At 35.1% G+C, this 56,696-nt stretch overlaps 6 protein-coding genes and 1 pseudogene across 12 annotated transcripts; 5 read left to right on the plus strand and 2 right to left on the minus strand.

The window, feature by feature from the left end:
* Positions 1–2,967: 2,967 nt before the first annotated feature.
* Positions 2,968–6,353, plus strand: LOC142549725 (NASP-related protein sim3). Of its 2 annotated transcripts, none has more exons than XM_075658823.1 (6): positions 2,968–3,343; positions 3,730–3,977; positions 4,905–5,096; positions 5,199–5,289; positions 5,434–5,707; positions 5,780–6,353. In XM_075658823.1, exons 1-6 carry the CDS (start codon positions 3,057–3,059, stop codon positions 6,110–6,112), a joined length of 1,425 nt encoding a protein of 474 aa, XP_075514938.1. In that variant the 5' UTR covers positions 2,968–3,056; the 3' UTR covers positions 6,113–6,353. The 2 variants fall into 2 exon arrangements, with proteins under 2 accessions (XP_075514938.1, XP_075514937.1); XM_075658822.1 differs by having other exon boundaries at positions 2,970–3,343; positions 4,902–5,096.
* A 2,826-nt stretch (positions 6,354–9,179) lies between these two features.
* LOC142549726 (BTB/POZ domain-containing protein At5g66560-like) lies at positions 9,180–12,037 on the plus strand (annotated as a pseudogene).
* A 343-nt stretch (positions 12,038–12,380) lies between these two features.
* On the minus strand, positions 12,381–16,133 carry LOC142549727 (pentatricopeptide repeat-containing protein At1g20230-like). Its single transcript, XM_075658825.1, has one exon. The coding sequence runs from the start codon at positions 15,946–15,948 to the stop codon at positions 13,897–13,899; it is 2,052 nt and encodes a 683-aa protein (XP_075514940.1). The 5' UTR covers positions 15,949–16,133; the 3' UTR covers positions 12,381–13,896.
* LOC142550298 (oxygen-evolving enhancer protein 1, chloroplastic-like) lies at positions 12,454–13,711 on the plus strand. Its single transcript, XM_075659526.1, has 2 exons — positions 12,454–12,679; positions 13,272–13,711. The coding sequence occupies exons 1-2, from the start codon at positions 12,454–12,456 to the stop codon at positions 13,709–13,711; spliced, it is 666 nt and encodes a 221-aa protein (XP_075515641.1).
* A 1,148-nt stretch (positions 16,134–17,281) lies between the features above and the next one.
* LOC142549728 (histone-lysine N-methyltransferase SUVR5) lies at positions 17,282–27,993 on the plus strand. Of its 4 annotated transcripts, none has more exons than XM_075658828.1 (12): positions 17,282–17,607; positions 19,024–19,572; positions 20,150–20,452; positions 20,618–20,728; positions 21,459–21,569; positions 22,209–24,971; positions 25,252–25,413; positions 26,006–26,122; positions 26,190–26,293; positions 26,394–26,531; positions 27,335–27,422; positions 27,561–27,993. In XM_075658828.1, exons 2-12 carry the CDS (start codon positions 19,087–19,089, stop codon positions 27,666–27,668), a joined length of 4,491 nt encoding a protein of 1,496 aa, XP_075514943.1. In that variant the 5' UTR covers positions 17,282–17,607; positions 19,024–19,086; the 3' UTR covers positions 27,669–27,993. The 4 variants fall into 4 exon arrangements, with proteins under 4 accessions (XP_075514943.1, XP_075514942.1, XP_075514941.1 ...); XM_075658827.1 differs by lacking the exon at positions 17,282–17,607 and adding an exon at positions 17,796–18,804; XM_075658829.1 differs by lacking the exon at positions 17,282–17,607 and having other exon boundaries at positions 19,124–19,254; positions 19,365–19,572.
* A 1,085-nt stretch (positions 27,994–29,078) lies between these two features.
* LOC142549729 (BTB/POZ domain-containing protein At3g50780-like) lies at positions 29,079–32,158 on the plus strand. Of its 2 annotated transcripts, XM_075658831.1 has the most exons (3): positions 29,079–29,559; positions 29,798–30,763; positions 31,047–32,158. In XM_075658831.1, the coding sequence occupies exons 2-3, from the start codon at positions 30,119–30,121 to the stop codon at positions 32,031–32,033; spliced, it is 1,632 nt and encodes a 543-aa protein (XP_075514946.1). In that variant the 5' UTR covers positions 29,079–29,559; positions 29,798–30,118; the 3' UTR covers positions 32,034–32,158. The 2 variants fall into 2 exon arrangements, with proteins under 2 accessions (XP_075514946.1, XP_075514945.1); XM_075658830.1 differs by having other exon boundaries at positions 29,079–30,763.
* Positions 32,159–42,739: 10,581 nt separating this feature from the next.
* On the minus strand, positions 42,740–48,273 carry LOC142549730 (BEL1-like homeodomain protein 4). Of its 2 annotated transcripts, none has more exons than XM_075658833.1 (5): positions 47,972–48,273; positions 46,461–47,813; positions 45,378–45,760; positions 44,451–44,511; positions 42,740–43,436 (listed from the first exon to the last, which is right to left on the minus strand). In XM_075658833.1, the coding sequence occupies exons 1-5, from the start codon at positions 48,011–48,013 to the stop codon at positions 42,906–42,908; spliced, it is 2,370 nt and encodes a 789-aa protein (XP_075514948.1). In that variant the 5' UTR covers positions 48,014–48,273; the 3' UTR covers positions 42,740–42,905. The 2 variants fall into 2 exon arrangements, with proteins under 2 accessions (XP_075514948.1, XP_075514949.1); XM_075658834.1 differs by having other exon boundaries at positions 48,004–48,272.
* Positions 48,274–56,696: the final 8,423 nt, after the last annotated feature.

The following is a 56,696-nucleotide window of genomic DNA, read 5'->3' on the forward strand; positions in this document are numbered from 1 at the left end:
GACGACGTTACACTAAAGTTTATTTACGATTTTACTTTTCATAATTTTTGTTAGTTAACTGTGTTGCTGTGAGTTTATTAATAATTTTTGTATATTTTTCTTCAACTTCTCTAATTTATCTAAAAGTTCAAACTATCTCAATAAATATTATATAATATATAATTATCATATCATAATAAAATAATATATATTTTTGTACAAAAAAATTATCAAACAAAAAAAAAATTATTTGGCACGCATGATGTGCCATAAAATCCTAGTATATTCTTAAAATATTTTTGTTTTAAATATTTCAATCCTATTATAAAGATATAAGATAATGATTATTTTTTAAATTATATTTTAAATATTTATTATCTTTTAAATTTCATTTAGTATATTAAAAAAAATTTATATCGCACACACATCGTGTATGCTCAAGTATCAATATGAAACTGATGAGGTCTTGGCCCAATAGTTAAGATTGAGATCCTGAGACTTGTTGGTCTCGGGTTCGAGTCTCGCTAATTGCTGATAGTTTTTATTAAATTATTTATGTAGATTTAGTCGTTTTTTATACTTTCTATATCCGAGATAAGCAATTCTCAGGTCCATGCTCGAATCTCATAAATAATATGTGGGGCCCTTAGCTCCTAATCGTTATTACAATGCAATCTGATTAGGGTTAACTAATTACAGCGGAAAGCGAGTTTAAAATTTCTTTACAATGAGCCCAAATCATTTATTTGAATACTAAAAATAGTATTTCATCTCACGTCATAAACACGCCCACACGTAATCAGAGCCAATCACATACAAACAACTCATATCCTCGGGACATGCCCCGGTATATAGATATATATACATATATACTGGGAACAAGATATAAACATAAACCTCAGCCCAAGCTGTGGCTCCCTCCAGAAGTACCCTCTCCGGTCTCATGATATCCTGGAGTACCTGCAATTGTCCACACACAAAGACAACAACAGCCCCCCTTGGGGTGAGCAAAGCTCTGTATGGAACAACCAATCATATATACCACAAGTATCTAAACAATGATATATGGTATGCAATGCATGTATGTCGTGGAGGTATCAGGTCAAATGCCCATCCACTGAGCACATGTCAGAATCAATCGAATCGCTATCAAATCAATGCTCGAGCTGGCACACCGGCCAATATGAGATACTCGTATGATAGCGTCGGCAAAGCGCCATCAAATCCCAAATCTCATATCCAATCATATGGGGCCACAATTGTCTATGCTTTACGGGTCATATAATACCGGCATAACGATTGTGTTCACAAACCCCGGAATCCAATCAAATCATATCAGGGTATCCAAGGATCATAGCTCAACGTGCATGTCATGTATCAATGTATGCATAAAATGATGTGTGTTAACAAAATATTTATTTTATACATCGATATCTCAATCTCATGTATGCCACATCAATCAACAAATAAGGCATATAGACACATAATCTCATTCCAATCAATCAAATCAATCCGACATATATCATATAATACAGATACCTGTCGTATGTTACTCGGTCGCAACATACCTCAATTCTTCGTTTCCAGTTGATGTAGCCTGAAGATATTGATATTACACTTTATCTACATCAATAACATATTCATTCCAATCAATAACATACTCCAAAATCATTAATATGAGTTTCAAATATCATTTGAAACTTCAAAAATTCATATCAAATCATAATCATATCATAATTCAATCCCGACTTCGAATATAAGTTTCTTGTCGGTTATTCTATCACGTATCATAAATTCAACTTCAAATACATGCTATTCCATCACTTTGATATTTAGAGCTGCTGGAACTAGAAGAAAATTACCTCGGTCAGAAGCCCTCAACGCGACGATCACAAATATATAATTTGTTTCGCGTTTAGACAGCGTTTCGAAGTCGATTCGGATGAAAGAAATTTAAATTCCCTCGTATTCTCTCGAACTCTCGGTAGGTGAAATGAAGGAAGAAAGAACAAAAATCTAATCTTTATCCTCACCGCTTACGCGCTCGGGCGGTAGACCCCCGGCTTTCAAATGCACCGCGCTCGGGCGGTCACAAATTACCGCTCGGGCGCGGCATGTTCTGCCGAACATACCTTTCATATATCCTGGCGCTCGGGCGATCATTTTCTACCGTCCGGGCGCCACACGTTCTGTACAAATATTTATTTTTGTACTATATTGGCGTCCGACTTCTCCATTCGAGCTCTTACAACGTCAATTCATGTCCAATATTCATTTTCTCAATTTCATTGTCATGATATACATTAAATACATAATCACATATCAAATTCATGAATTATCGATAATCATATAAGATTTACGATAATACGATACACGGTCCTTACATAATGCAAACAGTTTTATATTATATCTTTGTAATTTGGAACAATATAATACTTGTGATATAAAAAAATACTAATCTATTCTTCTATTCTATTTTATTAAGTTTGAGCACATGATAGTAACTACCTAGTAGGACATCAACTTTTTCTTCCAATTTTATCTTATATGATACTAATAATGCACTTTTGTTTTTTGTTATTTTGTTTTTTTTTTAATTTCAACACACACTTTTATTTTTCACAAATTCAAATATCAATTTAGTCACTCCATAAATTTTCAAATTATACTTTAGTCCATCGATAATGATAAAAAAAATTGTACACACGCATCGCATGTGCAGAGTAACTAGTATGAATAATATAAGAACTTGTAACTCTGATACTTGCAGAAATCGAGTAGATCTATGAATGAAACAACAGTGGAAAGTGGAAGAAACTTGACGTATCATGTAAGCCCGACAATGGTGGACAAAAGCCCTATAGAATATAATATTGGTCTGGTCCATAATTTTTGTCAATAATCTTATATCAATCAATCAGTAAAATTATGGGTTGGGCCCGCTATCCACAATTTAGCCCAAAATATAGAGAGCTTGAATTAATTCTCCGAGTTTGCTTTCCGGATTCAATTTTGCGCGGTGAGGGTTTCTCGTTTCTTCCATTTGAAACACACAGGAGCGAAAGGGTTTTCCGAGTATGGCGGGAGAAGCTGCAAATTCTTCGGCGCAGGGTCCTGCAACTGACGAAAACCTCAATTCTGTGGAAGCTACCATCGAGTCGGGAGTTGATTTCGGTGGCGCCGAATCCACTTGCAATAACAGCAACATTTTGAGCAATGGAGAGAGCTCTTTTGCTGTGTCTGGTGTTGAGCGCGAGAAGTCGCTGGAATATGCCGAGGAGTTGATGGCGCGTGGCTTTAATGCCATTAAGGAACGTGATTACGCTGAAGCTACTGATTGCTACAGTCGTGCCCTAGAAATCAGGTGAGGTATTACGATGTTCGTTAGATGGATTATTCCCCTGTGCCTCATTTTAGTTTTCGCTACCTTCATCTTAAGCTATTTGCTGTCCCTCTAATGTGATACGTTATGAATAAAGTTACTAAAGGATATTTTGAATCAATGCTCGTAATTTTTTTTCCCATTTATTGTTCCTATTTCAGCTGATTCTAAGTTGAAAGTAAAGTTGCAGGACATTTTCGTGGTCTCCCACCCCCCCCCCCCCCCCCCCCCCCCCAACCACTGTTCTTGCATCACATGCTTAGCAGCTCCAAGACTTAATTGAGCCATTTCACATTCTTTTGGTAATTCTTATGCCATAAATTTTTTAACGCGCTGAAAATTATTTGTGATGATGAAAATGCATTCAGGGTTGCACATTTTGGTGAACTTGCTCCTGAATGTGTCAATGCTTACTATAAGTACGGATGCGCACTCTTACGTAAAGCTCAAGAAGAGGCTGATCCATTGGCTTCTATGCCGAAAAAAGAGGGGGTATGTCAGGAAGATTGTGATAAAGATGGTTCTGTGAAAAGTTCTGTTAATGGTGGATCTTCTGCTACTTCAGTTTCTACTATTGAACAAGAAGGAAGCACCAATTGTCTGGATGAAGTTACAGGTAGAATTTAGTGATTAGTTCATCGATATTCACCAAGGATTGAAATGGTCGTTTAATAGATAATGAGTGGGTAAACTTAAAAAATTCTATGCTAGCATGTGTGCGTTATCGAAGATGGAAAATGCATGCTTCTCGATCATTAAATTTTCTCGACAGTCTTTTCTTCCTCTTAGTGCAGCTATGATTTAACTGGTGATTTTGTTGATCATGGGTTGATGAACTTAAAAGTTCGTGTTAGCATGTGTGCGATATTGAATATGGGAAGGGGCGTACTTTTTTTATCATTACAATTCACCTGATTATATGTATACTTCAATGTTTAAATAATTTTACACATGAAAAAATTCCTAATCATCCTATTATGAAAGAACTGCAATAGGTATATACTTATATTTTTTTAAATGATGTGTATACTTCAATGTTTAAATAATTTTACACATGAAAAAATTTCTAACTGTCCTTTTATGAAAAAAACTGCAATATGTATATACATATGTTTTAAAATTATGTGTGGGATGGGGGTTGCGTTGGCGAGAAACCGTGAACTCTCCATTTATGGGGGAGTCTGCTGCCATTCCAACTGATAGGTGGATAGTAGGAACTGCAATTTTCAGAAAGGTTAATGGGTGTTATCAATTGCTCAAATACCAGTTATACCAATCGAGTGATCCATCTTTTGAGATGTTTTGGTTTAACTTATCGGGGAGGGTGGAATTGTATAATCTGTTAAAGATGCAGTTATATATGATTTTGAGGAATTATTTAGGTGTGGTGATGGTGGGTGTGTATAATCTGTTAAAGATGCATTTATATAGGATTTTGAGGAATTATGTAGTTGTGGTGTACCTAGTTTTCTTCCGTGACGTTTGTTTGAAGCATGACATGAATTTTTGCTTATAGTTTTCTTCTTTTTGTAAATAACAGTAGAAGTGAAAAATGAAGAAGGAGAAGACGAAAGTGATACTGAAGACCTAGCTGATGGTGATGAGGATGAATCTGACCTGGATTTGGCATGGAAGATGCTCGATGTTTCTCGGGCAATTGTTGAGAAGAACTGCGGGGATACTCTGGAAAAGGTGGATATCTTGTCTGCCTTAGCAGAAGTAGCTTTGGAAAGAGGTTTGCAATTTGTTTCAGTGATTGCTATCATGACTATATATCTAGATAGCTTCGTTATGTGGTAATTTTTTACTCATTATTAAAACTTTCTGCTTTGTCCAGAGGATGTTGAAACTTCACTTAGTGACTACTTGAAATCCCTGTCCATTTTGGAGCGCCTGGTTCAACCTGACAGTCGGCTTATAGCTGAGTTGTATCCTTTACAAATTTGCACATCATAGTTAGTTTGAAAGTACATTTTGCGAGGTAGAGGACTTATAGTCATCGGGGTTTTAAAATAATTTTCTAAACCTATGTCATAATTAGTTCCAGAAGATTTCTTAACATGAGAACCAAGAAATTTTAGGGTATGCCTGTGTTTGGAAATTGGTTCTAAACCTGTAGAAGCTGTTCCATATTGCCAGAAGGCTATTTCAGTTTGCAAGTCTAGACTGCAGCGACTTACAAATGAAGTAAAGCTCTGTCAAGGAGCTGCAAAGACATCGGCTTCCTCTGAATCAAGAGAACTTGTTCCAGCATCTTCTGATACATCCCATTCATGTGATCCCATTGCTGACAAAGAATCTGAGATTGACACGCTGAATGATCTGTGTGATGAATTAGAAAAGAAGGTAAGCATTAATTAGATATCGACAATTGTTGGAGCAGCTTTGCTATTGTATTAACTTGTTTTCTTATTGCAGCTAGAAGATCTTCAGCAGCTCGCCTCAAACCCAAAATCTATCCTCTCAGACATCCTAGAGATGATGTCTGCAAAAGCAAATGCTGGTGAGAAAAGTGCAGTTTCAGTAGCAATGAACTCTTCTCAGATGGGTATAGCCATTAACACTGGTGGAATTACCGAGTCTCCGACTGTTTCCACTGCTCATTCAAATAACACTTCCCGCGTTACTCATCTGGGTGTCGTTGGAAGAGGAGTCAAGCGAGTGGTCATGAGCTCGACCACAGAGTCTGGACCAACTAAGAAGCCTTCGATTGATCCATCATCAAATAATAGTGATGGCAGTGCCTCTTGACCTTTGAGTGCTGACCATGGAGCTCATCTAATGGCTACCGGTAATGCTTTGTTATTTACAAAAATTGGATCATGAAATACACGTGAATCTGAATGTGTCGTAAATGTTCATTGTTGTTTTCTTTATCTATCAACATTAAGGCTGATATAACCTCGATTTCTCTTGTATAACCGTAGTTTGTGTTCTACTATTTTTACTGACTCGTCGAAGAAGAGCGACCTATGTTTGTACCTTCTGCTTATTTTGGTGTACTTTGTACAAGTTTTTGTATAACTGTAGTTCACACAATCCGGAAGGTCCAGATAAGATAAAAACCCGCCACCGGGACATATCATATCTGCATTCGTTTTTGAATTTTTTTTCAAACTAAATGTACCAACACTTTCTTTTCGGTTCTGGTTCTTCCTGGGCTTCCTTTTTTTCAGGTGGCTATTATAAATTGTTGCAATTGTCCCGTTTCAGTTTTATTACATCGGCTAAACTCGAAGATGGTTAACCTGTTTATCTTTTAGCTGCTTCCAATATAAAAAGAATCCAGTCATTGAACTTGAACGTTTTTGTTCTCTTATTCCACTCACGTTATCCAGTCCTATGATAGATGTGCATGAAATGTTGTAAATTTAGAAGGAATGTTTTTTGACAGATTTTGTATGTATCCGCATGCTAATATCTGTGCTAGAATAAATATATGCTTTTTACAACATTTCTTATTCATAAACATTTAAAATTTTGAATTATATTTTGAAGAATATTTTTTTAAAATTTAATACAGGATATGGTAGTTACTATTTACAATTATTTTATTCTGTTTATTATGATTGTTATTATTAAAAGGTCTTAGAGCTTAAAATGTGGTATTATATCACGTCTAATCCATTTTAAATCAGAAAAGTATTATAAAACAACATAATATTTGAAATTATTTTGGTTATCTTAATTTTGAAGTATAAGCAGTCACCAACGAAATCATTTCTAAAGCTTATAATTTTTTATATAATCTCTATAGTTTTTGTATTGTATAATTTAATTATTTCTAAAACCAACTAAAATTTATATACAAAAATACTAATTAATACTCACACAAGTGCAATGTGCCTGGGAATACTAGTTACTGATTTTTTATTGTTATTAAGCTAATTAGAGATTTAGATTTTAGTCCTGCTCATTCCTTTTCTGTATTAATTGTTGGATGTAGGGTTTTTTTTTTTTTTTTGAATAATAAATGCATTTATTATAACAAAAAAATAATTATAAGATAGTTGTAGAATTTGTGGAATGTTACATATGTGAGTGAGGTAAGAAGGAAGATGCAGTTAGGATTTCGTTGGTGGCTGCGTATATTGTTCAATAATCAATTTCTGATGAAAAGTCGCAAACTCTCATGTTAGACCATAACTACTTTTGTTTTATCTTCTTTGGATTCACGTTCCATAAAATGTTCTCAACCATGTAAAATTCTACTGTTATTGTAACACTACTCAGGCACTAACTCTTGGATGCATATCTTAATGTTATAAGAATTGAGCCTAATTTGGCAAAAAGAATTACTTTAAGATGGGAGAATTGCCAAAATATATGTAATAACTTTCAATACTTTAATACAGCCGGTGTTAGTAAGGGTGATCATGGTATGGTATGGTTTTGCAGTTTAATTCCAACAATGTAAAAAAAAATTACCGTAACTTCTAAATCCCAAAACAATTAAAATTACCAAACAATAATAAATTCTTTGATTCAATAGTATGAAATATTGTTTGGGAAATAACGTTATTTTATTATTGTTTAGGAAATAACATTTCTTAATTTTTTTTTAAAATTTTGGGAATTAACGACGGTTTTTGGTTAAACCGTCGCAAATAGCAACAGTTAAAAAGAGTTACCGCAACTTCTAAATCCCAAAACAATTAAGATTCCCAAACAATAATAAATTTTTTGATTCAATAGTATAAAATATTAATTGGGAAATAAAGTTATTTTATTATTGTTTAGAAATAACATTTCTTAATTTTTTTTTTAAATTTTGGGAATTAATGACGGTTTTTGGTGAAACCGTCGCAGTTTGCGACGGTTTTGGTTAAACCATCGTCGATTTCCTTTTTTTTTTAAAAAAAAATTAAAATCGGATTCTTAGAATCCGTGTCAGTTTGTCCCGGATTCTGACTCCGGGACAGTGAATCCGGAACTTTAAACTCCGGATTGTCATATTTTCATAATGTTTTAGAATATGTTATATTTTAGTAAATAAGTTTTAAAAATATATTATTTTTAAAAAAAACCCCTTAATAATTACTCTTACTCAGCATTAGATTATTTATGCTCCTGCTAGTACTGCAGTTAATTTTATAATATGATGTAATTAAATCATAAGATGAAAAAATCAATGGATTTCGGACACAAAATGTAAAAAAATGGCAAAAGTAGAAATATATAAGCAAATGAAAACTTGACCTGCTGAATGTGACCATGTGAGGGGGCAAACATCTGCAAAGATTTACTGAGATTCCATGTGTAGTTTTCTAAAAAATAATTTTTTGAAAGTGTCTTGTTGGAGATGATTAAATCAGAGACAGGCTGGCAGAGGAGTTAATATCGCAGTTAATGCAAATTTAAGGAAGTGTACGGTGGGCAGATATGCTGTAATTAATGCCAAGAATCGATTATCAACAAGCGTCATTCGCGCCAATACATGTGAGCTTCAGTTCCCAAATCAAGAAAATAAATGAAAAAATCAAACAATTCGCTCCATTGAATTGTTGAATGTTTTGAATTTCGGTTTTTTTCTTAAAAAACAAATTAAAAGGAAAAAATTTTGAATATGGTTCGTGGGGTATATGTGACTAACCTAATTTCAAAAGAACGGAGATACCGGTTGGGGTGTGTTCTTGTTTAATAAGAGGCAAAGTGATAGGAGACCTCATTAAATTCTAAGAGGCATCACCTCAATTGTATGACCAACTATAAGCAAAATGGACTGTTTAATGGACTCATGAGTATACTAAAGATACCTAACAAATCATGATGATCACATGATTACAGCAAAAAATGTTTCTTTCTTCAATTTTGAAACCCAAAATATGCTTCTTAATAAAGTTGAAATAATTCAAAACTGCTCTTTATAGTTTATATCTCAAAATCCTACCAACCTTTTTTTTGAAGACGACTAACCAAGCTTTTTTTCAATCTTCTTCCCATTCACTCTACAGTGCAGACATAGAAGTGCAGAAAAGAGGGAAGATTCTGGTATATTAATTTGATTCAAATAAAAGGGCCCCCCAAAAAAGAAAAAAGAAGACCAATCAATCCAAATTAGAAAACCCATTATCTTTGAACTTTAATAATTCACCTTTCTCGATTTCTGCTCAGAGCCACATTTGTCTGTTTCAAAGTTTCTTGAATTCCTTCCTCCATTTCTCCCTTCAAGCATAAACAAGTGAATTCCCCTTTTAGTTTTCCACAAACATAATCATTCCACAAGACCCAGAAACTCAGAAAGTGAAGCTCATTTTTGGTGCTCATTACACACGTAGTCAAATCGAATCCCTTTAACGCTACATGATTCTTGCTTGAAATATGTTGAAGCCGGCATCAGAAAAACCCACTTCCAAAGGGCAGGCTTGGTAAGCTTAAACTCCCACATGCACACTCTGAAATCAGATTCTTTAATTTCTTTGCTTTCCTAAATCTTGCTTCTTGAATTTCTATGCATTGGTTGCAGGTTTTGCTCAACAGGGTTGCCGAGTGACGTCATAATCGAAGTTGCTGACATGACTTTTCATCTTCACAAGGTCAATTTTCTTCAAATACCTCCGAAGTGGTGTCATATGTTGCCACTTTCACTGATATTCTTGTTTTCTTGCGTCTAAAATCTGGATGAAATAATTTTCAGTTCCCTCTGATGTCAAAAAGTAGAAAGCTTCACGAACTGATAACTGAAGAAGAGAAAAAACCAATCAAGGATCACAAAATCCCAAAACCCAGATGAATCCAACAAGAAAATTGACAGCGACTATCATGAAGAAGACATTGAAGAGGACGGGGAGTGTCACATCACCTTCCCAGATTTTCCGGGGGGCTCCGAAAATTTCGAGAGCGCCGCGAAATTCTGTTACGGCGTGAAAATATATCTCTCAGCCACCAATGCCGCAGCTCTCCGCTGTGCGGCGGAGTACCTACAAATGACTGAGGAGTTATCGTCAAACAATCTCATTTCGAGATCTGAAGTTTTTCTGTCCCAGTCCGTGTTTAAGAATATCAAACATTCAGTCAAAACGCTCTCCTCTTGCGAGAAGTTGTTGCCGATGGCGGAAGATCTCGGCATTGTTTGGGGATGTATTGATGCCATTGCTACCAAAGCCGCCGCCGTAGATCCTTCGCTGTTTGGCTGGCCGGTGAATGATGAAGCTGTAAGCAACATAGGGAGTGAGAAATTTAGTAAAGGAGGATCTGCAAGTGGGGATTCATGGCTAGATGAGCTATGGCTTTTGAGTCTTCCGATTCTCAAGCGGTTGATTCTCGCCATGAAAAGTTTGAATCTAAGCTCAGAAATTATCGAGAGTTGTTTGGTTTCCTACGCGAAGAAGTACATTCCCGGAATCTCGCGTACAACGCGGAAGCCATCGTCTTCTTCTAGGGTTCCGACAGAGAACGAGCAGCGAGAGCTTCTGGAGACTATGGTTTCGCATCTCCCCGTAGATAAAATCTTGCTCTCGAATCTAGCGTCAAAAACGACAAGATTTTTGTTCCGATTGCTGCGAACTGCGTACATTTTGAATGCTTCGGAGATTTGTAGATCAACACTGGAAAAGAGAATTGGATCACAATTAAAGCACGCCACCTTGGATGACTTACTGATTCCGAGCTACTCGTACTTGAATGAAACGTTGTACGATGTCGATTCTGTGGAAAAGATTTTGCGATATTTTCTTCAAGGAATTGCAGAGAGTTCGGTAAATAGAACATGTGGCGAAGACGAGAGTGGTAATCTCAGGTCGGCGGCCTTGATTCTGGTGGGAAAGTTGATGGACGGCTACCTATCGGAAGTTGCTTCCGACTCTAATTTGAAGCCGGAGAAATTCTACGACCTCGCCGTTGCGATGCCGGATCACGCCAGAATCTTCGAAGACGGACTTTATAGAGCCGTAGATGTTTATCTCAAGGTAAACAATAATATCAAATCAATAACCGAAATCACGTATCATAAATTCAACACTCAATTCAATGTTTTGCGAATTTATGCAGGCCCATCCATGGTTATCAGAAGCAGAGAGAGAGAAGATCTGCGGTGTGCTGGATTGCCAAAAGCTCACTCTAGAGGCGTGCACTCACGCAGCACAGAACGAGCGCCTACCGCTTAGGGTGGTGGTTCAGGTGCTGTTCTTCGAGCAGCTTCGGCTCCGCCATGCAGTCGCAGGGACAAATTATATCGCCGCCGATGCAGGAACCTCTGCGGAGGTTTCTCGGCCGTCCAGCGAGAGCGGAGGAAGAGTGGAAGTAGTGGAGGACGACTCATCGAAGATCACGCCGGAGGAGAGACAGACGTGGAGAGCGGCGGTGAAGGAGAACCGAGTGCTGCGCGTGCGCATGGATAGCATGAGGACTCGGGTTCACGAGCTGGAGCGGGAGTACTGCACCATGAAGGAGACGATCGAGAAGGTGGGGTCACGTGGACACGTGGAGAGACTCGGTTGGCTGTCGAAATTCGGGTGCAAATTTAAGACCCAAGTGTGCGATTCACATGAACGGTCGGCGGCCGAGACAAGGAAGGGCCGCAGCAACCGCCCCGCCGCCGTGAATGATTGATTTTAATTTCTTAGTCTGTATATACTTGTCATTAATTTCTTGATATCTTATTCTGTATGAAATATTATGGTTTTTTTTTAAAAAAAAATTCAATCCAATTTGAAGCTTTAATGAATTTCAATTTGTACAATTGACATTTCAAAAAAGATTGCAGCTTTTTATTCTGTAATTGTAATTGTAAATTTTAAAATAAAAATACTATTCAGTAACTTATAAAAAGAGGGCCCCCCGCACATGTACAAACACACTCAATATAAACTATTAAGATTACAATATTGATCGACAATTCAATAAAAGATCAAGATTCACGTAGGTCTTGCATCAGAAAAATACTAATTTTGAAAAAAAATATATAGTGAATTACAAAAAAAATATTGTTTTGTATGACCAAACTTTTTCTTGTTGATTGATCAAGAACTAGCAAACAAAGTCCTTTCAAAAATTTCAAGTAAATCTTTATAAGTTCCAATACTCGTATTTGTTAATCTGGTGGTAAAATCTCAGTCACAATGGGAAAAAAATAACAATCAAGAAACAAGAAAATGGCAGCTTCATTACAGCCAGCTGCCACCCTTATGCAGCCAACTAAGATTGGTGCCTCAGCCAGAACCAGCCTGCAGCTCCAAACAGTTCAAAACATTGGCAAGACGTTCGGCATTCTCATTGCTCAAGAACATACTCATTTCTCAAGGACATGGCTCATAAATGCACCGATGCTGCCAAGTTGCTGGTTTTGCTCTTCAACTTCAGCCCTTGTCGTCTCAGCATGTATTTCACCTAGCATAATTACTTTTACGCCTGATATAGCACCGGTGGACCTGAGATATCAGGGGAGGGAGCCAAAACGAGGCCAAGGGCAGTGCCATTAGATTTTAAGAAGAATTCATAAATAAAATTTCAGAATCTCTTCAGCTAGGCGTTCGCTGGCCGCGGCTTATGCCAATCAATTCTTGGTGATAAGTCGCATGTGTATCATATCATCCAAATTTAGCAGCGAAGGAAGTTACAATTCGAAAATCTTGAACGAAGTGAATATTTACAGTAAATTTTCTGATTGATATGAATTCTTGAAATATAATGATCAGAAATGCGCTAGTACAAAAATTTATTACTGGAGAAACACAACCCATGCAAGGTTTCATATTCACGTGTATCGATATCCATATATCTTGTAAAAAAACTAATTCCCTCGGATTCACACTAAAGGGAGCTTTGTGAGCTAAAGCTCTGAAGGAGTTCCAAAACGGCTTACCTATGACCAAGTTCAGAGCCAAACCTACATGGAAGTGAAAGGGTCGGGAACAGCTAATCAATGTCCAATCATTGAAGGAGGTGTCTGACAGCTTTGCTTTCGCGCCAGGCAAATACGAAGCTAAGAAACTCCGCTTGGAGCTAACATCATTCACAGTAAAGGCAGAGGGTGTAAACAAGAATGCATCATTAGAGTTCCAAAAGACTAAGCTCATGACCCGTTTAACATACAGCCTCGATGAGATTGAGGGGCCTTTTGAGGTATCTTCGGATGGCAGCATAAAGTTTGAGGAGAAAGATGGGATCGATTATGCTGCCGCAACAGTAACGCTTCCTGGTGGCGAACGTGTACCATTCCTCTTCACTATTAAGCAGCTTGTCGCATCAGGAAAACCAGATGGTTTCAGTGGAGAATTCCTCGTGCCCTCATATAAAGGTTCATCCTTTCTTAACCCAAAGGAAAAGGTGGATCTACTGGTGATGATAATGCGGTGGCGTTGCCTGCTGGAGAAAGAGGAGATGAGGAAGAGCTCGAAAAGGAGAACATAAAGAATGTTTCATCTTTAACTGGAAAGATCACATAAGTGTATCCAAATCGAATCCCGAGACTGGTGAGGTGATTGGGGTGTTTGAGAGCATTCAGCCATCCAAATTGTGGTATCTGTTTTCGCCAAACGAGGAGGATATTTTCCCTAACATTACTTCTCAACTTTACCATGAACTGAATCTTTGTGTCACCAGAAATCTTTACAGGAACACAACCCATCTGTAAAGTGATGAAACCTCAAAGAATCTCTCACAATGATTCGAACTCCCACAGCTTTTGAAATAAATTTGATGGTGTTATGACAGTCGCCACAAATCCTCAAATTCTTAAAAACCCGTATCGATGATTGACCTTTTAAATTTAGGATTCCAAAAGCAACTGCCAGCTTCTCGCTGTGATTACACAAACTCGCCTCTTTCTCCTCTCCATCCAAATCTTGGAGAACAAATTCTGTAACTGGGGAGTACCCGGCTAATTTCATCTTCCTGCGGATTTCATCCAAAAATTCATATATTTCATTATCTTCATCACCAACAACAAATGTATGCACTATATTATTAACTTCAACCCAACTGCAACCAGGAACTTTTCTAACTCCTCTGTCTCTCATTAATTTTCTAATCTCTGAGGCTTCTCCCCACAGTTTAGCCGTAACAAGGATGTTAAAAAATAAAACATAGTTCCCAGGGTTGTTTGGTTCAATCTCGAACAAATGGTTTACTGCGATTCGGGCTAGATCTATATTCTTATAGATTCGACATGCTCCAAGCAAGGCTCCCCAAGCAGAAGCAGTTGGTTCTACAGGCATTTTTTTTATAAATTTATATGCCTCTTCCAAACGACCAGCACGACCAAGAACATCAGCTACGCAGGAATAGTGCTCAGAATCAGGTTCAACTTCATAATTCTTGCTCATTGAATCAAACACTGATATCCCCTCATCTACCATTTGTGAATGGCTACAACCAGATAGGACACCCGTAAAGGTGACAGAGTTTGGTTTCACCCCTGAGTCAACCATTTTACGGAAGAGCAACAAGGCTTCCTCTCCTCTTCCATGCATTGAGTTTGCGATAATGATAGTGTTCCATGCAACTGTATCTTTCTCCGACATCATACTGAAAATTTGGTTGGATGCTTCCAGGCCACCACATTTTGCATACATTAACACCAGAGCGGTACTGGATACTATGTCCTCGGAAATACATCGTCTAACAAAATACAAATGAATCTCCTTTCCTTGCCTCAAGTTTTTCAAATGAGTACAGGCGGTCAGAACACTCGTCAGAGTGATTTGATTTGGTGCGATTCCAAGTTGCTGCATTTCTCCAAATAAATTTAGTGCTTTCTCTGGTTTTCCATTATCAATGCATCCAGCAATTACAGTATTCCAGGAAGCAGTATTTAACACAACTCCTTCACTTCTCATTTGACGAAATTTATTGAGAGCTTTGCAACATTCCCCATTTGAAAAATATGCTGATATTATCACATTCCACGATACTGTATCAAGATTTGGCATGTTATGAAACACTGATTCGGCATTCTTAATACTTGCACAATTAGCATACATGTCAACAAGTGCACAATTCACAAATATGTTATCTTCCATCCCATTCTTGATACCAAAACCGTGAATCTCTCTACCCCAGTTCAAACTCTTCAAACTCGAGCAAGCAGGAATTACCGTGGACAAAGTCATTGCATTAGGCATAATCTTGCTCAACCCCATTTCACGAAATACCGAGAGAGCTTTCTCTGGAAGACCACAAGCAACATGACATGAACAAAACGACGTCCAAGAAATTATATCTTTCGTACACAACTCACCAAAAACTCTCTCGGCACCACTCAAATACTTGCATTTCCCGTACATATCAATTAAAGCATTCCCAAGAAGCAAATCCGAACTATATCCATACATCACAGCATCACCATGAATTTCTTTAGCCTTCACTAAATCCCCAGAATTCGCACAGATTTTGGCAGCCGCTAGAATAACGAACTTATCCGGAATCACATTTCTGCTGTTTTTTATTTCAGTGTACAACTTTATTGCTTCCTCACACCGACCCATTTTGGTATAAGCTGAAATCAATGCAGTCCATGACAATACATCTGGTTCGGCAAAATTGTCGAACAGTTGGCGAGCCCGTGTTAAATCTCCTAAACTCAAATATTTCTTGATGAATTTCACATTCATGTGAGGTGGGAGATTCGTGGGTACCTTGGAAAGCATCTTATGGGCCACGTTAACTACTGCCACGAACCAAACAGAGCGCTGAAATGAATCATGGCCGGAAACTCATATATTAGCACTTGTTTCTTTGATGGTTAGGATTAAAGAGAGTCCACTCATGGCTGGTAGGCTGTAGCATCTCGCACAGTCCCGAATTTAGGACGAAACTCAAAAAAAAAAAAAAAAAAAAAAAAAGTTCAAGGCCATGTTTGGTTGACGATATGTCTTTGATTTCAATTTTTATCTATTATTTATGTTATGTCAAACAAATCAATAATTATTTATTTCATTAATCTAATAATTGAAGGTAAAATATTATACTTGGTATCTTTATTTATTTTATGTATTAATTGTTAAAATTAATAAAAATATAATTTATCATCGTATCTTAAATTTAATCAGTCGAATCAAACATACTATCATTATTTATTCAATATTATCCTACATTTACTCAATAATTTTAATAATAACAACATTAGTTGTCTATTACGGACGGAAAAAACTTGGTATAACATTTTCATGTGTTGCTCTAATTCGCTCAATTTTGAAATTTGTATTATTTTCATGTATACAGTATACTGATTTTTCTAAATAATTCGCAGTATTGTAAGAAAGTTTCAATTTTGATAGTATTAATATCTTGGATTAAGTGGAAAATGTAGCTATTTCTGAAAATATTTTCCCATGTTTTTCCCTCTTACGATTAAGGATGCTATGTTAATGCGGACAATCCAATTAAAATAAATATTTTTAAAAGAAATTCCAATTAATTACTTCTCCGTTTAATTTCTCTTCTAAAGATTTTCATTCACTCTCAAGGTTGGTTCAACGTTTTCAAATAGGAGGAACTAAAAGATTTGGTATCATCGACATATCATCTATACGGATAGCTGTGTTAGTTGAGTGTGTGAACCTTAAAACAGATGTCCCAAATTCGAAATCTACAATAGTATTTCTACTTGCGTATGCATGTCGTGATATATATGTTAACATGATATATGTATTTCGTAAGTTGCTGTACAGATTCAAATTTACTCGATGCTCAAAAGTTAGCGGATAAGACCTCATTAAAAAAATATGTATTTATAATATATTTTAAATTTTTTAAAAACATATGATATTTTTAATATAATGCTATGTTTGTATAACTGTGTCCAATTCTAATATTCTAATGTTACCAAATTAGTGCAACCTTTTGGAATCCCTGTGCATAATTAGATTATTACCAAACGCATTTTACCGAATTCCCTAATCTGTCCCTAATCCATTAACACGAAACTACAGATCTACCCCCACCACGTTACAAGTTCCATTTTCCCCCGGACCTAGAAAATCCAGCCCTAACTTTTCAATCTACGAATACAAATCTGTCCTCCCCATTTTCACTAGTAATTTTTGCTTCACCCTCCCTCCAAATTTCCCCGAACTTCACCGAATATCTGCCATTCTCACACCCTTTAATTCTCTTTTTTTTGGCCCTGTTTTCATGTTAGACCGGTCACATTACGTACCCAATTTCCCCAGCCAACGTGAATTTGGTCACTCGCACGATTCACATATAATCAGTACCAAAATAAATTACTAGTCAAAATTTGCAATTCTCGTCTAAAAAAAATAAACCCACCTCGAAAATTTATAGTGATCCAACAGTTCTTTAAGGTACACTACCTACACGGTTTGAATTCGTCTGTAAATTATTATTATTATTCTTCTTTCCATTGTTATGTATATGGGTACAGTTGACATGAGTGTGACATGTTTAATTGTAACATTGCATAACACAGCCATGGCCTAGCCAAGAGTTTTTTTTTTGCCTCGTGATACCATCCAAATTATAGGTAAAATAAGGGTGACCCAGAAAAAGGAAACAACTTGTATCGATCTATGTTATGGTTGATTAAATTGGGTTCGTGTCAAGATTTTGTGTGCCATTGACTGTAACTTTACTGTTGCGTTAGGGGGTTCAAGAATTATTGTTATGATTTTTTCCACGTGTTGTGGCCTGTAAAATCTTTGTTTGGGTTTTTTGAATTTTTTAGTGCTAGTCTTAAACTTTTTTTTTTTCCTTTTATTTGATTTGTTAAGGGTTTGAATTTTTAGCTTCAAATGAGATGATCTTTAGGGTTTTTTAAGCTGATGGGTGCTTATAATTTGGGGTATTTGACAGCCCCTTTAAAGGGCGTGTATTGGAAAAGGGATTGTGGTGCAATGCTGCATACTGGGTAAAGTCTTTAGTCTTTGCATGTGATTCTTGAAATTCAGTTTAAAGAACTAATATTGAAATTAAAAGTGTAATACTATTAGCATTTCTTATTTTGTCTCGTGATATATGTGATTTGTTTCTCTCTCTTTTTAAAGTTTTGAACTTTTTTTTTCTCTGATTCTGCATTTTATTCGGGTGTGTTCAGTACAAGTTCAACTTACGCCTGTTTTAACTTTGGGACATCTCTAGGTGAGTTTTAGTTCGGGCTCGATCTCCACGCAATGAGCTGGAATAATATAGATGCTAAATGGAGCTTTATTGGGAAAACTACATATAGATGATAGTCTGACTTATATGGCATGTTTGAAGGGAGATCTTCATTTAAATGCCAACTTTTTTTAATCAGTTAATTATTTTTCTTGAATTGTTTCTTTTTTTAAAGCTATTTTCTGGACTGTGTGGATAGAGATTAGAGATATAGTTGCATTACGAGTGATGATTTTAGGCAATGTGGTGCCTTGAAACTATGTTGATGGTGGAATTTATCATTTTAAAAAGTTGATTTTTTTGTAAAAGTTTGACCAGCCCAGTGTGGGTCCGCCTTTGAATTTAGTCGCAGAGATGATAATTAAATTTCTGGGACGAGGAATTTGGTAAACTTACATTGCTTGTCATTGTGTATAAGTTCCTCTGCATTATGTTCATGGTTTTAACTCAGGCATAAGCATGCATGGGAAGCTTGTAAGTATCAACATCGATGGCAAATCCTCAAAACTACCAATCTTTTATGGGAAAATGTTTTTTGTTTGTAGCTGCATCAACATTTTCTTTATATATTCGTTTGAGTTTCTTTAAACTCTGTCTGGCTGCAGGTTTAATTTGGTTTAACTCCTTCTATGGACACAAGCTAACATTAAAACTTTTAGTTTTAAACAATGGAAACGCTCCCATGTACCGCCGGTTCACATAATGTTGGAGAATCCGATCGTCCTGAACATGGCTTGCAAAGAGCTTATAAATATGATGGAAAATCAGAATTTTTCCTTGATGCAGAACAAGCTGGGAAAGAAGATCTCAAAGCTAATGGTGTGGTGCTAAATGAGGTTGAATCTCATGAGTTAGGGGAGGATGGAGGTCAATTTACTTTGGAGAGATTCCCTTCTTCAGAAGGCTGCTCTAATGTAGATATGTATAATTATTTTGATGTTGACAGCCAAAATCTCTCCGGTGACTCCCATGATTCTGAACATGACCATTTAGACCACAGGGATCATTTTTCTGGACCTGATGTTGCCTTAGATCACTGTGAGATAGTTTTTGAAACTTGTGAAAGCGGATTGCCAAATGATAAGCAAGAGGGATTATGCCATCCTGAAATCAGAGATATAGAATTAGATGAAGCCCAAGCAGTTTGGGTGAAGGTATATATAACTCTATTTCTTCTGACCAACCTTTTTGCAGTTTCTTAAATATGTTGTAGTTTCTATCCAATGTTCATTATAGTTGTTAGCCAGCTCCGCGTGATTTCTCGGATCTAGTTTCCAAGTTGAAGAAAATAACTAATTTCCAACGTTGTTTTTAGGGTCTGATAATGATCAGAAGTTTCTGCAGTAGAATAATGTAACCCCAGTAACTTCAGAATCTCAACGTCAACAATGCTAAAACTTTGTCAAAATACTTAAAAGTGCAAGATGATCATGTTAATTGGCATAAATGCCTCAGATTTATGTTCAAGCTTCATGAAATTTGAGCTCAAGGTTTCATATCTAAAATGCAGAATTTGTGTTTTTTTTCCACGTGTTATTCTGAAGGTTAATAATGCAATATACCACATGAATTCTCATTCATGACTGCTTGACCTATTTTTTTTTCAAATCCCTGTAATATTTCTACCACGGGTTCATTTTAATGAAGTTTTACTCTTGCGGTTATGAAAATTCCGAAGAAAAATCATTTGAAGATTATTTGATGCTAACTGTTCAGCTTTGACACTTGTAGTGGAGGGGGAAGTGGCAATCAGGGATTAGATGTGCAAGGGCTGACTGGCCATTATTGACTGTGAAAGCAAAACCAACTCACGACAGGAAACAATATCTTGTAATATTCTTTCCTCGGACTAGAAATTATTCTTGGGCTGATGTGCTACTTGTTCGTCCAATCAATGAATATCCGGAGCCAATTGCATATAAAACACACAAAGTTGGTCTGAAAATGGTGAAAGATTTAACTCTTGCTCGTCGTTTTATTATGCAAAAGCTGGCTGTGAGCATGCTGAATATTCTTGACCAGTTGTACCGTGAGGTTTGCTTTTGAAGTTAATCCTTGATTTATTTTTTTTTCTAATATACATTTCTAAGCATGTGTGTGTGAAGGGATTTTCAGATTGACGAATATAATTAATTATTATCTTTATGTCGAGTCTGCTGCTATCGAACCTTGTGTTAAGATCTTTTCATGGCAATCTAGGCTTTGGTTGAGACTGCTCGTGATGTGATGGTTTTGAAGGAATTCGCGATGGAGGCTTCACGATGTAAAGTTTATTCTGATCTTGGAAGGATGCTTTTGAAGCTTCAAAATGTAAAAAATTCTCTCATTTCATTTATCATGTATACAACAAAAAATATACGATAATTTAATTTCTCCCTCATATGTGGAGTTTACATCAAGGTAGCTATAATTCTTTCTTCTATTATGATTCACTCTGCAGCTTTAGAAGTTGATGTTAAGCTTATGCTACTGTGGCTATGAATACAAATCTAAAGAATGTTGTAGCTACAAGTTTTTATTGTTGCTAATTTTTTGGGCTGAAATTTGTTGGTGTTTTTTGTAGCTTTAGATCCATTTTTTGATATGTTTCTATTCTGTGCACCTTCAAGTTATCGCCCCCTGTTTATTCTCCCCATTTTGTGGTTTGAGATTTACAGAATGTTTTATGTTGGATAGTAGCTTATGATGTATTTCTAAATTTCTGATTGCCCATAAAATGACCCTAAACAAGTTAGTTGTTACCCTATGTAAAGATTCATTTGAATTTATTGTTAGAATGGTTCAGTATGGTCCCTGGATATATATTTTTGTCCAATATGATACAAAACTTACAAATGTATTGAACTTTACCAAGTTTTGAGTGTTCATTAGATTTTGTTTTCTATTCTATTTATATATGTACCATATGTAAAATTTTGATAAAAGCAGTTTAGCTGACAGAAGAGAGAGAGAATTGATGTTCTTTCAACATCCAATTGGCAGTGTTTATTATTTTCCTGGTCAACATAATGTCAAAATCTGGTTGTCTTTTTTTTTTCAGATGATACTGCAGAGCTGCCTGAATTCACATTGGCTTCAACATTCTTTGCAGCCTTGGATGCAACAATGTCAGAATGCAGACAGTGCTGAATGCGTGGAATTGCTTAAAGAGGTACTTCCAAAGTCATAAGTTTTAATCGTGCATAGATGTCTGTGGATATGAAAGTCATTGGTGCAGGTTTAATAGTATCCGAGTCAACTAAAACAACCACTCAATCTGGTGTACTTTGTTGTAATTAGCCTCACCAGAATAATCATTTACCCCATTAAAAACTTGGCTTGTAGTATCTACACATGGCTTGATGTTTTACTTGTTTTTTTCATTTTTGACCTTGCTCACTGCATATCGTGATAACTTATAATCTGCAGTTTTAGTTAAAATAGAATAAATTCTTGATAGCACAAGTACCTAAGTACACTTTGAACACTGACATTTACCAGTTATATGGATCTGAAGTCTGAATCAAATCTAAATTCTTGTTTTTATCAAATATGATGAGTTTGGGTAACTTTTGCATTTTCTTTGTAATGGTTTTTAATGTCGTTGTTTTTCTTTCTGAGGGCCATCCTTGGTGCGTCATCCATCTGTGGGATTGGGTATTATAATTTTGTTGATTGCCTTGTTATAGGATTTCAAAAATGAGAATCTTATCTTGATTTCTCCTTTTCACATGCGGTGAATTGCTCTTTCTTATTTTTATCTTTTACACCAGATTTCTGAGAAAAATATTTCGATATTTTCATGGTTCAGGAATTGAACGACTCCATCTTATGGTATGAGGTAAACTCTAGGTCAAGTTCAGCAGCACCAATGGAGTTGGGATCTGATTGGAAGAGTTGGAAACAAGAGGTGATGAAGTGTTTTTCAGTTTCACATCCTATATGCTCTACTGTAGGCTCAAACGAGCCTATTAATGATGATGCATTGACTGGGGGGCTTCAGATAAGCAGAAAAAGACCTAAGCTTGAGGTTCGTCGTGCTGATACACATGCGTTTAGTTCACATCATTCTGCTCCTTCTGAAACCAACTCTACTTTTTTCAATGGATATGGTGTTGTAAACTTCTCTGCCCTGAATTCTGAGGCTCCGACTACATTAAGTTTTCAGGATGCAGCTGCCCCAGCAGTATATACTGGATGTGTTTCTGATAAATGGGATGATATAATTGTCGAGGCTAGAAATGTGGAAGTTATTCAGGCTAAAGACGGGGAAATGACCCCTGCTGCTTCTCTAACGCCAAAGTTCCAGGAATCAGGAGATCGTAATCGACAATGCATAGCTTTCATAGAATCTAAAGGAAGGCAGTGCGTGCGGTATGCTAATGAAGGCGATGTATATTGCTGTGTGCATTTGGCTTCTCGTTTTGCTGGAAATTCAGCAAAAGCTGAAGCAATGCGTTCTGCTGATTCACCTATGTGTGGAGGTACCACCGTTCTTGGGACTAAATGCAAACACAGAGCTCTAATTGGTTCTGCCTTTTGCAAGAAACATAGGCCACTCGATGGTAAGAATACATCATCTCCTATTCCTAACGTTAAAAGAAAAAGCGAGGAAACTGTCATGTATCCAGTGAGTAAAAGTCTGACACAATTTGTGCTTGAGCCAGTGACTGAAACTCCTTCCCGAGTTGATCCAATGTTAGATGTGGGAAAAGGCTTCATCTCAGCAAGCACTATGATAGAGAAACCTGAGCAGCTTCAGCAGGCTCACAGCAGCGATGAGATGGTAGAGTGCATAGGTTCATGGCCCCAAGTTGAAAATGATCCGTGCCTCGAAATCCCAAAACGGCATTCTTTATACTGTGAGAAACATATACCTAGCTGGCTTAAGCGTGCTAGGAATGGTAAGACTAGGATTGTGTCGAAGGAAGTATTCATAGATCTGCTAAAAGATTGTCACTCCAGGGAGCAAAAATTGCAGTTGCACCAAGCATGTGAACTCTTCTACAGGCTTTTGAAAAGTATATTGTCTTTGAGAAATCCAGTACCCAAAGAAGTACAGTTTCAATGGGCAATCTCTGAGGCTTCCAAAGATCCTAGGGTTGGGGAATTTCTGATGAAATTGGTGCACCATGAAAAAGAGAGGTTGAGAAAGCTCTGGGGCTTTGTGGTCGGGGGAATAGAGAAAGCATCACCAACTATCGAAGAGTTGGTTCCAATTTCGATGCTGACGTCTCATGATAGAAATGACGAAAATGTTATCAAGTGCAAAATTTGCTCAGAAAAGTTTCTTGATGATCAAGTGCTTGGTGAACACTGGATAAATAGCCATAAGAAAGAAGTGCAATGGCTTTTCAGGGGCTATGTTTGTGCAATATGCTTGGATTCTTTTACTAATAAAAAGGTTTTGGAAGCTCATGTGCAGGAGAGGCATCACGTGGAGTTTGTTGAGCAGTGCATGCTTTTACAATGTATTCCTTGTGGTAGCCATTTTGGAAATCATGACCAGTTATGGTTGCACGTGCTTTCAAGTCACCCCGCCCATTTAAGGTTGTCAAATGCTACTTTGATGCAAGATGAAGGTTCTTCGCAGAAAGTTGAACCAGAGAAGCAAGCTCCGGTGAAGCACTCCAATCCGGAGGATCAATTGGGCACACGAAGATTTATTTGTCGGTTTTGTGGCTTAAAATTTGATTTGCTGCCTGATCTTGGTCGCCATCATCAAGCTGCTCACATGGGCCAGAGTTCTACTGGTCCTCGCTTGACTAAGAAGGGAATTCAATTTTATGCCCATAAACTAAAATCAAGGAGGCTGACGCGGCCACGATTTAAAAGGGGTTTGAATTCAGCATCTTATAAGATTCGGAACAGATTGCAGTCCTTGAAAAAAGGAATCTTTCCATCGAAGTTAGTTAATCCATTGGATATCATGGTTCAATCAAGTGTGCCTGAGGCTTCTACTCTTGGTAGATTGGCAGATTCTCAGTGCTCAGCTGTTGCTAAACTGTTATTTTCAGAAATTAAAAAAACAAAACGGCAACCTAGTATATCAGAAATTTTATCAGTTGCAAGATCAGCTTGCTGCAAGGTAAACCTTGTGGCATCATTGGAGGTTAGTTATGGAAATCTGCCAGAAAGAATATACCTGAAAGCTGCCAAACTGTGTAGTGATCACGACATTTTAGTGGAATGGCATCGGGAGGGCTTCATATGTCCCAAAGGATGCAGCCCTTGCGTCAGGTCACCAATTTTGTCACCATTGGTAACCACATCAGATTGCACATTTCAGGGAAGATCTATTCAGTCGCATCTTATGACGTCAGAGTGGACAATGGATGAATGTCACTGTGTTATTGATTCCCGACATTTTTCTCTTGACCTCTCTGAGAAAAATATCATTTTATGTGATGATATAAGTTTTGGACAGGAATCGGTTCCAATAGCTTGTGTCATGGAAGAAAATCTTTTGAATGCGGAGGGGCCTGATGAGCAAATTTCCGAGTCCTTTCCATGGGAAAGCTTTACCTACATTACAAAGTCATTAATCGATCAATCTCTCATTCTTGAAGCAGAGGTATCTTCATGCAACTTCTCTGCGAAAGAGTTGATTGTAAATGAGTTGTTTCTTGTTTTATTTTGTGCAATTACATTCGCTGTATCATGAGCACCGGCATACTCCTACAGTTGTTCACATATGAGCAGCAGAATAATACAATGGGGTCTGCCTGATCTTAACAGTGTTTTCTTGTTATTTTTTGAATTGTAACTAATATTAACAGATCTCCTTATAAATGCACATACATTCTAATTTTCTAACCAGATTTACGAAATGCTCAAATCTGTACATTGTCCAGAGCTTACAATTGGGCTGTTCTTGTGCACATTCTACATGTTTTTCTGCAACATGTGATCATGTGTACCTATTTGACAATGATTATGAAGATGCCAAAGATATTTATGGAAAGCCCATGAATGGAAGGTTTGCTTATGATGAGCGGGGTCGAATTATTTTGGAGGTAAGCAACAATTTCTTCCTGGCTAGTGATATTTTTTCCCATTTGTGCAATTTGGATGCGCTCTAGCACTTTCTTTATGATGGTGGTTGTACCCAGATAACTGTTTCCTGAAACCCTTGCATAATAATCTGGCTGTTGGGTTTGATTGTTGGCTTATTAGATTTTTTCCAAAGTCGTTAAATACTTATTATTTGATTAACTTGTATAGCGTTCACATAAAGTAATAGACTATGTTTTCTACAAAAATATTCAAAGCATTTCAAAATTGTTCTGTCTATTTCTTCCACAGATTACATAGTGTGGCATTCTCCTCAGAAATCTAATTGTTGTACAAGTTGAAAATTATGAAAGTTGATATTCCCAAACTTTTGTTACATGTTTGCATTCCACATTACGTAATTGCGTCTTGGTTGACCGTGATACTCTTCGCTCATAACACCGTCGAGTGATGTAAGTTTAATGTTATTCAACTGTATTTTGTATCAACAAATACTTGAGGTCGTTTAATGGTCGATGATGCTGTTATTATTTTGTGCTTCTTCATGGATATGCTATCTGCATAACACGTTGAAGCTCTTTCCTGAATTGTCAGGAGGGGTATCTAGTATACGAGTGCAATCAAAGGTGCTGCTGTAGTAGAGCTTGTCAAAACCGAGTTTTGCAAAATGGAGTTCAACTGAAGTTGGAAATATTCAAAACGGAAAAAAAGGTGACTCTCAGAAACTGCATGGAATTTTTTCAGTATCGAACTAAACTCTATGCCATCCGAATTGTAGGGCTGGGCAGTGAGGGCACGTGAAGCTATTCTTCGTGGGACTTTTGTATGCGAGTATATTGGTGAGGTAATTGAGGAGCAGGAAGCAAATGAAAGACGAAACAGGTTTTTTTTTAAATAGCTGATCAAATTTGTTTACCAGTTGATCTTACTTTTTAAATTGTCATTGACAACTTTAAACATTGCCATGCTTTTTGGATAGCAGGTACGGTAAAGAAGGTTGCAGATATTTTTATGAGATTGATGCTCATATTAATGATATGAGCAGACTAATGGAAGGGCAGGTCCCATATGTAGTTGACGCCACAAATTATGGCAACATTTCACGCTACATTAATCACAGGTGAGGAAGGTTTTAGTTTGTTATCTTTTGAATATACTAGTATGAAGCACGTGCGATGCACGTAAATACAAATTATATGATAAAAATAAAAAATTTGATTTTCTAAAAAAATAATTTGAACCATTTTGTTATAAATTTGAGTTTAATATCTTTGTTATATTGGACGAATAAATTAATTAAGAACTTATGTAATTTACTTTCGAATTTTTTGTCAAATTAAAATTCAAGTTGATAATTTTATGTTATCTAATAAATTATAATTAGCACAATATATAGAATCAAATTAAATGAAACAAATTTTAAAAAAATATATATCCAAACATCAAGTATAAGGCATAATAAACTAAAAATCAATCAACTTATGGACTTTAAAAAATGTGAAGGGTAATAACCATAAAACATGTTTAATTAGTATTAATTATTAATTAATAGACTAAATGTGAATTTACTTCATAGGTTACATGATGATAATTGAAATAAGTAAAAAATATGAAGGGTAATGAGGTCCATTCACAATTGGAAAACATTTGAAGTATCACTACTTTTATAGATATATAGATTTACTCATCGAGCTCAAAAGCCAGTTGTTTCTTAAAGTGAAAATCCTATAAATCTGCCATTCTATTTCAAATTTCGCTTGAGATCTGATTGTGTTTAAACTATGGAATAAAATTGTTGGAAATTTTAAATTATTTTTTAAATCTACCCAAGTTTTTTATCCAAGATCAATGATGTGATCTTGATGCGATATCCATATATGTTGCTCTTTCAGCACCAATTTGATCCTCTTATGTTGTTCTTAGTTGCTCACCAAATCTTGTGAATCATCAAGTTCTCGTTGAAAGCATGGATAGTCAGCTCGCTCACATTGGTCTCTATGCCAACCGAGATGTAAGCATTCTTCAAACTTTCCTCCAATGAATCAAAACTTTATGAATCATTAACAAGAAGCAAAATTATTCCGCCTCCATCAAAAAAACTCTAAGTTTGTAGTATTCTAACGCTTTGAATCTTGAATATATCGAGCAGATATCTTTAGGGGAGGAATTGACTTACGATTTCCGTTACAAGCTACTGCCTGGAGAAGGATGCTTGTGTCTGTGTGGAGCTTCCAACTGCAGGGGAAGGCTTTATTGAACTGTTCCTATACTGGAATAAGCCAACTGCATAGTTATATCTTTGATTCTTTGTAGTGCCCTGCTAAATTTTTCCTCTGAAAATTCAGATGTTATTTTCCTGTTGGAACTTCGTTAGGCTGGTAATGTCAACATATGTTGCTCATTATAACGAGGTTGATGATAGACTATGAATTCATACCAAGTACTAATTAGTAAATGAAATGTAGAAGTAATCGTATGTCCATACCTTTTTTTTCCATTTTTTGCATAAAAACGATGAGAAGGAGGTGGGATTATATTGTTTTTTTCCTTTACATTAATTTCCAATGCTTGTGTTGGATTCATTTTGAACAGCAGAAACATGGAGCTCTTTACAAGCACATAACCATGAACTTGGCCTGGTCTCAATCTGATCCGATGGTTCTGTTTAACTAAGCCTATTGCAGCCCTTTTGAGCCCGCCCTGGACTGGAAAGATATTGAATCTCTGATGGTTCTGAAATGGTTTTACTTGTCCGAAACCACTGGACGAGTTTTAGGTTTATTGTTGGATGATGTCTTCCAAGAATCATGGATTGAATATATCTGACTCCCTCAAACATGAAAAATAATTTAATTATTTCTTTTTCAAAGTGAATTGGAATTGTTGTATCAGAGATTCTATGATATAGTCCACATGAAAGAAAGATATGGCAACGTGGGGCAAATATTAGGAGAATGCCATCTCATAGTTTCACTTTCATAATTTACTCACCATCCCCTTTTAACTCTTTTGTTTCCATTTTACATCAACAAAATGGTCCATAGTTGGTCCATCCTCTAAAAATAATAATGCAAGAAAAGATGAGAAAGTCAAAAGAAATTTGAAACCGCTCAATGAGATGTGTGAACATGGGGTCTACTCTATCATATACCCAATTGCTTTTACTTCTGTAATTCTTTCCCTTTAATTAGAGGGATGATCATTTCGAAGTTTATTTATTTTTCAACATTATAGTATAATTTTTTAAAAAATAATATGAAGCACAATTGTATCTCAAATTTGATATCACGTATAAAATTTAAAATTTTGATGTCAGATAAATTATAAAAATTATCTATTTTTATTTAAAATCTATGCTAAGTAAATTGCACGAATTCGGCATAAACAGACCTTCCAATAAATGATAATTACGTATTGTAACATCAAATAACAACGTATTATACTGCTATAGCATCTGTATAGAGGCATCATAATTGCTAGGCGTGGTCTGATTAAGAATATTCAATCAAGAAAGGTTCGAGCCGTTGCTTTCAAGAGCAAATCCTTCCATCTCACGCACACAAATCCCACAAAAATAGGGTATTTTAGACTCCTCATGTTCCAAAAGACGTGGCTTGTAATCTACGCTGTCTTCGAGCAAAAGCTATTTATTACGTCTGATTCTACAGAGTACGAGGCACAATAAAATAAAGAACAAAAAGGCAAAACCAAGATCGAAATGTGACGCAACCCATCTCCTCTTGCATGCTTGCCTGCCTCTTTTTCTCTCTCTCGGTTTGTTTTTGTGTGTACTTGCGAAATAGCATGAGATCATATAAAAACATATACTAGTTGTTCAAATCAAGAAAACATTTTTCAGACAGAGTCACATGCAGATTGCAAAGTTACAGAAACAGGCATCAGCAAGCCTGTTTTACACCACTCCTTGCACAAACTATTTGCTAGTGTCAAATTGTTTATTCAAGGATTTCTTGATCTTCAGGAAAATATTGATTAAAAAAAAATGCGTTAAGTCCCCGTTAAAGCAGTTCCCTTTATGCTAGACATGATAGCTCTCTTCAATTAGTTTCAGTGGCTTTTGGGTCATTGAGTAAAGTGATAAAGAGACGGGATTCTCAGAGAACCCTCTCAGATTTCTCTGTATCTTGGTGAGTTTTGCTTTTTTTAGTTCAATGAAATTTCTTGAAAATTGGTGTTTAAAGTTTCAATCTTTGTGCTTCTTTTGTGATCTGTTGGACATTTACCGTGAAGCCTTCTTTTTATTTTGGTATTTCTAACACTAGAACTTGAACTTCAAGTTGCGGTCATTAGTTTGTCACTTTCTCCCTTGTAGAAATTGTGTTCTAGCCCTAGTTGATGTGAAGTTGCTGCATTCTTGATTTTCAGAGGTTGAATCTTTTGTGAGATTCTAGAGAGCAAATGCCTTTTGATTTCTGGCGCTCTTGCCTTTGGTAAAGAGAGAAAATCATGCCGTGGTTTAGATTTTCTTGATTGATCTTTTCTTTCAACTTTCTCGTGAATGTAGAGTGAGACATTTCCCTGTTCTGATTTGGACCCTTTTGTTCTTCATCTTTACTGATACCAAAGAAAAGAAGACAAACTAGTTCGAGTTATTAGCATATTTCCGATTTTGGGGGGGTTCATGTATTGTTTCCTTAGTAAAAGATCCGTTTTGACATTAATCGGGGATTTGAAGTGTTCTTGAACATGTCTGAAATAAGGGTTCCAAGAGTAGAACAAGGTCAAACCAAAATTAGAAATGTTCCAATTGCTGTGACCCCCGAAGGATTTTGGTGTTGCCCCTCTCCCGCTGTGTTTCAAAAGACTCAAAAGACACAACCTCCATTGAACAAGACCAGATCATCTCCTTCTCCCCATGGTACTTCTTCGGTTGAGAAAAAACAAACCTCGGCGACTCTGAAAAAGTCCGGAAGTGCGTCCAGGAGGACAGATCTTGTTACCGAGGAACCAAGCACACAAAGTTCCAATGCACCTGTTCTTAATAATAATGCATCGGTGAAGAATGAGAGAGCTTCTCGGCCGAAGCTTGAAAATGTGCCTAGGAAGGTGAGAATTGAGTTTGGCGAACCTGGAACAAGTGACTTGAAGTTAATTTTGCTAGGAAAGCAGGGACTTTCTGTGAAGTTGAGTGTTCACAGGAGTGTACTCTTGGAAAATAGTAGTTACTTTGCCAGCGAAATATCCCAACAGCAACCTGTCTTTCCTTGTCTTGAAATCGAGGACTGCGAAGATGTGGAGATATATGTTGAGACTATTGGATTGATGTACTGTAAAGATCTGAAGCCACAGTTGATCAAGCAGAACGTTTCACGTGTGCTACGCGTCCTTAAGGTAGTCGAAATATGTTTCTCTATTGTAGTCTTAGCTAGATACTGGTTGAAAGATGTTTTTGTGATAGTTTATATTTGGAATTTTTCTTAATCTATAGAATAATTCTGGGCTTTGAGCTTGTATATGTTTCGGTTGGTGAAAGACAAATTCTCAGTTAGCCTAATTTTGACCAAGTATATCGTGAATTTATACTGCAAAGGCTTCCATTATTCCGAGTCAGATATTTTAAGTTATTTCCCTATTTATAATGAATTCTGTAATTCTGATGGCAAATTTCTTTTAGATTGCTGAACAACTCGGTTATATTTCGTGCATCCAATCATGTTTGGAGTACTTGGAAGCGGTCCCTTGGATTGGTGAAGATGAAGAAGAAAAGGTGGTGTCTTTGGTCTCAAGTCTCCAAGGTGAGGGATTAGGAGTCGGACCTGTATTAAAACGAATCTCTCCCGAACTTTTAGATCCACCAAAAGACACCCTTTCTCACATATTAGATCTAGTTCTGAAGAGCAACAAAGAAAGGGGGCGACGTGAGATGAAATCCACTGTCCTGAAACTCCTCAAAGAAAACCAGTGTCTTCCCACCTCTTCTGGCTCGAATCACTTGTGCAATGAAACTGTCTACACTTCTTGCAAAAGCTCCTTACAGGCTCTGGTGTCTCTATTCAGACAAGCTGCTGAGCCCGAGTTTTGCAACAGATGTTTAGATACCAGGGAACCAGTGGTGAAGTTACTGGTTCTCGAATCAGATAACCTCATATGGTTACTCGATATACTGGTCAGCAGACAAGCGGCAGACGAGTTTGCCACGATATGGTCAACTCAGCAAGAATTGGCTTCGCTTCACACAAAACTTCCTACCCCGATACGCCACCATGTTAGCTCGATTACAGCGAGATTATTTGTAGGAATCGGGAGAGGGGAGCTGCTTCCATTTAAAGATACACGACATTTGTTGATCCAAACATGGCTACAACCACTTATCAACGACTACAAGTGGTTGCTACATGGCTGCAGATCGTTTGATCGTACGGTTGTGGAGGAAGGATTAGGCAGGACAATCCTCACACTGCCTCTAGAGGATCAGCAAAGCATTTTGGTCTCTTGGCTAGGTAGTTTTTTGAAGTCCGGTGAGGACTGCCCGAATCTTCAGCGAGCTTTCGAAGTGTGGTGGAGGAGGACTTTTATCCGGCCATTTGGGGAATTTGAGATTCTCCAGCAGGGAGACGATAGGCTAAGGACATCAACTTCAAAGATGGAGGTTGAGCAATAGAATCTTGCTGTTTTCAGTCACAATTGGATCTTTTTGTGCTTTTTTTTTTTATTTAATTTGATCTTTAAATTTGCAGTCCCCGTATGAAGTTTTAAAATATAATTGCCTCTTGGTGTGTTGCATAATAGTAAATTAAGATGAATGAATAATTGAATGACATTTTGCTTTCTTTCCCAATGGTTATGTGGAACTTAATTAGTTTGGTTCAATTAGTTTAAGGTGTTCAAACAAAGTTGGTACCTCAAATTTGTAAAAAATGTTGAAAAATAATATTTAAATGTGTGTATTGAATATTTGAATGTTGAAAATAAGAGTTGTAAATATTGAAAATTAGTGTGTGATGATGTAGGTAATGATGAATTTATTTTTGGATTATTTGTAAAGATTTTCTATAAATAGATCTCTCATTTGTGAAGAAAATCACAATTGAGTTGAGAGAAAAATATTATAAATTGTGTTGTTTGGTAAATTTTGAGAGTTTGAGATTTTTATTTTTTACCATAAATTTTACTTTTTCACAACACGTTATCAGCACGAAGCTCTAAAAGTCCTCCATACTTTCCAAGCTCCAAACAGAAGAAAAAGTACCACCATGTCAAATTTGACAAAGCTCGAATTTGTTGCGCTCGACATCACGGGAAAAATTTATATGCCATAGACTCTCGATGTAGAAATGCATCTTGAGTCATTGGGTCTAAGCGAGACCATTAAAGAAAATGGTATATCTTCATGACAAGAAAAAGCAAAAGTTATAATATTTTTGCGTCGACATCTCGATGAAGGTTTAAATTGTGAATATCTCATCGAAAAAGATCCTATGGCTCTGTGGAAGGATTGAAAGAAAGATTCGAACATATAATGGAAGTTATACTTCCGACCGCCCGTGATGAATGGAATATGTTAAGATTCCAAGATTTCAAGAAAGTTAGTGATTACAATTCGACGATGTATCGAATAATCTCGCAATTAAAATTTTGTGGACATGAGGTTACAGAATCAAAAATGCTTGAAAAAACATTTTTCCACGTTTCACGCATCAAATATAACTTTACAGCAACAATATAGCGTGCGTGGATTTGCGAGATATTCTGAACTTATCGCCTGTCTTCTTGTGGCGGAAAAGAACAACGAGCTATTAATAAGAAATCATCAGTCCCAACCCACTGGATCAACAACATTTCCATAAGTAAATGTTGTTGAGTAAAAATGAATTTAAACCTGGAAACCAAAATCAAATCCAGAGACAAGGTTTTGGTTGAGGTCGTGGTCGTGGTCGTGGACGTGGAAGTGGTCGTGGTCGTGGTCGCGGCCGTGGTTTTGAAAACATTCGAGATAGTTATTATTATAACTCATCTCAAAAGAGCGTCACGAACCACCCACCAAAAAGGCATCATGAGAACATGAGTGTAAATAAAAATCACTCAAAAAGATTTGAAAGTTCTTGTTTTAGATGCGGCACTCCAGGACATTGGTCTCGTATTTGTCGAGCCCCCGAGCACCTTTGCAAGCTTTATAAAGAATCGATAAAGATGAAAGAAAAATAGACCAACTTCACTTAACACAGTGGCCGTTTGAGTGATTCAACTCATTTTGATGCTGCAGATTTCCTGAATGATTTCTCTGGAAATGATCAATATGCTGGTGGAATAGAAATGAAAAATATTGACGCTGGAGATTTTCTCAATGATTTTTCTGAAAATGAACAATATATTTGTGAGGCCCGGGCCCGAAGAGGGAGGGGAGGGGGGGGGGGGTGATCGCCGGTGCCATCAGTTGCACGGACAATGAGCGGCTCCTGGCAGGCTTCTAGGTGGAGGGAACATGAATGAATCGACTCACACGGGAATGAGAGAGATTCCGAGACTGTTCAATGTAATGGACTGTACAGTTGAAGAGGGCTTAAAAGATTTGATTTGTACTACTCATATCACGAAGGTGCATCTTCTTTTCGGTAGCTCATCACATAAGAACTCCAAAGTTAAGCGTGCTTGACTTGGGGCAATTTTGGGATGGGTGACCTCCTGGGAGGTTTCCCAGGGTGCGTGTGAGCGAGGACATAAGCACGCTGGAAATACTCGTCTTGGTACAGTGAGGACAGTCGTCAAATCTGGGGCGTTACAGTTGGTATCAGAGCCGACCTCTCTTAGTACGGTGTGGTTCGGGGACGAACCAAGCGGAAGCTGGTGGGCATGTGAGGCCCGAGGCCGAAGAGGGCGGGGGGGGTGATCTCCGGTGCCATCAGTTGCACGGACAATGAGCGGCTCCTGGCAGGCTTCTAGGTGGAGGGAACATGAATGAATCGACCCACACGGGAATGAGAGAGATTCCGAGACTGTTCAATGTAATGGACTGTACAGTTGAAGAGGGCTTAAAAGATTTGATTTGTACTACTCATATCACGAAGGTGCATCTTCTTTTCGGTAGCTCATCACATAAGAACTCCAAAGTTAAGCGTGCTTGACTTGGGGCAATTTTGGGATGGGTGACCTCCTGGGAGGTTTCCCAGGGTGCGTGTGAGCGAGGACATAAGCACGCTGGAAATACTCGTCTTGGTACAGTGAGGACAATCGTCAAATTTGGGGCGTTACAATATTGGTAGAATATAATTGTAAAATAATTTATTTTTCATGTACTCATATGATAATGTTTCATTGTACAAGTATGATATGTGTTGTATTTTTCAATTTATTGTATACGTATTGTCAATAATTTTTTTTTCATTGTATATTTTTTTGAAGTTCAAATATGAAAATGCTACGAACAAAGCTGAAGCTTGCATACCTGATAGTGGTACAACGCACACTATCCTCCGAAATAAAAGATATTTCTTGGAACTAAAACCAACAAAAACAATGGTGAATACAATATCAGGTCATGTAGACTTGATTAAAGGATGTGGTAAAGCACAATTTTTGTTACCTAATGGTACAAAATTTTTGATCAATGATGCTTTGTATTCACCACAATCAAAAAGAAATTTGTTGAGTTTTAATGATATATATTTCCATGGGTATGATACTCAAACAATGAATGAAATGAATGAGAAATATATGCGTCTTACCACATACAAATCAGGAAAAAATATGTAGTTGAAAAACTACCAATGCTACCTACTGGATTGCATTATACATATATAAGTCTATTTGAATCAAACATGGTAGTTGATAATTCTTCAATATTGATCAATTGGCATGATCGATTAGGACATCCTGGTTCAACAATGATGCGAAGAATGATAGAAAATACGCATGGTCATCCGTTGAAAGACCAGAAGATCTTTCAGAATAATAAGTTTCAATGTAAAGCATGTTCTCTTGGAAAAATTATTATAAGACTATCACCAGCCAAAATTCAAATTGAATCACCAATGTTTCTTGAACGTATTCAGGGTGATATTTGTGGATCAATCCATCTACCATGTGGACCATTCAGATATTTTATGATATTGATTGATGCCTCCAGCAGATGGTCACATGTATGTTTATTGTCAACTCGAAATGTTGCATTTGCAAGATTACTTGCTCAAATAATAAAATTGAGGAATCAATTTCCCGATTATACAATCAAGCAAATTAGACTTGATAATGATGGTGAATTTACATCCCAGACTTTCAATGATTATTGTATGTCTATGGGAATCATTGTTGAGCATCCTGTTGCTCATGTACATACACAGAATGGATTGACTGAATCATTGATTAAACGTCTGCAAATGATTGCTAGACCAATGATTATGAAAACAAAGCTCCCTATTTCTATATGGGGATATGCAATTTGAAGATACTCATGATGTCATTAAACGCCTAAAGCGTGGAAGGTCAGTCGGTTCCAAGGATAAAAATCCTCGAAAAAGAAAATTCATAGAGAAACACGATGATCACAAAAGAGAAAATGATGTTCCTGAAGAAACACATGATAATCACAAAATAGAGAATGATGTTCCTGAAGAAACACATGATGATGAAAATGTTCTGTCAGAAACACAAACTGACGAGAATCGTGAAATATCTATCAATTATATTAATACTGTGAAAATATGGAACCGAAAAGATATAGAAGAAATTGATGATATATTTTCTTATAATGTGGCAATCGACATCATAAATGATAATGAAGATCATGAACCAAAATCTTTTGGTGAATGTAAAAATCGGCAGTATTGGATAAAATGGAAAGAAGTCATCCATGTTGAATTGGATTCGCTAAATAAACCTAATGTTTTTGGACCTATAGTCCTTACACCTGAGTTTTTATTCGAAAGCAAAATGAGAAAAATGAAATAGTACGATATAAAGCTCGACTTGTTGCACAAGGTTTTTCTCAAAGGCCTGGAATTGATTATGAAGAAACGTATTCTCCCGTGATGGATGCAATTACGTTTCGGTATTTGATTAGCTTGGTGGTATCTGAAAATTTAGAAATGCTGTCTTATGGATGTTGTTACAGCTTACTTATATGGATCACTTGATAGTAATATATATATATGAAAAAATCCCTAAAGGATTTAAGATGCCTGAAGCACAAAGTTCAAAACCCAGAGAATGTTATTCTGTGAAATTACAAAGATCATTATATGTGTTAAAACAATCCGGCCGAATGTGGTATAATCGGCTAAGTGATCACTTGATGAAAAAGAGATATGTAAATAATTCAATATGCCCTTGTGTTTTCATTAAGAAAACAACATCCGGATGCGTAATTATTGTTGTATATGTTGATGATTTAAACATCATTGGAACGAATAAGAAAATTCAAGAAGTTGTGTCATACTTGAAGGAAGAATTTGAAATAAAGGATCTTGAAAAAACCAAGTATTGTTTGGGTTTACAAATTGAACAAAAAGAATGTGGAATATTTGTTCACCAGACAAATTATACAGAAAAGATCCTTAAACGTTTTAATATGGATAAATCAAATCCTTTAAGTACTCCAATGGTTGTTAGATCATTAAATATAGAAAAGGATCCATTCCGTCCATGTGAAGATGATTGAAGATATTCTTGGTCCAGAAGTAGCATATCTAAGTGTTATCGGTGCCCTTATGTATCTTACAAATTGTACAAGGCCCGATATATCTTTTGTAGTAAATTTATTGGCAAGATTTAGCACATATCCAACAAAGAGACACTGGAACGGAATTAAATATATATTCCGTTATTTACGAGAACGACAGACTTGGGACTTTTGTATTCAAAAGATGATAATCCAAGTATAATTGGTTATGCCGATGCTGGATACTTATCTGATCCACACAAGGCACGTTCCCAAACTGGATATGTATTTACTCGTGGAGGCACTGCAATTTCTTGGCGTCACAGAAACAAACGCTCGTAACAACTTAATCAAATCATGCCGAGATTATTGCAGTACATGAAGCAAGTCGTGAATGTGTGTGGTTAAAATCAATGACCCAACATATCCAAATCTCATGCGGATTATCATTTGACGAGAAGCATGTGATACTATATGAAGATAATGATGCATGTGTTGTTCAAATGAAAGAAGGATATATAAAAAGCGACAGAACTAAACATATTCCTCCTAAGTTCTTCGCATTCACCAAGGAGCTTGAGAAGAATAAATGTATTGATGTTCGTCACATTCAATCAAGTGAAAACTAATCAGATCTCTTCACAAAGGCACTTCCTACGTCAATATTTAGAAAGCACATATATAATATTGAGATGTGCAATCTACGAAATTTGTGAAGAATTGTTTGTGTCAACATGAGGGAGAGTTTACGTGACTGCACTCTTTTTCTCTTACTATGGTTTTTATCCCAATGGGTTTTTCCTAGTAAAGTTTTTAACGAGGCAGTATAAAAACACGTAATGAAGACAATCATTATGATCATCATCACAAGGGGGAGTGTTGAAAAATAATATTTAAAATGTGTATTGAATATTTGAATGTTGAAAATAAGAATTGTAAATATTGAAAATTAGTGTGTGATGATGTAGGTAATGATGAATTTATTTTTGGATTATTTGTAAAGATTTTCTATAAATAGATCTCTCATTTGTGAAGAAAATCACAATTGAGTAGAGAGAAAAATATTATAAAGTGTGTTGTTTGGTAAATTTTGAGAGTTTGAGTTTTTTACTTTTTACCATAAATTTTTACTTTTTCACACCAAAAAAAATATTTTTGAAACATTATTCTTTGAAAACTGGTGAATGAGGGGTTGACAACACTCAAATGGCATTAGGGGCATGCAAGATTTGATTTTTCAAATACCTAATCCAAAATGAAACATTTTATTTTAGTTTGAGTTTTTTTTTTATTGTGGTTTGGTTAATTCGGTTAAGTTTATATTCTGAGTGATAAATTGAATAGTAAATTAATCTGTATGTTCTACTAATGATTTATTAGTAAAAATGAATATTCATTTAAGGCAAAAACTTGTGTGAGTCAGTTTCACATGTCGTATTTTATGAGACGGATCTCTTATTTGGGTCATCCATGAAAAAATATTATTTTTATGTTAAGATTATTACTTTTTTATTGTGAATATCGGTATGGTTGACCCGTCTCACATTTATGTTAAGATCATCAATAGGTGAGTGATACCTCATCGGTGTTCACATAGATGTGCACGGTAGGTGAACAAGCATATCAAAACTGTTATACTATTATACTATATATTATAATAAAATTTCAACCATTAGAGTAAAAATACTTTTCCATTTTATCCATCATTTTATATGAATTAGAGATTTTATTTTATGTTAGTACATCTCATCAATCTTTCTCCACATTTCTCCCAACTAATTCATATATATATTTGGTAAATCGTTTTCAATATATTTAATCATAATTTAAATTAGCGTGTTTGTGCACGCGACACATTTGTATTTTTTAAAAGATATGTGAATATTTGTCATATTTTAAATTTTTAATTATTATTTGAATCAAAATGATTTAAATATATTAAATAGCCTTAATATATATATATATATATATATGATCTTCAAACGTTCGGATTCGAATGACTATAAATTGGTCGAGTCATGATAAGTAATGGACTTGTCTAAACTATCGAATATAATTTGACGCACTCTAAAAGTAGAAGATGACATTAAATGCTTGATACAGTCTCTCAATTCAGTTAGAATTTGGTTTCTTTAAACAGTGTACCAAACATTCTGAATGTTCGATCCGTTGAATTTATGCTCTATTAAGTACAATGATAAATTACATGCTCATAAATGATTATTTCCGATATTCAGTTAGTGCTTGTTCATTATCTTGATTGACCATATTTTCTATATCAAAAGCAAACAATCGGTCAGCTGTATTTTATCGGCTACGGTTGAATTTTATAATTAAATCTAAAATGTTCAAACAAATTCCATGAACAAAAACAAAATAAAAAAATATATTTTAATATGTGAAACTGGAAAATATAAGAAAAGGCATTTGATCGTTTAAAAAGGGTCCAATTTTTAAGCCCAAACCAATCCAATTTAAGGGCCCGCCTGTTAGGTTGATTAGTCCAATTTCAGTAAAATATTTTAAAGGGCCCGTGAATAAAGTGGAAGTTGCGGCCTAATGCTTGATCAAATTCAGTATAAATTACCTTTCAAATAATAATAATAATAAAAAAACATCCCATTAATTTTAGGACACACCAAATTAGATATTAATCAGTTCCAAATATATATACTTCATTTTTTTTATTTTCCCAAATATATAGTGCGGTTTTTACATTTAATGGTATTATTTTACTAATTATTCCTATTAACTAAGTGTTGGAAGATGTGCAGTCATTTTTTAAATAAATTAAATTAAGATAAAAAAATTTGTTTGCACATCTAATTTTTTTTATCTATGGAGAAAAATAAACAAACTTATATTTTAAAAATAAGAAAGTATAAAACTATTTATAAGTATCAACAAAGAAATTATTATCAATGAGTAAGTCTCTTGTGAGAGGGTCTTACGAATCTTTATCTGTGAGCCGAGTCAATCTTACTGATATTCACAATAAAAAGTAATACTCTTAGCATAAAAAAAATATTTTTTCATGGATAACCCAAATAAAAGATCTGTCTCACAAAATAAGACCTGTGAGACCGTCTCACACAAGTTTTTGTCATTCTTTGTAAGTTCCTATGCTGCAGGTGCCAGAATCCACATAAAAGTTAGAATAAAGTGAATAATATATTTGATATTATTTTGCTATCCAGTCTCATCTCAATTATTATCTGAGATTACTAAAGCAAAATAATATATTTGATATTATAAAAATAAAAAATATATTTGATATAACAGAATTATTGACAGATAAAATTAGAATCTATTTAACAATTCAACAACTTATGTTGTTATATTCAATATATTTTTATATGATATATGATATAACATATTTATGTGTCTGTACTTTCAACAATTTACTATTTTGTTATATGTTTTATATTGATAAACAACGCCACCTCTTGCATGCATATATATATATATATATATTTGATATGTGTTCATCTATGTGCTCACTCTTGAGGTGATATTCATTTAATAGATTTACAATTTTGATATATTTAATCACATTCAATAAATGAATGTCACTTCAACTGTGTATATATATATATGGTTAGAGGCATCGTGACTCAAATTATAAAGACCTCCCATTTGTACATAATTATTTAATTTCCGACCGCGAATTCAATATATATGTTTTGGTTGGTTAAGAAGTAAAAACAATTGACTACCTTAACATTTAATTTTCAGTCCAAAGACATCTTAGGTTTCCTGCTGGACCATCATTGTATGGGAAACGAAAAATGTAATGCATATAGCTAGGCCACGAATTAATTTGAGGAAAAAATTGTACTTTTTTTTCTTTTTATATATTTCCATTTTTGTAATTTTGGATCTTTGTTTCATCCAAATTTTAGCAATTTTAATCTTTGATCATTGGGAGTTATAATATGGCAATGTATATGTAAGAGTTGTGTCGACGTTGTGTCAACACCACGTCAGAAAAATATTACGATATGGTGGGTGATTTGTGGTTTATGAGTTTGATAATTCATCGTAGCAAAGAAATATCTACTGGATATTCTTATAAATAGGAGTTTGACGCAAATAAAAAAAATTATAGAATTTTATTTAGTACGCAGAAGAGTGATCTCTAATATAAGCTTAATACATACTAACTTCATATTCAAATATTCTTAATTGTTGTATTGCTGAAATATGTAAATTAAACATTGTATGTGCATAATTGCATTCTATGATAAAGGGGAGAGTTGTCATCTTAGTTCTCTAATTCTTTCTATTATGAATTTTGAATTATGTATGCTCTTTTTTTAAGAGAAAATTACAAAAACCGTCTTGTAATTGACATATGAGTTTTAGTTTATTTGTTTATCACTTTTATCCTCTTTTTTAAAATCAGATATATCACCAATATCTGACGTCATGTCTGAAATATATGGTTTCACGTCATTAACATCAAGCTTCACATCAAAATTATTTGCCTCTGTTTCCCTTCGTTTTCTCCACCAAACAAATGCCAACAAATTTGATATATATATATATATATATATATATCTTGTGGATCAATCTCTATTATTACCTCTATAATTGAACAAAGAGAATCTAGCTAGCTTGGACAGAATTTGATTAGGTTTTTACTTGTAAAATATATTATGATGGATTAAATAGTCAACAACTCTCTTAATTCTAATCATTGCATGATATTTTTAAAAAGACATGCAATTGTGGTTTAATCACCTCAATAGATTGAATTAATTAAAGTTAGTAATTTGGTGTTAAATATAATGGTTGCTATGTTTTTCAAATACTAGATTTTTTATAATATATCTTTAGTATTTTCTTTTTGAACATCTAGAAAATCATATGTTACAAAATAAAAATAAAAAAATAATTTTCATTGTTGCGTGGAAATGGCGTTATAGAGACAAGCAAATCGTGCCGCTATCGATCAATGAATATTATATTTGTCAAGAAATTAATATTTTAGACTAGTAATTTAATAAGCAATATATATATATATATATATATATATATATAATAACTGTTTTGCACACATAACTCTTGTTAATTTGAAAAGTTCCACCATATTAAATATCTCGCATGTCTTATTGACAAAATTTTAAATGTAAAGGAAATTAGTACTGTTGGTCCACAACGTTCTTACATTTTGGGTTTTAGAAACTAAATATAAAGTTTGTTTTCGGTGCAATAATTTTTGTTTTTTGTTTTTTGTTTTTTTTTTCTTTTAGTCCTATTTTATCAGAGCACTGACAAGGCATCGAAAAATTCGATATGGAATTGGAAAATATTGACATTAGAGTCGAAAAGTACTGACATGTCCGGTTTGTTCAACAATTAGACCAAAATAGACAAAAATTAAAATTGATTGTACCAAGGCCAAAGTTTAACTACCTAAAATCCAAAAATGAATAAGTTTAGAATATGTGTCTTGTGAGACGGTCTCATGAGACGGATCAATCCTACCGATATTCACAATAAAGAAATAAAACTCTTAGCATAAAAAGTAATATTTTTTCATGGATGACCCAAATAAGAGATCCGTCTCATAAAATATGATCTGTGAAATCGTCTCACACAAGTTTTTGTCATAAGTTTAGGTAACAAAAAATTATTTTCTCGAATATTAAACATGTGCCGAAGGATTATAACGAGAAATAATTTTCCCAAAATTTAAACTATGTATAGAACTTTAGTAAACATTGTACACCTTGGTAACACGATGTTCTACATTCTCAAACAATCAATTTATCGTAAACGAGATAATTTGAGAATATGACAAGACCTATATTATAATCCATTATCTTATTAATGCAGCGTTTGTATAATAATAATGATTTGATGGTGTTCTAACAGCTATCCCCCGAAGTCTCTGATCGAGAACCGGCTCTTCTCCGGTAAGTTTCCGGCGTGACGTAATCCTAGAGTAAGCGACACATCACTCGCATTCGCCCCGAACCTTAGTAGTGTGGAAGAGTCATTAACTCGCCCATTTCCGGGTTGATGTGTGCTGCCGGAGCCAGTTTCCTGCATGGCCGGAAAAGATTGCGCCGACGACGTTGTGGCATTGTTGTTTGTGTTGATAATGCTGGCTTGGTTTTCCGAGAAGCGTTGCCTATTAATTGCGATGAATGAAGGGTCGCTTTCTGGGGCATTGATTTCATGAGATTTTTTGGGTGCAGGCGGAGGAGTAATTGCGGTGGTGGTGGCGTGAGGCGTTGAATTTTGTGCATTGTTACTGTTGGTACCTGCAGCTGCAGCGCTGGTGCTGCTGCTGCCGCTGTGGTCCCGCTGCGGATCTACCTCATCCTTGGCTTCTTGCTGATACATCTCTTCCACCATGGGTTTCCACAACCGAACCCTCGCATTGATGAACCAGTTTGAAACCTGGATTTACATATGTATAACAAAGTAAAAAAAACAACCATAACCTATTAAATAAATTCATTGCAATTCAACGCAAATGAGTTTAAAACGCTCCAATTATATATATATATATAAATATAAAACCCAGCAATCCTAGGACAAGACGGTCATTCCTCTTGGTCAGTCTCTCGGGTAAATCCGGATACGGCTGCACTAGATTTTGATATACTTAGATTAATGTTTTACGGAAATATATATTTGTAGGTCAGGTGAATCATCTCCATCGATTTAAGGTTGTTTATACATAAAGAATTAAAATCTACTTGAACTCTAATGCTATCCATATATTGCAAATGTCGTTGGAGGTTTGGTCCACCATGATCATAACAAGAAGAAGGAAGTTAATGATATATGTAAGTTGTAAATGCTATGTAGGTATATCCATTAGGCAGAAATTAAGAATAATTAAGAAGTAACAAATGCGTCCAAGAACGTACAGTAGATGCATGTTCGTGTCATTTTTAGGGTTGATTCCAAGAAAGACCTAATCCACAGCTTTCGTTGCATAATCAAATCCCACCATTTTCAGTACAAAAACGGACTGTAACGGGGTGGGATCATTGAATGTGTATGCTGTACTTAAAAATATAAATGTATTAAACACTGGAAAATTTTCATGTCTTACTCGACTGTACTGTAATTGACTGATTTCCATCTGACCCTAAATATAACAGTCAGCTGTTTTTTCTCTGTTTCAGAAAATTTATCTTTCCGGGAAAAGAATCCAAAGAAAGCATTAAAAGGGACAAAAAAAGATTGGTTTTTCTCCAACAGAAACAACAAAAATTCACAGAACAAGGACACAAATCCTCGCAAAGCCAACACCCACGAGCCCCCTACCTCAACAAACCCTCTACAGGAGCAATAAATGATGCTCAAAATAAGGAAAACCCGCTTTTGGGCCGCTAATATGTGAAAAAGAGAGCAAATGGAAAGGGCGTGGTTTTGGAAATCTGATGATAATAAAAAGAATACCTGGTTCCTGGATAGGCCAGTCTGTCGCGCCAACAGATGCTTATCTGCGTCGCTTGGATACCTGAGAAAAATGATCCAGAGGGAAGAAAACGACGTTAGATTCAGAAAACAGAAGCCTTCTTGCCCAAACAGTGTAATTTGAGGACCATACTTTAGGCTAATTTTAGATTTATTATACAACAAAAAGAGAGATTTGTACGTAATTGGATCAAAATTTCTTGGTTCTTTTAGCATTTTTCGTTGCTGCATGGGCGGGACAATCTAGGAGGAACAGAGTAGTTGCAGCAATGGCTGAAAAAGATTCCGAATTAAAGTCGGCAGCTGCAGTTTCTGCTCTCTTCTTTTTGACATATTCATTCATCGTATTCTCTGAATGCTATGTATTTATTTAAAACAAGCAAATTAAATATACTAATTTTTTTCTTTATTTAATCGCCCAATGTAGATACATAATGACTGTTTATAGAGACTAATGAGGACATAATATGATAGGGTCAGAATATGGTCAAAGCAGCATTAAAGGGTCAAAATTAACATCAATTTATTGCATGATATATAACTTAAATTTATATGACATTAATAGCAGGAGAAATTTTGGAAAAAAGGTGGTTGGAAAAAAGGAAGGAAACAACACAACAATCTTTTTCAGCTTTTTTATTGAAAGAACAACATCAGGGGATGCATTTCAGTACCTTTAAACGACAGTCACAAGTAAAAAAGAATTGAAGGGGTGAAAAAAATAAAGGAAGAAAAAGTCAGAACAGTTTCCCAGGCGGAGTTTCAAGATGAAGAATTTCGCCTTATCAGGGAATCCCACAAAAATAATTAATCTTTAGTGATTAACTAACTCCTTTTCTTGATCCCATAGTAAAGAAAGAAACTTAGTTTTTTTTACTACACATTAACGGAAGGGCAAGAAAAACGTACGGATGCAGGAAATGTTCAAAAAGCCAAGCTCTCAAAATGTTGACAGATCGGTCGGGCAAGCCTCTTTGAGGTCTCCACGCTTCTTGCTGCATCATACCCATCTGATGAAATGCTCTTTGTTGCCGCAGGCTTTGCTCGAGAATTTTCAGCCTAGGTGTCTCGCCTTTTGTTATCCCCGAGGTGCCGCCATCTTTTTCCCCCAACAGCTCGCAGGTGTGCTTCAACTGGGCGGAGATGGCGTCTTTCAGGCACCGGAAATGGCGGGACATGGCCTTCTGAGCGAGGCAAGTGTACGGCACCGCCGCCCCGAAACCCATCACCATGTCGAACGAATTCACCACCATCTGCATTTGCTCGCAGTAGTGGCTGTATCTTCTATCCACCTGCAAAATATCAATTATTTAATACTTTGCCACTACTCAAAGTGTACATGATGAGATGTTTGGACAGAAATTATTTTGCTAATAATTGTTTGATGATTTTAATATTCTTTCATTTAATTAATAAAATAAAATAACAAGATCTAGACTCGAAATATATAGTAACCGTACCTATATACATAGGGATCAGATCATCAGATAGTACACTGAAATGATTGTTGACGTGAAGGAAAAATATCCTATGTCTCATCTGTAATGCAATCTTTCGGCGATATTGCCAACAAGATTTGATATTTTTTTCTATGAGATTGTTTGAATAAACAAGTATTGTATGATTGGAAGGAAACCCAAAAAATATAAAACAAGAAACGGAAGAAAATGCAGCTTCATTGTGTCAAGTGAACTGAAATGAACCCAATCAGATGGACCTGAATATTTCACACTCCCGGTGGTTGTCTGGTCTCGTGTTCACTCACCAACTTATAATCCAGCTAGAGTTCCCTAATTGTGCCCCACTATTTCTACCATTTATGTAATAAAAATTGATTTTTTTATATTAGCATGTTCCATTGGCCGGCAATAAAATATCCCACTGAGGTTGCCGGAATTTTCCATGTCCCGGTTGCTTTTTATTATAAAGAATTGGATTAAATGAAAAATATGATTATTATGCAAAATGGAGAGGGAAAGAGAGATTACATGCCTCATCAAGCATGGATATTAGTTTGACCTTTCTCCTTTGATGCTCGAGTCTGTCAGCAGCTGACAAAGAAGGGAGATCTTTTGAAGTAGAGGAAGAATTGACGCCGCCTATCCCGCCCCCACTGGGGTTGGAACTAGGGTTAGCGTTGTTGCTGTTGTGATTCTGCTGTCCAAGTTTGTTTTTCTTGAACTGGCCTCTTCCGACGCTACAAAACTCTTCCAACAACTCTTGGGTTGCTTTGGCGTACTTTGAATTCCTCAAGATATTGACCGCTCCTAAGGAAGACCCCAACTCCACCTGCAATTGGTGGTTCTGACCAACTACTCCGCCTTGCAGGTGCAAGGAGGAGGCGGGGGCTCCGGAATTCAAATTCTTGAACTGATACTGTACTACAGAATTAGAGGGCCCCACGCCTTGCCCGAAACACAACATCCCTCCTTCTCTCATCCTCAGTTCCTCGGCCTTCACCGCATCAAAGTGCTGAAGTGAAGAGGATAGAGATAAAGAAAGCCCTTGTCCTTCGATAACTCCCGGAATTTCATTAGGGTTGGTTTCGTCCTCGCTGTTTGGAACCCATGTGAATTGACCGAAAGCCGCTCCCGGTGCGGCGTGAAAGACTTGGAGATTTGAAGAATTAGGTGAAGAAGAATGGTTGGGAAGCAGCATATGAAGAGTGGAGGAAGTAGGAGGAGGATGATGGTGGGAAGAAGACGGTGAAGGTGACCTTTGCTGCTGCGAGTTCATCAAGAAAAGTTGCATGGCTGCTGCTGGATCCGCATTAATGCTCGAAATCTGATTCTTGGAATCTCCTAATCCACCGCCTACGACCATCCCTTGACGGTGTAAGAACCAATCAGCAGCAGAATCTGCTCCGGTGGGAGGCGGTTGTTGTCTCGGATTCCGGTAACACTGTGAAATTTGACTTTCCAACAACTCAGTAGCCGTAGGTACGCCTCCCGACTGGAAAGTGAACATTTCAGATAACATCCCGACAGTTTCGTAAACTGGGAGCACAACACCTGATTCCTTCTCTTCAATACCTAATAAGGGCGGCGGCGGCGGCGGCGGGTCGAAGCCTTGAATCCTCAGTTTATCCCTTCGGATCTGCTGAGCTATATGATGCTGCTGAGCTTGCTGATGCTGTTCTTGTTGTGATCTCTCGAATTCATTCGGGAAACTGTAGATTCCTTGGTGGTAATCCTGGGACATAGGATTCGACGAAGTTCCCTTGTTCAAGAATTGAATCGAATTGTAATCTTGTGAATGAGAGGTAATTACACAAGCCACTCTTATTCCCATGTCTCTTTCTTCATAATCATCGTCGTCGATTTCCAGTAAACTCAACAGCTGATTCTGCGAACAAATCCATCAAGAAATGAAAAACCCGTATCGGAATTAATTTCAAGAAATAAAAGCTGACAATATGAAAATACATGAGAAGAATAAAAAGGCAAGTGAGGAGCAAAAGCGAAAGCATCAAATTATGAGCTTATTTCTTCTTTGTCGCTTACAAATTCAGCTTTATCAATCCATACACACATACATAAAGGCATCAGACATCGTTTTCTTCTTTCTGGGATTTGAGCGAGAAAATGAAAATAAAAAATAAAAAACTTGAATAATTCTTCTTCTTCTTCTCCTTCTTTTTTTAATCTCTCGCTGTCTGCTATTCCTGAGGCTGTCGTCTCTCTCTCTCACTCTCTATCTATCTCTTTCTCTCCTTTTCTATCTGTTTGCAGAAGCTAGCGGGAGTGCTGTTGTTCTCTGCAATCGCCTTCTCGAAATAAAGAAACAACAAAGAAAAAGAAATGTTTTATATTATATTATGTATGTATATGTAGCTGTGTTTGTATATATACATGCGTGTGTGTAGATGTCTTTTTTTGTATGACGAAGGTGATGATTATTTCTGTGTACACCATATTTTTATCTGCGTTGTAAAGTTATTTCACTGACACTGTGCTTCCATTCGTTTGGTTAAATCCCAAGAAAATAAAATAACTCACTCAGTTTAATTATTATATTCAATTTTTTTTATTATATTTTTACGATAAACAGAGATCGTGATAATCGACTTAATTTATTTTTAAAATTTTAATTTAACGCTATTTATATCTTATGTAACTGTAATATTTTAAAATTTTGTTCGATAAAAAATTTAAATAAACACTGTATAAATGAAGCTAAGTAGTAGGAGAGTAATACGTCGCAGGTAAAAAAAAAATTCAAAAAATGAAGCAGCAGAGGATTAGTATTTTTATTATAGGTTTTTTTTTTCCTTTAACATCACGTATATCTTTTTTTGAGGGAGGTTTATTATTACATCACTGAATATTAGTGTAATTTTACTTTTGTTTATATTAATTGGATTATTTCAAATTAAATTTTTTTCTTTACAACTATTCTCGTTTTATAAGCATACATTATGTGTGCATGCTCGTACTTTTAAAAATTTTTATTCTCTTAGGATCAAAAACTCGTACTGCATCAAAAGTTATAGTGGTTAGTTAAGACGCAATTCTATTTCTTTATACTCGTAAAAACATAAAGTGTACTAACTTGGATGCTAATGGGTCATGCTGTTAGGCCCACGAATCCGATGAGGTATGAGTCTATCTGCTAGTGCTGTCTCATATCCCTTAAAGATTTAAGTCTTACCATTTCCATATCGTATGTCATGTCCTCAAAAGAAACAATATTACCCGTTAAGATCTGATGTAAATATTTTACGATCAAGAAAACTTCTCAGGATGTCATTCATCTCATTACTACTCTCACTCATACACGCATAATCCAACGTCCCCAAAAACTACATAAATATGCTTTTTGGGATATTTAAACTCATGATCTCCCTCATATATCAATTATTAGGATCAAACGTTTACCACTAAACAAAAATTATTATTGTTAGCCAAATCACAATTTTATTTTCTTATACTCGTGACAGTGCAAAGTGCACCTACTTGGATGCTAATAAGTCATTTTGTTAGCCTCATGAGTCCGATGAGGTGTATATCTATCTACTGATGCTATCTCATATATTTTAAATATCAGTCTTACTATTTCCTTATCGTCGACCATATCCTTAACAGAGATAGTATTACCCGTATGACCTGACGTCATTCTTTTACAACCCAACTAGCCAACAAGATTAAGGGATGCAACATCAACAGCTTGACGTACGATAACATCGATCACTCATCCCAACACTACTCTCAATCATACACGCTTAAGTCAACATATTCTAAAAAATTAAAAAAAATAACAAATTAATTAATCATAATATAAGATAAATCTGAGACATTTATTGATATGACAAAGATATTCAGATGATAATTCAAAATTTTATTTAGTTACAAAGCATATATAATAGACAAAAACTTGTGTGAGACGGTCTCACGAGTCGAATTTTGTAAGACGGATCTCTTATTTGGGTCATTCATGAAAAAATATTATTTATTATGCTAAAACAGTGTTTGGTAGAGGTGATAAGGTGTGTTTATTACTTTTTAACCCACCTTATCCCTTGGTACGATTTTTATTTAACCAAGTCAATCCCTCTTATGAATGATTAGGTTATATTAACTGGGATAAAATAATCACTTCTCACCCCCTATGATTATTTATCATACTCTTAATCCATCCTATTTTTTCCAATTTTACACTTCTCCTAAATCCAAACTCACCACCACTTCCCTCCACCTGACCGCCGACCGCCACCCCCGCCGCCGGCCGACCCCCTCCGCCCGCCGCCAGCCATCGCCCGACGCCGCCTCACGCCGTCGACTCCTCCGGCCGCCGACCCCCGCCGGTTCCCGACGCCGATCACCCCCTCCGACCCCCACCGGCCGTCCCCTAACGCCGCTGTCGACCACCTCTCCTCCTGCCGCCGCCGCCGCATCCGGCTGGCAATCATAGTGCCGCAAAAGTGGAAGGACAATTTTGTCAATTCATCAAAAGATTGTTATTTATCTCATTCTTAATAATCATACAAAACATATTATTATTTTATCATTTTCTACTCCAATCATTCTTTTATCATTTATCTCTTAATCATTTTATAATTTTATCCTCCAACCAAACGTAGCCTAAGAGTATTACTTCTTATTATGAATATCGGTATGATTGACTCGTCTCACAGATAAAGATTCGTGAGACCCTCTCACAAAAGACGTACTCTATATGATATGATTAAAATTGAAAAAATATAATTTTCGAATTTTTTATTTTATTTTTTTGCAAAATGTTAATTATACAAAATACGGACGGAATTTTAGACTTTTATGTGGGCAATTTGTAAATATTTAATGAATCGAAGGGCATTCAATTAGGCTAGTTCGCTTCTAAAATATAATATACAAAGATACCGGAGCAATTCTATTTTATTTTAATTTCTTGTCCAACTAGATAAAGAAAGTTTAGAAACAATTGCTTTGTTTTGTTTGTTAGAATTCTGAAATGACGATGGTGCCCTTTTCTCTATATACACGTGACATTAATTTTTTTATAAAGATAAGTTGCAACCATAGACCAAGACAAAATTTCGATGAATAGATTTTTTGTGAGACGGTCTCACGAATTTTTTTCTGTGAAACGAGTCAATCATACCGATATTCACAATAAAAAGTAATACTTTTAGCATAAAAAGTAATATTTTTTCATGGATAATCAAAATAAAATATATGTCTCATAAAATACGATCCGTGAGACCGTCTCACACAAGTTTTTGTCAATTTTGATTTCTAATGGTTCTTTAAAAGATTAATTAATTAAGCTTATATGCTTTCTTTTCTTTTTGGTCGTACAAAATATATAATTTAGTTTCTAATAACATTTTTATAGTTTATTTTTTGTTAATATACTCTGATTAACTATATTTTGGAAAACGTATAAAAATTTGTTGATTGGATTAAAGAAGATAAGATAGTAAGTTTTTTTTGAAAACTTTGTTGTTCTAATTATTTTCTTAATATGTATGAAAAACAAACAAGTCTATACATGAACTGAGACAGAGAGGATATAATTAAAGTTGTGTTTGGATGACTGAATTTCAAATATATTCAAACGTTTTTTTTGTAGTTTTTTTTAAAAAAAAGACCATAAACTTTAAACTCACACTTCCACGTTTATATAATATTTTAAGTTAATTATGATGAATTTCAAGTTCACCCGATAAATGAGGCAATTGAAATTTATTTTACTTTGTGCAACTAGTGTATAAATAAGAAAGTTATAGATTTAATATTTCATTATTGTTTTATTTGTTAACAATAAATATATAATCGAAATTCATGGATTTCAAATCAATCCATCCAAATCCAACCTAATTAAAAACTAGACATTCGACAACCAAAATATTGTTTAAACTATAAATATTGAGATTATATTTTGTATTAAATATTTCATTAGTTTGAGTGATATTTTTGTAATTTTCAATTGTGAATGCATGGCTATGTACGTCTGTATGTAGTTTTTTTTTTTATTACTTTAATCGTAATTTAATTTTTAATATTGCAAACATTTTTATTTATTTGGAAAAAATTTTAAAAATAATAAATCTGAAGAAATAAAAAAATATCGATTTCATATCCATAAGATACATTTTTTCGCCATAAAATTTGTATTTGGAAAAATAGCATTGAGCCTCTGAATAAATATTATTTGAAATTATATTTATATTAATACATTGATATGTAATTTTACCAGAAAATTCGAAGGGCGGAGAGGTAATTTTATCCAATGTGCTCTGTGCGGCAATCATTCAACTAATCAAACATTAATTGTGATTAAATAATTGTTGTTAACTAATGGCACTGCTAAAACAATGACTTAAGGACAAAGTTAATCTTTGATTAAGATGATTAATCATTATTATAATCATAATCCAATGTTGTTAACTTCAGGTTTAATTAAATTGTGGTCATGCCAATGTCTGTCTGATTTCTTCCTATGATAATTAATATCAACACGCTTAGGTGAGGTCAATATATAGCTAAATTTAAATTCACATAACACAATTTCAAGGTGAATATTCTGATATAATAAGTAAAATATCAAAAATAATTCTCAATCTAAAAATTTGTAAAAGTATAACTAAAATGAACTTATAAATTCTATTAAATTTCATATTATCGAACTCACCTAAAAATGAAGAAGAAATTATATTTTTGATCATATAACTTGCCTGATTTTCATTTTTTGTCTTGGTGTCGGTCAATTCACCATGTGAGTTCACTAACCTGTTTTTTTTTTTCAATTTTAATAATTTTTCATTTGTGTGTTGACGTGACATCGTATTTTGTGAGACGGCTTTACGTGTCGTATTTTGTGAGATAGATCTTTTTTTGTGTCATCCATGAAAAAGTATTACTTTTTATGCTAAGATGATTACTTTTTGTTGTGAATATAAGTAGGATTGACCCGTCTCACAGATAAAGATTCGTGAGACCGTCTCCGAATAGACCTTCTAAAAAAATAGTTTTCCCAAAAATTAAGTATGCAAGTACCATGGAAAAATGCACTTCAAGTACTACTAACTTCTTTTAATTGACTTGAGATGCAAGTTTTTCTCTTTTTGGTTTATTTTCGTATATCTTATAATAAATAAAAACCATGCATGTCTTCAAAAGTTTGATATCATTTAATGATTTAGCAAAATGAAAATAGTGTGTCGGCTAGTAAACTGAAATTATAGGTTAAGTAATTATGTCAGGATCTCATAATCAAATTGATAAAATTTTAATAATCTGTTAATTATCTTTTAATTTTTTTAGTAAAAATAAAAAACAAATTAATTAATATAAATTATATTTTTTTATAAAAAAAATATTCTGGAAATACCCACATACAAATTATATATCCATATTTGTCGTGGAAGAAATAAAAAAATTTAGGATCCAGGTTAAAAAAAATAATTTGAAATCGGGTTAAAAAAATAAATAAATAAAAATAAAAAGAGCAGCTTGAGAGAATTAATGCTCCAGCCTCCAATGATATTGACATAGGAGATACGGTTGCACGTGGGAAAAGTTGAAGTCGGGCAGATAGAGTTAGGTTTTTATGCCTGAAAGCCACACTTAACTGATTACTTTTTGCATCTACGAAATCTTCGTAAAAATCAAACCCCTTTAATTATTAATATTCATGCCTCTATTCAGGATTTTATTTTTAAAATGAAAATAAATTCTTAAATTTTATGCATATTAATCCTAAAAAAATTAATTTTTTCTGCCTATTTTTCCAATCTTTAATTAAATAGATTGGTGACACATTTTTAACTGAATTACAAGGAAAAAGTATTAAAACTGTAATATAACCTGACCTATTGTAGATCTTGGTCATCTAAGTAGTCGAAATTTTGTATTAACGGAATAACAATAGTTTTTTTTTACATTTTTTGTCCCAATTTTTCCGGGCATTGGCAGATTTCGGACATGTTAACAATTCTGTACGAGGTCATGTTGATGATATCCGACATCATTCACTAATTTCCAACGCAATATTAGCACTCCACATGAGCAAAAAAATAATATCGAAAGTGCAAACACAAAAACCAACACATCGTAGTAAAAACCAAATTTTGATTAAGATTAATTAAATGATCAAAATTCATGTCAACTTCCATGTCGATTTTGATTATTTTCCTAGTCTAAACTTTTCAGGATAAAAATGTAATGATTATAAATGTTCTCTAATTAAAACGAATCCATAAAAAATATTAAAATATTGTTTTAAAATATATATATATATATATATATATATATATGTATATATGAGAGATAGAGTAGAATAAATTTAGCTTTAATATGGAGAGGACATAATAAAAGTCAGACGAAAAGTATCTCTCATAGAATCTACGGAATATAAATCCTATATATGATTCTGTAATCAAATTGATGAGACTGAAAGGGAAAATGAAAAATAACTTTGTCTTGTTTAACGAAATAAATTAAATAGGAATATTGCTATTTATAGTACAATGTTCTTTAATTAAACTAATATTTTTTTATATAAAAAAACAAAGAAATTATAAAATATTGAAATGTTTTGTCTTTTGTGGAGTAATAAATCAAAATAATAAATATATATGTAAATGAGACATGAGTGCTACATTCAAATTGTAATGGAGATTGCACTTGCTTGCAATAATTATTCTTGTTTGGTGGAGTGATTGAATCGTGGTGCTTGAGCTGTTGTGCGGTTTAAAAGATTTGAGCTGCACCATTACCACTAGCTATAGCTTTTGGTAAAGCGGTAAGCACTTGTTCCTACAATTGGTATCAGAGCCAAGGTCACGGGTTCGATTCTCGTTGATTGCAAGGAGTGCAATTACTGGGAGGGACATTGTTGGGTGCAATAAATGTCCCTGCTTGGTAGAGCGATCGAACCGTGGTGCTTGAGCTGTTGTGCGGTTTAAAAGATTTGAATTGCACCATTACCACTAGCTATAGCATTTGGTAAAGCGGTAAGCACTCGGTCCTATAATTGTATTTAATTTGCACATTTTTGGTCAGCATAAAGTTGGCATATGAAACATTTCATAGAGTTGAAGACTAATAATAATGTTATAAATAGGGAAATTGATGTGGCACATGAAAAGTTAGAGAGGCACATTTTCACATATTGAAAACAAGAAGTTTCCTAAAAAATTAAAGAAAAGGAAAATCTTGTCTAATATAATTTCAAGTCGTAGATTTTATAGAGTAAATTATTTAATGTTTTCACTTTTATTCGTTTATCATTGGAGTGTTGATGATACATCGAAAAATGAATATGAATTCAAATGCAAATAAGAAGCCATAGAAAATCAAATTTAAAATTATTTTCAAATAAAATCTCCGAATGTAATTAATTACGAAAGTAAAATTATTTTATCCAAATGCAACCTAACGAATTGTGTGTGACTCGCGGGCATGGAAAGCAAGATGTGGAAGCAAAAGAAGAAACTTTACAACTAAAATTTAGACCAGATTGATAGGTGACAACCCATCCGCACATCATTTTTTTTTAATATCAATCTCTCGTGAATCTCATGCAACTAGCTAACCCCTTTCCTCCTTCTACGTCTCTTCTATTCTCTTCTACTAGAGTAGAGGACCACTTCGATGACATGGATGAGAAAATCATTTTATATACTTTGAGAAAAAACTTATGTGAGACAGTTTCACGGATCGTATTTTGTGATACAGATCTCTTAATTGGGTCATCCATGAAAAAGTATTACTTTTTATGCTAAGAGTATTACTTTTTATTGTGAATATTCGGTAGGGTTGACCCGTCTCACAGATAAAGATTCGTGAGACCGTCTCACAAGAGATCTACTCATACTTTGATTATAAATTTTTGTTTGTTTTTACTATTTCATTCATTGGATTCATTGTTAATTTAGGTATGATACCATTTAATGAATTTCAAGAATATAAAATTTTATGAACTTGAAAATCTTTGACTCATGGGGTTAATTTGCTCCTAGAGAATATCAAAATAACAACAACAAAAAAACTTGGAGTTGAGAAATCCTACCTTGGATGGTCGTTTTCGGGAGTGCGAGTAAGAAAGATGTAACCTCGAATTGTCTTCATAATATTAAATTTCATTATAGTAAAAATTTGCAGCGATTTAAATGGACATAACTGATCATTGTAAACCTTGTGTGTTATTCAATCAACATTATTATCAATAATTAAGGCACTTTGAGATATTTCCACATATGGAAGCCCAATTCAAAACTTAGTTTCTCTTCATTTAATCTTCAATATGCAAATTGTGACAAAAATATATTATCCACTGTAGCATCGAGCAAGTGACATCAACTGGGATACAAGCTGCATGGAATCTAATAATAATGTCTGGCCTTTTTATTTGTGCAGTCACTATTTTCGAAAAAATAAAGGGAAATTTTGATTTTTTTTATTTAAAAAAGTAGTGTTAAAATGGCAATGATTAAATGGTGAAAAAGAAAGAATGGTAAACAAGGGCATGTTTGGTACGAGGAAGCGTCAACGCCAATTCATTTTTATCAACGGTCTCTTGTTTCCAGATGTAGGGATTTAAAAAAATATTAACAAAAAACAAAAATGCTTCGACAAACCAAAATCACCCCATCCCGGGGGGGCGGAACCTAATAAAACCTAAAAATTTTAATTTTGGTGGGGGCTAGTAAATTAAATAACATAAGATGTGAAATTAATGAAAAATGTAGAGTCACATACGCGTTTTTAAACTTTTTAAGGTTGC

The sequence above is a fragment of the Primulina tabacum genome, chromosome 6 (assembly GCF_025594145.1).
Source record: "Primulina tabacum isolate GXHZ01 chromosome 6, ASM2559414v2, whole genome shotgun sequence".
Lineage (NCBI taxonomy): Eukaryota > Viridiplantae > Streptophyta > Magnoliopsida > Lamiales > Gesneriaceae > Primulina > Primulina tabacum.

What these genes read in the sequence shown, in the direction of transcription:
- LOC142549725 (XM_075658822.1), top strand. Translation starts at nt 3,057, where the DNA reads ATGGCGGGAGAAGCTGCAAATTCTTCGGCGCAGGGTCCTGCAACTGAC. An exon ending in TTGTCTGGATGAAGTTACAG is followed by an intron (nt 3,978 to 4,901) that starts GTAGAATTTAGT and finishes TGTAAATAACAG; the next exon opens with TAGAAGTGAAAAATGAAGAA. An exon ending in GTGATGAATTAGAAAAGAAG is followed by an intron (nt 5,708 to 5,779) that starts GTAAGCATTAAT and finishes TTCTTATTGCAG; the next exon opens with CTAGAAGATCTTCAGCAGCT.
- LOC142550298 (XM_075659526.1), top strand. Translation starts at nt 12,454, where the DNA reads ATGGCAGCTTCATTACAGCCAGCTGCCACCCTTATGCAGCCAACTAAG. An exon ending in AGCCCTTGTCGTCTCAGCAT is followed by an intron (nt 12,680 to 13,271) that starts GTATTTCACCTA and finishes CTTTCGCGCCAG; the next exon opens with GCAAATACGAAGCTAAGAAA.
- LOC142549727 (XM_075658825.1), bottom strand. Translation starts at nt 15,948, where the DNA reads ATGCTTTCCAAGGTACCCACGAATCTCCCACCTCACATGAATGTGAAA.
- LOC142549728 (XM_075658828.1), top strand. Translation starts at nt 19,087, where the DNA reads ATGGAAACGCTCCCATGTACCGCCGGTTCACATAATGTTGGAGAATCC. An exon ending in GCGTGGAATTGCTTAAAGAG is followed by an intron (nt 21,570 to 22,208) that starts GTACTTCCAAAG and finishes TTCATGGTTCAG; the next exon opens with GAATTGAACGACTCCATCTT. An exon ending in TCACGCTACATTAATCACAG is followed by an intron (nt 26,532 to 27,334) that starts GTGAGGAAGGTT and finishes TGTTGTTCTTAG; the next exon opens with TTGCTCACCAAATCTTGTGA.
- LOC142549729 (XM_075658830.1), top strand. Translation starts at nt 30,119, where the DNA reads ATGTCTGAAATAAGGGTTCCAAGAGTAGAACAAGGTCAAACCAAAATT. An exon ending in GTGTGCTACGCGTCCTTAAG is followed by an intron (nt 30,764 to 31,046) that starts GTAGTCGAAATA and finishes AATTTCTTTTAG; the next exon opens with ATTGCTGAACAACTCGGTTA.
- LOC142549730 (XM_075658833.1), bottom strand. Translation starts at nt 48,013, where the DNA reads ATGCCTTTATGTATGTGTGTATGGATTGATAAAGCTGAATTT. An exon ending in GGATTGATAAAGCTGAATTT is followed by an intron (nt 47,814 to 47,971) that starts GTAAGCGACAAA and finishes ATTTGTTCGCAG; the next exon opens with AATCAGCTGTTGAGTTTACT. An exon ending in CTGGCCTATCCAGGAACCAG is followed by an intron (nt 43,437 to 44,450) that starts GTATTCTTTTTA and finishes ATGTAAATCCAG; the next exon opens with GTTTCAAACTGGTTCATCAA.